We start from the raw sequence: 71520 nt of genomic DNA, 5'->3' as shown, positions 1-71520 counted from the left end.
GTGGGACATCCTGGGCTTACTCACTGCTCCAATCACTCCTACCAGCACTTTTAGCTCTCCTAGCCCCTCACCCACCTCCCTCCCAGGCCTGAACACACCCACCCCAGGCCCTGTGGAGCCCAGCTGGTTTTCAACCAAGTTGGTAGGGCCCCACACCTGCCTCATGTCACACAGAGCCCCAGGCAGGGATTCCAGAGACCCAGGATATTACCTGCATAGTTCTGCTCTGCACTGTGGGGGACAGTAATCACAAGGCAGGGAAGTGAGTGCAGCCCCACACACAGAGCCAGGAAATGCCTGAGGACAGGCTAGAAAGTGAGTTCTAGGGGGAGAGTGAGCATGTCTCTAACCAGCTAAAGACACCGAGGGGGAAGGTATAGCTCAGTGATAGAGGGCGGGCTTAGTATGCGAGAGGTCCTGGGTTCAACCCCTAGTACCTTCACTGAAAAAAAAAAAAAAACCTAATTGAGCTACTGATGCTGCAGGAGAAGGAGGCTGTCCAAGAGACTTCCTTGGAGAGGAAACAGGTTCCTCATTTTCCTTGACTGCTCCCTCAGGTATTAGCTCTGTGGGCTGAGGTGAGCCGCTGACACCCAAGGAGCCTCATTCAGCTTCTCCACCTGCAAAGCTGAGGGGACGCCTACCTGCATGCGTGAACCACACAGGAGCTCCAGCACCAGCAAGAGCTGCGGGATGAACGAATGAGGGAAAACACGCACAAGGCTGTCCCTGCTCGAGTAGCCCGGGCCGCCATCGCTCACAGCTGTCCCAGACCCTGGCCCTCTCTGCGGAGTCCACTGGACAGTCTGGAAGCCAGATTTATGTCTCCACCACCCCCACCCCCCAGCCCCAGAAGATTCTCCTGAATGTGGGAATTTCTGCTCACTTCCGTCAGACATGGCCTTAAATTTATGCCTCCAGACTTCATTAGGGCCCAGGTTTGCCAGAACCATTAAGGATCTGGGGAGAAGGCGAGGGTGCTTTGGAAATGGAGTGTGAAATAAGGTAAAGAAAAGTTTAATGGGGCCAGAATCAAGTCAGCAAAGCACCTGATTAATAGTTCTCTTATTCCTTGTCATACCGCGGACTAAACGCCTCCTGGCTCCGATGTCTCCACGTTGCTGCCTGCAACCCAGCAGCTCCTCTCCCTCAGTGGGGACCCTGTTCGCAGATGGATGCTAGTTCTGGGGTGCTCTCGTGGGTGCTTCTCCTTTGATCTGGCGCCTCACTGGGAAGGTGAGGGCGGTGAGCTCCCACCTTGGTCTTCACCACAATGGGTCCAGGGTCCCACTGACCAGGCAGGACCTTGCCTGGTGGGCTCTGGGGAGAAATGGAAAGAGCACGCCTCATCCCCCACCTGCCAACCTGGCGGGGAGGTTAAGGAAGGATGAGATCAGCTGTCAATCAGAAGGTGTCAGCTGAGGCACCAGGATCCCGACGGAACCTGAGAAATAGGCAGTATGAAGAGATGCCTGGGTTTCCCTCCAGGAGACAGGTATGGGGGCCCAGCACACAATACTTGTCTTGCATCCCAAGGTGATGGGATTGTGGCCAGCTGTACTGCTGGGAGGACCACACCGCTGGCCCACCCCATGCAGCAGATGCTTTTTGAACCCTGATGTTGTGGGCTCGGCTGGATTCAGATCCTCCCCAGCCCGGGGTTATCACAGCCATCCATCCCTACCTCCCAGCCCACCTCCTGCTGACGATGCTGGTGTGAGGGCTCTGTCCCTGAGTGTGAGAGTGGCAACCAGCTGAGGTCTGCAAACTGGGGAGGCTGGTGGGGGTGGGGGCCGTCTCCCTGAGCGTGGCCACCTGCTGTTCTCAGTAAATGGAGGCTCAAACCTGCAGGGTGAGGATCAGACACAGCACCGTTCACGCTGGGTTCTGTCCGCAGAGACAGCCAGCAGGGGTGACAAGTTGTCCTGCTGGCTCTGGGCTGCACAAAACAATAAGACATCACAAGAAGACTGAGTCTCCAAAAAGCAGACGTGGAGATGAGTCCTGGTTTATCACTTATCAGCCTGTGGGTTCAGCCACTTAACTGAAGACTTTCATGACCTTCCAATGCCACACTGTACAGGTAAAGGAAGAGGTGGTGGGCCCTGTCATGGAATGATGGGCTGAGGGTCTCCTTAAAGACCCAGGGCCAGGAATGCTGCTCTTCTAACAACCCTTCGCCATAGCAATAATAATACTGAACAGCTACCTGTTGCTTCCAGTGTCACGTGCGTTTTGAGAACCTTACCCTGTGAAATCGGTTCTGTTGTTGAGCCCACGTTACAGATGTGGAAACTGAGGCACTGCTACGACCTGGGAGAGCTAGGCTTTGAACCCAGGCAGAATGGCCCATCACCCACGCTGGTACTTTAACTGACAACTGGCTGTCCGTAAGCATCGCAAGACCAGCTACTGAGCAGCACTGAGATGGGGCAGGTGTGGTGGGAGTGGGGATACCCAGGACAAATGTCTCTGAGGGTCCTGCCTGCCCAGTGGCTTTGGCCTGGTGCCTTTCAGTTCAAAGACTTTATGCGATACCCCTCTGCTGGAGGCAAGGCGCCTATTGGTACCCAACAGCATCCCTGCCTCCTCAGCCCACAGCCCCGACAGTGACCCCTCACGTGCTAAAGGCTCTCCAGGAAGCACACGTCCGTGTAAATGTAGAAGAGACTAAGTTGCCGCCAGCAGATCCACGTTTTTATCCTGGTAGAACCCCCTTGTTGGCTGGGTCGTCCTGGATGGGACCCCTCCAGGGTGGGTGCCTGGAGGGCTGAATCAGGGCCCTTTTGCACATCCTTCCTCCCTCTCACCTTCACTACAGCCTTGTGACTCAGCCTCACACTCCTGCTCTCAGGTGAGGTCCAGGAAACGTAAGTGACATGCCTGTACTCACCTCCCCAGGGCAGGAGAAGCTAGGTTTGGAATTGGGAACTGGGACTCCGAAGCCTGGGCCCCCTTGGCCCCACAAAACTGCAATGGTATTGTGTTACCGTTACTACCACATTGTGCTCATTAATTTTACCTTCCAGAATACTCTCACATTCACATCCCACTTGGCTCTGCCACTCACGCTGGGTCCCTTGCCCTCTCTGAGCCCCCGTTCTCTCGAGAGTAAGTTAGTGAGGTCCAACCTCAACTTCCCTTCCTCTGTCACTGTAGGGTCAGTCACAGGCCAAGAGGGAGGCAGGCCAGCAATCACGATCTCGGTTCTAGGAAGGAAGAGGACCGAGCGTGCAGAGCTCACTTGACGGATGGAGCAACGTGCTGTGGCGACCTACGAGGAACAGACAATAGCAATGAAAATTAGGCAGCAACAATACGAATAGCAGCTGGAGCCGTAAGCATAGGCCAAGCGCTGCTCCGAGCACCTCACATGTTCTCATTTAATCCTCTCAGCAGCTCTGTTCACATACGGAAACCAAGGTCAGGACTCAAACCAGATCCCTAATCATGATGTGATGGTGTCTAGTTCATCATTGAGTCGTTTACCCCACCCCACCTTTGAGGGCCTCATACTCCAGGCACAGCACCCAGCCCTGTATCTTCCCCAAAGCAGATACAGACCGAGGTCTCGTGCAATAGGCGTGGTCCTTAAAATCCTGGCAACCCCTCCATCCAGGGCTAGCCTAAGAATGGGTGGAGATCCATGTTCTCCACCCCCTAGCTTTTACCAAGTCTCCAGCAGGACGTGTTAGTTAGCAAGGCTCGGTAAAGGACCCGCGTGACCTCATCACAAGATCTTGACTGACTGTGTGATTCTTTTTTTTTAAACTCACAACCAGCCTTATTCTAATCTATACCCAAGAAAGAGGGGAAATGGCACACTCTTAACAAAGAAGATGGGGACGAAGTAGCTTACTAAATTTTCAGGATGGCATTTAAACTTACTCATGTGATTCAAGCTCATTTACTTCTCTCGCAGTTGGGTGACAAGAACATATATTTCCCTGGAAAAGTAGCACACCAAAGCCAGTAAATAAGGGCCGAAAAAATCACTTTTATCTACGTGATGATTTATGAGATTCCCCATTTTCTCCAGCTGACTGAATCCAAGAGTCTGGACAGGGCTAGCCACGTGGACACCGCAGACTCTAACTGTATGATGTGAATTCCAAAATTCGTGCCTCTGAAATCCAGCCCTGTGAATCCATCTGTCCTCTGGGCTTCTTCAAGTGGCTGGGTCCCAGCACCACATTCAACATGATGACATTGTTTCTCTCTGCTTCAGCCTCTTGCTCCAGCTGGATCTGCATTCTTAGACAATGGTCCCCTGAGGGCCCACACAGAGGAGTCACCTGAGACATCCTCTTCTCCTGCACGCTTGTCCTCATCCTGTCAGTCATGGGATCCTTAAATTACACTTGCCCTGACTCCCTCTAATGCATCCTTCTTCCAGCCCAGGACCAGAGTATCTCCAACATCCTCCTCGCTGATCTTGCTTCCAGACTGGCCCCCAGTGATTGTTTCTATTGTGTCCACATTGATTTTTTTTAAATCACAATCTGATTATAAAGGTCAAGTTTCTCTAACCTCTTCTTCAGCCTCAAATGTCCCCATGTTCTCCACTGGCATTTGTCCATGGCCCCCTAAACTCCTCCCTCTTTCTTCTGTGCTGTGCAGGGACTGCTCCTTCTTTGTCAAACAAACTTTCTCCACTTTCTTTGCCTAATGATACCTTGCTATGAACCGTGCGTTTCTGTCCCCTTAAAATTCATATGTTGAAATACTAATCTCCTAGGAGGTGGGGCATCTTGGAAGCAGTTAGGTTTAGATGAGGTTCTGAGGGTGAAGCCCCATGATGGGATTGGTGACCTTATAAGAAGAGAAAGAGACGAGAGCTTGCTGTCTCTGACCTGTAAAGACACAACAAGAAGACTGCAAGCCAGGAAGAGAACCTGACCAGACACAGAATATGCTGGCACCCTGATCTCAGATTTCCAAGCGTTTAGAACTGGGAGAAATAAATTTCTGTTGTTTAAGCCACCCAGCCTATCATATCTTGTTACAGCAGCCCAAATTGACTAAGACATACCCATTTAACCTTCAAGACTTAGTACAGGCATCGCCTCTTGCTGGAAGACTTTCAAGATTCCCACACAGGGTTGGTTAGGCATGTCTGCAATGCCTGTACCATAGCACACATTACATGATAATGTTAATGTCTGTCTGCTTGGTTCTCTGCCACCTGAGCTGTGGATTTCCTTAGGGAAGATGTTACTTTTTTCCCTTTTTTTGAAGCCTTAAATATTCTCACTATGATTGATCAATGGCAGAACTCAATACCTGCTTACCAAATGAATCCACTGATGGATGGATGAGGGAGTGCCCACCCCCACACACTCCTCCTTCTGTTCCAGAGATCAACTCTAGGTGACAATATGAGTAGACTGAAGTCCCCTGTCATCTTGGTTTGCTCCTGATTATCCCATGACATGGAAAGCAGTATAGTTCTACAACATGGTATAGTGGTTTTCAGACTTTTATTAATCAACCTAAGAATTACATTTTAAATCACAGTTCAAAACACACATGCATACATGCATAACAAAGTAAACAACAGGATGTCCAAGAAGCTTAATGAACCCTGAGGATGAAGACAAAAGAATATACCTACCTATATCAGAGGCAAACTGTGAAAACCAGGAATTAGGAGAGAACCTTAAAAAGCTACAAAGGAAAATAAAAGCCACATTACAAACAGGGGAAGAGTGATATGAGTGACAATTGCCTTCTTTCCGGAAACAATGGAAACATAAAAAATGGAATGACATTTGAATAAAGCTGAAAAAACTTTCAGCCAGTGTTTTATGTTCTTTAAAATTATCCTTCAAAATTAAGATTTTTTTCTTAATTTCAGATAAACAAAAGTTGGGAGACTACATTGCTGTCAGAGAAATAATATAATTCTTTAGTATTTAGTTTTTAGAAATACTAATACTCTTCAGGCTGAAGGGAAAACAGAAGGAAACTTGCATCTATAGGAAGGAATAAAGCACCCCAGAATTGATGAGTATGCAGGTGACTCTAAAAGACTTCAGTTTCGTTTTTTCTCTTCTTTCTTTAAAATATTTCTGACTGTTTAAATAAAAACAAATATTTTGTTGTGAAGTTTATAACCTGTAGAAATAAAATACATGACAAAGCTGGCACAAAAGATAGGGTAAGTAGAAATATATCATGGTGAATTTCCCACATTTTGGAAATAATACTGTGGTAAGTTAAGTAGACTGTGATAAATTAAAGATGCATGTTATAATCTTTAGGTTAACCACCAAAAAAAAAAAAAAACAGGGATATAGCAGAAATTCCAAAAGAGGAAATAAAGTGGAATAATAAAATTATCTCCAGTTAATCTTTAAAATGTCAGGGAAAAGGGAATTGGGTGTGAGGAATTAAAAAATGAAAAACAAACAGAAAAACTACAGACTAAAACTCAACCACACCAAAGACTGCATTAATCTTAAATGGCTAAACACTCCAATGAGATGGCAGAGATTGGACTGTATTAATAATATCAATACTCAGCCACATCCTGTCTATAGAAGGTGTAGTTTATCTTAAAGAAACAGGTTAAAGTAAGTGATGGAAAAATAGACTGTAAAAACAGTAAGCATAAAGAAAACTGGTAAAGCTATATTAGAATCATGGAAACTAGACCTCAAGACAAGTATCACTGCAAGATAAATAGTGACTTTTCATAAGGTCATTAAGGAGTTAATTAGGCAGTTCCTAATTAGGGAGACATGAAAATTTTTAATGTTGTAAGTTTCTAATAATAGAGCTTCAAAATACGTAAAGCAAAATCTGACAGAACAAATGGAGAAATAAATAAATCTACAATCATAGTTGTAGGTTGTTATGTTGCTTTTCAGTAATTGGTTTCAAAAAACAGAAAAAAAAAAAACAATAAGGATACAAAAAATATAAACAGCACTGTCTACCAAGTTGACCTAACTGACGTGTAAAGAAGATCCCCCATCGCTACAGGATCCACGTTATTTTTCAGGGCACAAGGAACATTCACCTAGATGGACCACATCTCAGGCGGTAAGATATACCTTAATAAGTTTCAAAATATTCAAACCTTATAGAATGTATCTTCTGTCTACAACATGATTAATTTGGAAATCAACAGCAATGAAATATCTATAAATTCCAAAGATTTGGAAAATAAACAATACACTTCTAAATAGCTCATGTGTAAAAAAATCAAGTGAAATTTAATTAAACAGTAATAACACAACATATCAACATTTGTGGGATACAGTAATGCTTAGAGAGAAATTTATAGTTTTAAATGTTTATATTAGAAAAGAAGAATCATTTCAGTAATCTAAGTTTTCATCTTAAGAAAATCAAAAAAGAGAAGCAAGTTAAAACAGAATGAATAGAAAAAGGATATTATAAAGATAAAAACAGAAATCAATAAAATCAAAAATAGATAAAACAGAAACATGATAATGAAACCAAAAGCTAGTTTTTAAAAAGATTAACAAAATTGATCAAAGTCTATAACACTATTAGAAAAAGAGAAAACATAAGTTTTTAAAAGTCAAAATGAAAGAAGGGCTATCAGGACAGAGTCTGCAAACATTAAAAAGAAAACAACAAAATATTATGAACAAGTTTTGCCAAATTTGACAGCTTTGATGAGATAGGTAAATTTCTTGAAAAACATGAATTATCAACACTGACATAGGAAAAAATGAAAATTCTGACTAGCTCTATTGTATTATTTATCTATTTCTGCATAATAAAAGTTATCCCAAAGGCTTGATCTCCAGAGTATATAAGCAGCCCATATGACTTAATAAGAAAAAAATAAACAACCCAATCCAAAAACGGGCCGAAGACCTAAACAAGCAATTCTCCAGGGAAGACATACAAATGATCAATAGGCACATGAAAAAAATGCTCAATATCACTAATTACCAGAGAAATGCAAATCAAAAACTACAATGAGGTATCACCTCACACCAGTCAGAATGGCCATCATTCAAAAATCCACAAATGATAAAAGCTGGAGAGGCTGTGGAGAAAAGGGAACCCTCCTACACTGCTGGTGGGAATGTAGGTTGGTGCAGCCACTGCGGAAAACAGTATGGAGATTCCTCAAAAGACTAGGAATAGACTTACCATATGACCCAGGAATCCCGCTCCTGGGCATATATCCAGAAGGAACCCTACTTTAGGATGACACCTGCACCCCAATATTCATAGCAGCATTATTTAAAATAGCCAAGATATGAAAACAGCCTAAATGTCCATCAACAGATGAGTGAATAAAGAAGATGTGGTATATTTATACAATGGAATACTACTCAGCCATAAAACCCGACAACATAATGCCATTTGCAGCAACGTGGATGCTCCTGGAGAATGTCCTTCTAAGTGAAGTAAGCCAGAAAGAGAAAGAAAAATACTATATGAGATTGCTCATATGTGGAATCTAAAACAAACAAACAAACAAACAAAGCATAAATACAAAACAGAAATAGACTCATAGACATAGAATACAAACTTGTGGTTGCCAAGGGGGCGGAGGGTGGGAAGGGATAGATGGGATTTCAAAATTGTGGGATAGATAAACAAGATTATACTGTACAGCACAGGGAAATATACACAAGATCTTATGGTAGCTCACAGAGAAAAAAAAGTGACAATGAATATAAGTATGTTCATGTATAACTGAAAAATTGTGCTCTACAATGGAATTTGACACAACATTGTAAAATGATTATAAATCAATAAAAATGTTAAAAAAAAAAAGTTACCCCACAATTTAGGAGATTAGGCTGCAGAATCTGCTTCTCCACTCTCTCTCATAGTCACTGGCAGTCCTGTTTCTCACTGGTGGTTGGCAGGAAGCCTCTATTCCTTGCCACATGGGCCTTACAACATCTGTTTGAGTGTCCTCACACACATTCAGGGCAAATAATAGACAGAAGATACAGTACTTTATAATCTCTTCATAAGTGACATACCATCAAGCCTGCTATATGCTATTGGTCACACAGACCTACTCTAGTAAAATGCTGGAGGGGGCTACACAAATTTTTGAATATCAGGAGGTGAGGGTCATTGACGGCCATCTTGGAAGCTGGTTACCACACCTATATTTACTAAAGAAATTTAATTCATAATTTTAAAACTTTCCAAAAATATCACTGCCAATTCACATAATTTTATGATGATTTCCAAATATTTTTCCAATACTAAGAAAAATATTTCACTTCCACATGCCAAACTAACCCTGACACCATAACCTGACAAAAATATTATAAGAAAAGAAAATGAAAGTGTTATGTCCCTCATGAACATATACACAATATCCTTAACAAAGTATTAGCGATTCCTAAAATTAAATTAACCAAGTGTAGTTTATCCCAGGAATGTCAGGTTAGTTCAGCATTTAAAAATCAATTAACAAAACTCAATACATTGACAGAATAAATGAGAAGCCCTATCTGATTATATCACCATCGTTACAGAAAAAACATTTGAAAAAAATTTAACACATATTCAAGGAAAAAAAAACACTCAGCAAACTAAGTATTGAAGGAAAACTCCTCAACCTTGCAAAGACATTAACTAAATTCCTACAGCTCAAATAGTACTTAATGATAAAATATTGAATGCTTTCTCTACAGGTATATCTGCTGTCATCTTTTCTATTTATCATTGTTTTAGACATCCTAGCCAATACACTAAGATGAGAAAATTAATTAAATCATATAAAAAATTGGAAGGAAGGAGCAAAACTCTCTATTTTCAGATGACATGGTTGTTAGAAGGAAATCCTCAGCAATCTACAAAACATTAAATAAGTAAATTTATCAATGTTACAGGGTACGTTTTCAGTATCAAAATCAATTGCATTTCTATATATTGGCAGCAGACAATTAAAAAATAAAGTTTGAGAAACGTATCATTTACAAGAAAATCAAAAAATTAAAATACTTAGAAATAAATATAAAATGGACACCCAAGACCTTCAAAATTAAAACTGTCAAACATTGCTGGGAGACACTGAAGACTAAATAAATGGCAAAATATCATGATTATATGATATTAATTCCCCTAAATTGATCAATAGATTCAATGCAATTTAAATAAAAATTTCAATAGGCTTTTTGATAGAAATTGACATCTTTATTCTAAATTTTATTTGGAAATGCAAGGGACCTGGAGTAACTAAATCAGACTTGAAATAAAAGAGCAAAGTTGGATGACTCACACCATCTGATTTCAAGACTTACTATAAAATCTACAGGAGTTAAGATGGTATAATATTTACATAAAGATAGCTCGGTGGAATAGAATGGAGACTATAGATATATAGTTACATGTATATAGTCAATCAATTTTTGACAAAGATGCCAAGAAAATTTAATGGAAAATTATTTTCAAAAATTAGTGCTGGAACTGGATAAATGTATGGGAAAAAATTAACCTCAGCCTCTACTTAACACCACACACAAACACACACACACATATTAACTCAAGACAGATCACAGATTTTAAAAAATAGTTTAAATCACAAAATTTTTAGAAAAGATAAGAAAATAGCTCCTTAGCTTTGGGATAGGCAAAAATTTCTTTAAAAAGACACAAAAATTACTAAACAAGAAGGAAGAAAAATGGTAAGTTGGAACTTCATCAAAATTTTAAAATTTTTATTCATCGAGAGACATTATTCAGAAAATGAAAAAGCAAGCCATAGACTGGGGAAAAATATTCACAAGAAAGTTATCTTATAAAGGACTTATATCCAGAATACATTTTTTAAAGCTCTACAAATCAATAATAAAAATGTAACTTAAAAATAGTCAAAGTACTTCAGCAGATAGTTCACAAAAGAAGATATACAAATGGAAATAAACTCATGAAATTGTTCAAGATCATTAGTATTCAAGGAAGTGAAAATTAAAACCATAATGAGATACCACTTTATATTCATTACAGTGATTAAAATTAAAAGACTAACAACATTATAGGTTTGTGGGGATGTGGGCAACTGGAATTTTAACATACTGCAAGTGGACTATACAGTGGTATAACCACTTTGTAAATCACTCTGGAAGTTTCTCCACACCAACATCTACTCTTTGATGCTACAGTTCTCCTTGTAGGTATTTGCCAAAGGGAAAAATACATATGCCTACAAAAAGGTCTGTAGAAGATTGTTTACTGATTTAATCAAAATATACAAAACTTGAAATAAACTCATAGGTTTGCCAGCTAAAGGGAGATTTTTTTTTAAGTGTGGTATAGTCATATATGCAACAATATGGACGAATCTCAAAAACATTTCATTTAATGAAAGAAGCTAGGCACAAAAAAAAATGCATACTGTAAGCCTCCATTTACATGAAGTTCAAGAACAAGCAAAACTAGTCTATGGTGGTAGAGGCCGGAAGAGTGATTGTCTGTGGTAGGTGAAGATTCCTGAGAAAGCTGTAGAAGGGCAATTTCTGGGATAACAGAATTTTTTATCTCTTGAAGCATTTGTCGCAACTAAGTGAATTACACAATTATGATCTATGTGGTTCATGAGATAAAAATTTTATCTCAATTTAAAAAGTACAATGAGACTGTATTGTATTTATGCTCAACAAGAAGTCATTTTATCTTGAGCATAATATTTAAGAGGGCAAAACAACAGCTCCTGGATCCAACCATGCCTAAAACTAATGCCACCTCTAGACATCAACCAATAAATTGCCTTCTTTACTTAAGCTACTTTGTGTTGAAGTTCCATCACCTACAATCAAAAGGATTCTAACACAGAAACTGGTTCCTGAAAGTGAGGTGCTACAAGAGAAGAATTCTAAAAATGTGGGATTGTGCAAGTCTAAACAAGGTGAGGAACAGCAGGAATTCTTCCTTGACCACATAGGAAGTTGGCAATTTTTCTTATGTGGTCACAAAGCAGCTGATTAAACTGTTACTGAATGTGTCTTAGGACTTAAATCACTTGTCTACCCTTGGGTGGAACTTTAGGGGACCTAGTTTAAAAATATCAGAATGTTGGAGTCTATGGACCACTACTTACTGCCTTCAGTGCTGTCTCCCCCGTCCTCCTCCCGCACATACACAAATGAAGACAAGCTAAACTTTGGTCCAGCTGGCTCATCTGAAGGCAGAAAGGAAATGTCAGACAGCTTACTGAGAAGCCCTTTACACTCACAGCCAATGATCCCAGATGGCTGAGAATCAGGTAATCATGTTCCTGGCAGGTTTGCAAAAGCCAAATCCTCCACCCCTAAGTATGTTAGAAGCACTAAAGGCAGGAGATAGAAAAGATCTGGGGATGAGGCTGGCTGACACCCAAGGAGAAGCCAGAAAACTGGAATAAGGCTGACTTCCATGTCCTCTACACCTGCTTGGGCCCCCTCCCACCTCCCATCTCACCGTCCCCATTTCCAGTGACACCATTGCAGACAGCCAGCCAGAGGAGCAAGCCTAGGATCCAGGAGCAGGTCCATCCAGCATGGCATATTGGAGGAAGATGGCAAGGTAGAGCAGTGATTTGGGGATGGAGGGACTGGGCATAGTACCACTGTGTTCCCCTAAGAGACAAAACCACTAAGGCTGAACCCAGGTTCAGGGACCATGGCGACAAGTGTCTCTGTGTTGATTACCAGGCCACTGAGTTTGCAGAATTGTAACAGGCTGGCAGCCAATGAATGTCATACAAGGGAATCATATTGCCAAGGAAACTCCAGCTCCCACAAAGTAGGAGCCTGTGATTGCTCAAGCCTTAGAGCAAACCAGAGGTTGCAGGAGACAGGCTGGTGAGAATCGGGGGCCTAAGGCAGTGTAGCACTCAACAGGGAAGTCATCCCCAAGTCCCCCGCCAATGGGCTGAATGGTGGTCGCCCAAAAGATATGCCCGTGTTCTAATTCCCAGAAGAGGTGAGTGTTACCTTATTTGGAGAAAAGATCTCGGCAGATGTAGTTGAGTTACATATCTTGAGGTAAGGAAAACATCCTGAATTATTTGTGTGGGCCCCAAATTCAGTGTCCTGTCACCAAATGGACAAGGAAGATTCTCCTACAGAGCAAGGTGAAGAAGCTGATGGGTCAGTCAAGGCCCTCAGTCCGAGACCAAGGGCAGGAGGTCGTGCTGGGGCTGTCCTGCTGTGCTCACAGTGTTTCCCTGCTGGGCTTAGGATGCCCAGGAATGCCACCCCAGCTCAGCCTCTCCTCTCCCTCCAAGGGACCAGCACCCTTCAGCAAGTCCAGCACTAGCCCTCACCATCACCTCACTGAGCTTGCACAGAGCTTTTAGATCAAAGCCAGGCACACTGAGGCCTGTGATTAAGCACAGATTCTTGAGTTAATCATTTATGAACATAATTTTTTAAAGTGCAGAGAATATTCCAGAAATATGTGTGTTACCGCATTCAAACTCATCTTGCTCACCACATGACAGGCCAATAAATTGGGAGATGAGGTGTTGAGGCGAGGAATAACGACTTTATTTGGAAAGCCAGCAGACCAAGAAGATGGCAAACTCACGTCTTGGAGAACCATCTTCCCTAACTCAGAATTCAGGCTCCTTTTATACTAAAAAGGGGAGGGGGTGTGGTTGGTTGTCGCAGACTTTTTAGTGTCAGAATCCTTTGTTCTTGCAGCTGTCCACATAGGTCAGGTCACGATGTTTCTGTAAACCTTCAACAAAACAAATGTTCATCTCTGTTCTGCAGTTTTTATCTCTATATGAATGGGAAAGTGTTATACCCTTAAAGATTAGAACATTGAGAATAGGTTCTCCTGCCTATTTCAGGCTCTAGGCAACGTTCTTTCACAAAAGGTTCAGAACCAGCATGACTCAGCACAGGAGACAGAACACAGGTTACAGCCAAAGGAACAGATCTCATACAGAGTCATATTTGTTCTTTCCTGTTACATATGCACCTGATCTTTGCAGACCCTGCCTTGATTTTGTTGTGAGTACACTTACTATGGCATCTGAGTTAAGTTCTTCAGCCATAGAAAAAGCCCTGGAAAGAACGCCAGGAGACCTGGGGCCCAGTGCCTCTCTGCTAGGTCTCACCGTGCAGCTGCTGGCCATGCCCTTGCCCTCTCTGTGCCTCAGTCTCACCAAGTACAAAAAGTGCTGGTTCAGCTGCATCCTGCAGAGGTGTGTCTGGACGATCTCATGTCTATAAGCTCCATCTCTGCGTCTTCAGAAAGGTGGGAATGAAAACACAAGCTCCCAAGGAATGGGGGAAGAACCTAGTGAAAAATACAAATAAAAGAGCTTGGGCAACCAGGGGGAGCTCTGATCATAAGCCACTATTGCTTCTACGGAAAGGAGAAAGGAGGAAACAGTTTGAGGCTCCTGCTCCCCTCTCAAGTTGAAGCGGAGGGAGGGAGAGGACAGGTAAGAAACCACCTTTGCTTTTGCTAGTTCATGTGCAAGCACTGGGGACTGCAGCTGGCCTGTGGGCCGGTTACACTTAATGAGGAAGCTGTGTGGTGGGGTAACAGCTTGGAGCGTGCATCAGAGTCACTTGAAAGGCTTTCAAAAACACTTATTGCTGGGTCCCACCCCTAGAGTTTCTGATCCAGTAAGTCTGGGTGTAATAGGGAAGAACCAATCTGACTCCGTGTTGGATCTGCTCCTTTGGCTCTGACCCTGTGCTCTGTCTCCTGTGCTCTGTGTTGCTGGTTCTGCACCTTTTGTAAAAGAAGGTTGTTTATAGCCTGAAATATACAGGATAGTCCGCTCTCAAGGCTCTGACCTTTAAGGGTATAACATTTTCCAATTTGTATTGAGATAAAAAGTTGCAGAACAGAGAATAACATGTGTCTCACTGGAGGTTTACAGGAATACCATGACCTGAGCCACATGACAGCTGCAAGAACGAAGGATTCCAACACCAAGAAGTACAACCAGCTATAGGCCACTCACTTTCAGCATAAAAGGAGCCTGAATTCTAACTCAGGGAAGATGATTCTTTGGGACACTAGTCCCCCATCTTCTCGGTCTGCGAGCTTTCTAATAAAGTCGTTATTCCTTGACCCAACAACTCATCTCTTAATTTATTGGCCTGTCATGCATCGAGCACTATGAACTTGGACTCGGTAACAACGCAAGTCACCCTGTTATTCTTACTGCCCCTCCACCAGCTCCCATGTCAGACATTTCTCTCCCCAACTCTGCTACAACTTCCACATCTCCTCCCCCTACTTGCAGCATGGTTTTCACATAAACTAAGCCTACCGTTGTCTGTGAGTCCATAGTTCAGTCATCTTCTCCCTGCTCTCATGACTCTGCATCACCAGAGCCAGAGTATCTAACTGGGGAGGGAAACTCCTCCCCACAGCACAGGGAAGGGAGCGCCTGGTAGCTGAGGGCTGAAGACCAGATTCTAAATTGTCCCGACAGGTAGGAAAGAGCAGTGAGGCTGGAAATACATGAAGATAATCAATTTTGTCCCCAGCACAGATGGAGCTGTGGCCATGCAGCCTGATTTCAAGGGCTCCAGACCTGAGACGATGAGGAAGCAGACCTGGAAAGGCCTTGAAAGCCGAGAAGGATTGAGTTGCAGACAGAGGGAGAAGTGAAGGTAAACGCAGAACACAACCATACCCAGGACTGATGGAGCAGGATGGCCTATTATCCACCAGTGACAGGCAGCCTCCAGGGAAGAGCTATGCTTTTTCTAGTGATGGGTGCTTTGCTGAGGCAGCAGAAATTATAGCTGGCTTCCTAGGCAGCTGCTGCTGGGGTCTCCCTGAGTGCAGAGCTGGCAGTCCTGCTAGGAGGGGCACAGGCAGCCCCAGTTCCTTCTGGGAGAATCAGCAGAGGGCACAGGGCCATCCTGAGGCCTCATGTGCTGGATCTGCTCACTGGACCGAAGTGAGTGCAGTTATTCAGGGAGACCGCTGGGCTTGGACATCTGGATCCTTCAGAGTCCCTCCTGCATGTGAGCCACTGAGGAAGAGCATCCCCAGGCAGACTCTCCAGCATTTGTCCTGGACACTGATGAGGACATCACCTCCTCCCCAAGACAGTGCTCCACACAACAGGCTCCAAGCTGAAACCTCAGCCCTCTGCTCGGGGACAAACACTGTTGTTCCCATTTACAGGTCATCGATGTTTCTGCTAAACAAGTACCATGACTCATTTCGAAGTATGTTACAGCATCTCTTTCTAAATACTTCCTTGAAGCTTGCGAATCACAAGCCCATAATTTGTACATGTTCAGAATGGGGCCAGTGGTGGTCCCTGGGGCTAGGTGGTAGGCATCCTCTCCTCTCTCCTGCAATGCAGTTCTCATAATAGCATCAGTCTTGATTTTATATTGGGGTCTTTTTCTACATAATTCCCCCACCTGGCTCTCAGACCCCTTCTGGTCACCATGTCCATCATGAATCTGAACGTAGCTGGAACTATAGGTCTAGAGCTCAAGGGAGAGGCGGGGGCTCAGGACTGAAGAGACGAATCTGAGGACCATCAGCACAGAGATGACATTTAGAGCTCTGAGACCAGGCTTCACCTTGGGGGAGGCTGTAAATTGAGAAATGACCAAGGATGAGCCTTGGGATGTGCCAACATTTTAGAGGTCATGCAGAACAAGTAGAGATTTTTACCCCAACTTTACAGGAATGGATGCAGAGACTCATGGAGGGACGGTGGTTTTCAGAAGTCAGCAGCAGCCTCCTGTTCTGAGCCCTCCCCCTGGATTATGAGATGGTGAGGGGCTGGCATGGGATACAGGCTACGGCACTGAGATTCAGCAGAGTCAACCGTTTCCTCTGGGCTGAACCTGCTATGTCTGAGCCTAACTGCTCCACATTCTAGATTCTGAAATGACCCAGCTCGTGCACAGCCCTGGGAATGGTGGCCCCACTGCCCAGGCACTGCTCAGTCCCCTCCTTATGGACATCATGCTCACACAGAGTTGTAATTGGCTCTTGGTGGTTTGTTACTCCTACCAGGGAGTACATGTATCTTTTTTTTGATTGAAGTTGATTTACAATGTTGTGTTTCTGGTGTACATCACAGCGATTCAGTTATACGTATATATATTCTTTTTTGTATTCTTTTCCATTGTAGGTTATTGCAAGATATTGAATATAGTTCCCTGTGCTGTATCGTAGGACCTTGTTTTCAATCTATTTTATATACAGTAGGCCATTGTGTCTTAATCACAGTTGCATTTCTTCATGCCAGGCACATAGCAGAAGCTCAGTGAGTATGTGTTGAAGTGTCCTGAATTCAACAGGTATTTTATAATAACTCCAAATGGAGTATAATCTATAAAAATATTGAATCCCTCTGTTGCATAAATACATGATAAACAAATGTAGGGATTCCCGGGACCATATCAGAGCGGTCTGCAGCACAGGCAGGAACAGGCGCTGGTGATGCTGATCCCACAGACTCTTTCCTCCCCGGGTGACATACAAGTGAGCCAAAGATGCTTCTGTATCTGGGCCCCTTACTTCTTCACAGCACAATGAGACTCTAACATTAACTCAAAAGCCCACCGGAGCCAAACTCAAATTTTTATACAGCCAACTGTTTTAAACACAGTCCAAGCAGATTTTGAGCCATTTCAAGGCTGCCTGCTTTGCACAGTCTGCGAAGCTGCACTCACCCTCGGCTAGCCATGAGTAAGATAAACCCCAAAGCTGTAATGACCCCAAGACCTGCTGCCCTTTGCAGCTCTCTGATCTGCCAGACCATGGAGCAACACCACCTAGACACATAAACCCCCTCCCGCCTCCCTCCCAGGAATTCCCTTGCCCTCTTCCTCTTCCAGGTGGTGACCGTGCACCACAGCCTCTGGGTTGACAGGGAAGGTCTCATGCTGAAAGGGACGTCCTCAGATGCAAAGGTCTTTCAAGCCTAGCTTGCATCTGCTACTGCTACTGCCACCTTGCGGCCATAGCTTTTCCCTGCTCAGCCCTGAAGTCCCTCGATGCCCTACACCAAGTCTGCCGATTGCCCCGCCTCCCTCCCCTTACTGAGGCTGTCCACCAGGAGCTCTGCTGGGACCAGAGGCCAATCCTGAAGCAGGGAGAGAGACGCTCCCATTTGCAGGAAGGTCTCTGTTCTCCAGGCACTTCCCATGACTCTCCAGCACCCTAGGGATTTTCTTACTCGCACTACAGAGGAAAATTGTATGATCTGTGCAATGAACACGTTTTGAGAACCTGCTATGTGCCCGGCTCTGACTTAAGGCCTTGAGGAGCCCCAGCCCAGCAGGGAAACAGACATTTAAACAAATTCTTTCAGTATGTGATGCTTGGATCCCAATGGGTGAAATAGGGAATAGGGTGTCTGGATGGAGTTTGGGAGTAGAAATAAGAATGTGACAAGCAGTCGTGAGAAGGAAGGACATCCCAGCGTGTGCCCGGGTAGAGCCTGGCAGTCTGGGAAGCGCTGAATGGTTTGGATTGGCAGGAGTCAGACACCGCATGGGAGCACTCATGTCATGGAGAGCATCACTGGCCAGGCCAGGGGCTCGAGCTTCTGAAGGTTTCCAGCCAGAGGAATGATGGTCAGACGTGCTGAAGTCTGGGGGATAGTGTGGTGGCCACATCCTCAGGAGGCTCACTGTGGGACCCCATTCATGTGGTGATGTCATGTCTGCTGTCTCTCCAAGGCCTGGCCCTCGGTGGTCTGCCCAGGCCTGGGGAGAGGACCAGGCCAGATTCTGCGGCTCTAGGATGCTCTGCAGTGCCTTCCCCCTAATTTCTGCTCAGCACACAACCAGCTGATCAGGTGGCTAAAAATAGCCCAGCCTTGGACACTCACTGCTGCTAGAGGGAGCTGAGGGGCAGGACAGAGTAGATGAGCTTGGGGACCCCCAGGTCCCTGCTGTGCCAGCATGACCCAATTTTCAAGGCAGGTAATTTCCTCGGAAGGTGGCTTCCTGGCCACCAGGGACCAACGCTTGACCTACTTCTCCCCCAACCCCTCCCACGAAACGGGGATGTTTCAGTAGGGAGAGCTCCTCTCCTCCCATGATTTTATTCAAACAATTAGTTGCACATTTGCCACTGATCTGTCTTCTCAGGTCCCTGGCCTTTGGGCCAATCTTGTGCCCTTTCCTGGCTGAATACCGAGGCCAGGTCACCCAACCAGTCATGGGTCACTTTTGTGAGCTGGCCCTTCTGCAGCTAACAGCCACATGCCCCCAACTCTGTGTAAGGAGGTAACTGGAAAAAAGGGAGGAAGAAAGTAGGGTACCAGTGTAGTAATCAAGGTAAACAGGGGTCATGGAGAAACACTGTGCCCACAGCCACTGACCACCCGCCCCCAGCAAAGCTGAGGAGTAGGGGGGTCCCAAGAGAACCCCTCACAGATCAGACCCCCCACCTAGAGAGAGCCCAGGACCCTGCCGCCTGGCTGGGGGCAGGGTGAGACAGAAGCTTCAGGGCCCCTCAAGAGCAACAGGGTCCTAGCAAACAGTCCTGGGGGCTTGATGAAAACCCCAGAGTTTCAGACTGAATGTGGACATGGAAACCAGTGCGGACTTCTCACTTGAAGATTTCTGATGGGAAAATACTCACTGAAGCTTATAACGATTTTGAGACCAAAGGGATCTGAAAAAGACACGTTGAGAGTTCACATCCCACCCCCACCCCAGGTCTCTGTGCTCCTTGGGCGGCAGAAAAGAGGACCCCAGCAGCTCCCAGAACACATGTGGGGGGATCTCAGGGGCAAGAGGAGGCTGTGGGAAATCCCAGGTGGCTCCTGGCCCAGGCAGGCGGGACCCCACCCAGGAAGGCTTGGGGTGTGGAGCTGTGGGACTGAAGGGAGGCATGGCTGTCCTCTCCCAGGAAGTCCCTGGGGTGGAGAGGGCCAGGGCCTAGCAGACTACCTCCTTAGGAAACCCCATTCACTGCAGGCAGAAAGCCCCCCGCAGCTGTGGCATCCACAGGCTGAAGGTGAAACCAGATCCAGCCAGGGCCAGGCAGCCCGTGCTGGGATTGCGGGAGACCCCCGGCTGGTCCCTGTTTCAGCCTGTCTAGAAAGCGAGGTGCTACCCGGCTCTTTGTTCTAGGCTATCTTCAAGAATGCTTAGTCTTGAACAGCCTCAAAAGATGAACATAGCAGTCCTCCAAAGCAAAGGCAGGCATTCGTACCGTCCAGTAAGAGAGAGAACGTCTCACTCTGGAGCAGATGGCAGGCATGCGTACTGCCCATGACAAGAGCTTCGGGCGCCCTAAGATCAGGGTCCCTCTCCTGTGATGTACCCCACTGTATCCACAGGTGTGAGCTGGTGCTCTTCATATTGTCCTGTGAGAACCGGGACTAAGGGAACAGGCACCAGAGTGCTGATACTCTCACTACTGCCATTGCTGTGAGTAACAACCTGTCCCTTATCTCTGACCCAGGAGTCTCATGTCTCTTACAGGTATCCATCCTTCTCAAAGGGAGAGTGGGAAGATTCAGGTGAGTAGCTGCACTGAGTTTTTTGGCAAGCTGGTTATGCTCTCCCTGTGAGAGTATCCTACCCCTTAATAAATCCTCACTTTGCTTTCTTGACCACCAAGTCTCATCTTCAAATTCTTTCTGCCATGGTACGTAATATCCGGTAACAGTGTCTGCATCCCTTTGCCTGCGGACTTTCTCTGACTGCCAGAGCCTGGGGTGCTGGTGAATTAATACCCCCTGGAGGGCAGCTTTCCACCAACCAACAGCAGGAGTTGGTGTCTATATACCCCAGCTCCCTTGCCCCTGGGGTGGGGTGATTCTAAGGAGTTCATTCTGCACCAGCTCCCAAAGTTCTCCAGTGGAAACAAATCCAACCACCCACAGCACTAACTTGCTTGGATAACCGAGGCTCCCTCCCCTTCCTGGTCTCAATTCCCTACTTCTTACCTGTGATGCTTGGGCTTACCTCCTGAAGAACCAAAGCTTTATCTTAGGGTCTGTGTTTGTGGAACCCCAGCAAAGGCAATCTGCCCCTCCTTCTCAAGCCCAAACAGATCAGAGATCTTGTTTACCCTCGAGATCCCTCTACTTCCTTCTTCCTCCAGCTCTATGGAGAGGTCCCACTAGCAGCCCACACTCACTTTCTCTCTTGTCCCACAGGCTCTACTGGAGGGACGAGAGAACTAAGACATAGAAAGATTTAATAACCACTGTCAACAACAACAAAATGCACAACCTAAAAGCTAAGAATTATGTTTTATTCACCGGACTTTCTGAGGATTTCAAGCCCAGGAGACAGCCTCTCAGATCTCTCTAAGAGACTGCTCCAAAGAGGTAATGGAGGAGCTGGGATATATAGGAGTCTTTGCAACAAAGACAAGCAGTCAGAACATCAAAAGATTATTGTTATTAAAGAAAACCAGGCATCTCTATGTTTTTCTATGTATGGGAAGATGCAAGAGCCAGGACTTACTGAAATCACTCCTTTGATGTGAACCTCAGCTGTCTAGGGCCAGTGTCCTGTGTTCCCCATCCTGAGTTCTCTCAGGGCTTACCGTCAGGGGGTGGCTGCAGTATGATGGCCTGATGGCCACAACATCCTCTGTTTACTGATATGGTAGGCAATATTTTTCATTCACACCAGGTAAGATCAGAAGCAGGCTCTGTGTGACAACCAGAGCTATCTCTACCGCACCAGGATCTGCCCCTCTTCCCTGACCACATGGGCAGAAATGTTAGTTGGGACTTCTGAAATCTGAATATGTTTTTCTTTCCTTAGACAATCACCTGTCCACCAGCATCTTTTAGCTCTTGACTATGTTGACTGCAAAAAAAATGCATGACCTAAAAGTTGAGAATTATGTTTTATTTAGTGGACAAAACTGAGGATGTAAGCCCAGAGGGGCAGCCTCTCAGATAGTTCTGAAGGACTGCGCTGAAGAGGTAAGGGAGAAACCAAGGAATATAGGAGTTTTTGCAACAAAGACCAGGTAGTTTGAACATCAAAAGATTAAAGAAATTAATTAAAGAAAACCAGGTATCTCAAGTTAAAGAATTTAGTGCTTTTCCATGTATGGGAAGATGTAAGAGTCTGGGCTCACTGAAAACATTCCTTTGATCTGCACCCTAACTACCTAGGGCTGGTATCCCCTCTTTCTTTATCCTGAATCCCCTCAGGGTGCACAGTTTGGGGCAGCTGCAATGGTTGCTGGCTTGATTCTGCAACACCCTTCGTTTACTGATAAGACAGGTGACATTTTTTCATCCACAGGTATCATATGAAATCTTTCTCCTTCTGCTGACCCTGTGTGTTTCATCCCCCCACGCCCAAGAGGGTATATGGAGAACCTCCAGGGACCCATCCCTGAAAAAGCTCCTTGCCATGGAACATGCCCAGGACTACCATGACACCTGTCCATCCTGGCTGGCATTTGTGAGCATAAATCAAGGCTTGGGTAAGACTCCCACCCTCTTCTATTACCCCTGGCACCTTGTAAATCTCTCTTCTAATTTGTTTTTAGGCTTGAGTTTCACTTTATTGTTTTCAGCCCATTTTCATAACCTCTGAGACTCCACCGAACTCTTTCCTTTATTCTCTCTGGTGTTTATGCTCCTTCCCAACTTAATATTCTCTCTGAATTTTATTAGCATGCTGTTGATTCAAATCATTAGAAGGGCTGACAGCAAGAGCTCACAGTGAAGGCCGAGTGCTCCTGCCTCTCCCCACTCCCTGCCACCCACACACAAACACCAGATACAGATGCATTAAGTGCATTGCATGCATCTCACTGCAGATTGCTCTGGGCAGCGTGGGCCCACAGGACAGCTACAGCCCAGGTCAGCAGCCTCTGCATCGTGTTCCTGCTCCACCTCTGCACACATGGTTTAACCTTCTCAACCTCAGGCTTTTCAATGGTAACCACTTCTCAGCTCTGCATGTGTGTGTGTGTGTGGAGGAAGCGGCAGGGATGGGATGAGAGAGCAAGTAGCCTGGAGCCTGGTACAGAGCAGTAACTCAACAGAAGTCCCCTCTTCCACTTCACTCCCCTCAAGCAAGAACAGGTGTGCGCTGTGGGCTTGGGCAGGTGTTTCCACTTCTGCTATGGCAGAGGCGGTGGTGAAGGAGATTACTGGGACGACATGATTTTGTAGGTTTTTGTGCTGGGGAAGTGGGTGCGGAGGCGGTGGGGCAGTACCACCTCCCTCAACCTCCTTGTGGGGGTGGCAGAGCATAAGGCTTCAGTGGTGGTAAGAGGCATTTGCTGACTGCACGCTCTGGGCTCAGTCCTGTGCTAGGGGCTAAGGGTACAGGGGATACGGAAAAAGTCACCTTGTCCTCAAGGAGTGGTCGTTCTAATGGAGAAGCAGATGATGCATCTACAGTGATAGTTCACTGCATTGAGTCTCACAACAGTTGTAAGAGCACAGGAGGGGAAAGCCCAGGGAATAGTACTTACCTCATCAGGTATGGGGAGAGGAGGAGAACACCAGGAGGGCTTCCTGGAGGAAGTGGCACTGGAACAGAAGCCAAGTACAAGGGTTATCCAGGCAGGGAGTGGAGTGAGGGAGAAGAATTAAGGCCAATTCAGGGAGAGGGACCAGCAGGAATAAGGGCACGGAGGTAGCATGGGGCAGGTTGTGCAGGGAAGCATTTCCAGAGCATCCAGCATCTGACATGAGCATCCAGAGATGAGGCTGGAGAGGCTTTCAGGAGCTGGGCCACCACAGGGGGACTTCACTCTGTGATCAAGCCAAGAGTTTGAGGTCAACAGTGGCCAGATCAGGACTGCCATTTGGAAAGGAGGTGAGATGGTGAGACCTGGCCAGGAGGCCAGTGCTGCAGGGAAATTGAGAGACATGAGCCCCTCAGCTGGACAAGTGGGCACTGAGAAGACACAGGGACGGGCCAGAGTGTGGTTCAGAGGAAACCCAAGTCCAGTGGGCTGTGGGAAGAAGCACAGGAGTGAGATGCAAAGTCATATCTCCACCTAGGGATCCGCGATTCTGAGCCAACTAGTAAATAACAGGTAAGTGCTCTGGTGTGGAAGAAGCTGGTTCTCTACCTGCTCCACCATGCATACCTCTTCCCAGGACAGGTGGATTGGCCTGAGCTTACAGGCCGGAGCCTCAGCACCAGCTGCCCCACTATAGCAAAAAGCAGAGCAAAGTGGGGCAGGGCCAAGCCTCCCATAGCAGGCTTGTCTGCACTGTCATTGATGTATTTCACTGGCATTTTCATTTGCTCTACATAGCAAGACACCTCCAGCTTCTTCAACTGGTCAGGAGTGGCTTGATCATATTAAACACATAGGTTTGTGTCAGCAAGACTCTGGAGCCCACCCAAGGCAGGAACCCCCCACAAGGGAGCTACAAAGCCCTGGCTCCACTGTGATTTTTCCACTGGGGCCACCATGTGGAGAGGGGGCCCTTCATCCCCCTTGCCCTGTCCTGGAGATAGGTGGCATGCCTGGCAGTCCTTTCCCCCAGAATTTGATGCCAAAAGAAGGTGATTCCTCTGCTAAGGGCATCCAGACTGGACCAGAGCTGTGAAAGTGCAGAAATAGGACCCTCTGGCCCATGGATGGTGCTCTATCTACTCTGCGGAAGAGTGAGACCAGTATTTCAGACTCTACTGCCCTGGAAGAGAAGGGAGCCATCCATGATTCTGTTAGAGCAGGCAGAGAGCTGGATGTGAGCACAGAAGAAGGCCATGGGCTGTGTGGCAGGAAACTATACATCTTGTGAACAAAAGGGGTCCTTGGGGCAAAACAAAGAAAAGCAGGAACATCCAGGCTGACAGGAAACTATACATCTTGTGGCAACAGGGATCTTACAGACAGACAAAGAAAAGTGGGAAAAGGCAGGAGTCTCCGGTGCCCAAATGTAACCTTTTGCTCATTATGCCCTCATTACAATAAAATTAGCCTTGCAGATTAGAAGTACCCATCATGCACTGATGCCATGACATTTCCAGTCCAGACCAAATAAGGACAAAAATCTCTTCTCCCCTTGGGAAGGTAGAGCTGGAATGGAGATCAGGGACTATGACCCAAAACCCCTCCCTCCTTAATGAATATTCTGCCCAATCATTTCACACTCCATGTAACCAGCTTGGCAAAGGAATTCAGGGCAGCTGCTCACCTGAGTCAGCCCACTCTCCGTCCTGAGAGTTTACTGTTGCTTAATAAATCCTCACTTTGCTTCCTTGGCCTCTGTGTCTCATCTTCAAATTTTTTCTGGGACTAGACAAGAACCTACTCTCTGATAACCATTCCAGAGATTGTAGCTCTGCTTTCTGGTACAGCCTGCAGATCCTGGGCTACAGACCCCCTGGTGACACAGAGGTCAGGGATGCAGAGCCAGGCACACTCCAGTGGTCACTTTGGTCTCCAGCCAACAAAACAGCCTAAGAGCTCCAGGTTCAGAGAGCATGAGCCTCATGGTTGCCATGAGATGGCAGTGGGCTGTCCAGGTTGGGCACCATCCTTTGACAGGTGTCTTGAGGCAGCTGTGCCCAGACCACCCCAACCACGCACCTCCCTGGCTTCATCTTTCCTGCCTTCCACAGGGCTCTGCACACGTGGGTTTTGATTCTATGAAGACTGGAGGTGAGTGGGCCTGGGGGGTGAAGAAGAAGATATGGGTGAAGACAGAGATGTGGATGGGGTGGAGCTGGGAGGAACATGAAGGTGGGAAGGGGTGGAAGCTGTGAAATAAAATTCACATTTTCTGGCAAGACAAGAAACATTTAAACATAAAAAAATCCTTCTCTGCCCTTTGGCCTCCTCTCTCCCTGCTCTGTGAACTGTGTACCTGCGTCATGAGTCGACCAACCACCACCCACATCAGCAGAAACACCTCCCCAGCCACAAAGAACAACATTCTAGTATCAACATGACAGCTCCTTCAAGATAACTTTCCCCCTTGACCTTGTAAGGGGTCATATGACCCACCAGGATGCTATTTAGATCTGGATTGTGTAAACTGTCAACAGTACATCATTAAACTTAATGTACAGCCCTCCGTCTCAAAAAACATATAAAACTATGCCTTGATTTCTAACAGGAAGAACAGTTCTTGGAGGTTTCTGAGATGCTTTTTCCAGATTATAATCCTCAAAGTCAGCTCAAGTAAATTTTCTATTTCTTTCTTAGATCGACTGATTAATTTTTCGTTGACAGAGCGAGACGGTGAAGGAAGATCTGCCAGAATCATTTGCCAGATGTAGAGCCAGGACCGGGGGAAGGCTTTGGGAGCAAAATCTAGGGCTGCCAAAAAAAACTCAACAGTCAAGATAAATAATATTTTAATACAATATTTTTAATCTAAATTAATGCAAAAACCCCAGGATGAACAAAATATCAGAATTTCAAACAAAGACAGGATCCATGTTCCCAATTTTTCCTTTTGCCTCAGACTCCAGTGTGACCACTCCAACACGGCAGGGCAGAGTGGCCCAGACCCAAAGGGAAACACGGAGGCAAGTGGGGGCATCCAGGGTGCCATCCGTTGTCCACTGAGACAGTCGAAAAGAAACAAAGGAGGTGGACGTGGCAACATTCGAGTGAGGAACGCAGGTAGCCCCAGGAGGGATGAGGCCAGAATGTCCCCAGTTCTGCTCCTAAGAGGGAGACTGCTTTGATTCCCCAGGCAATGCAGTAGGACCTCTCTGCACAGATCAGTGTGTTTAAGTCTCATAACAACCCCAGGCGTTTGGTAATTTCAATGTGTCCGTTTTACAGGTAAGAAAACTAAGGCCATGAGCGTTAAGTAAAATTCCCAGAGCCACACGGCCAGCACGGGACGGCTGAGGATGGAAGCCTGCCTCCTGCTCTCGGCCTCCACACCACACTGCCCTCCTGCCCTCCACGGGGCTCCTCTGGGGTCAGCCTTCACAGTAGTGCACTGCCTGACACCACCTGTGTCTGGACCACTGGCTGATGGGTTCCTCACCTCCCAGATCCGGGCCTGATGGAGGATCACCTTTGATTAGGATAGGGTGCAGCCATTGAAGGGGTCTGAAAAGCCAGTGCCTTCCCCTTGGACTGAGGAGCTGATGTTGGGGTGAGATCTACTGTGTCTGAGTAGGTACAGGGACACTGAGGATGAGGGGTCCCCAGACACTTGAGCTGGGTGCAGCTGTCTTCTGAGCTGGAAAGCTCCTGGCCATCACTGGCACTCAGCAAATGCTCGTGGCCCTTCAGTGAGTTAGCGCAGGGGTTCCCGATGGTGGCACTGTTGACAGTCTGGGCCAGATGCTTCACTGTTGCAGAGACTGTCCCGTGCATCGTAAGATGTTTAGCCACGTCCCTGGCCTTTTCCCATTAGATGCTATAGCACCTTCCAGTTTTGACAGTCAAAACTGTCTCCAGACATCACCAAATGTTCCGTAGAGGGCAAAATCGCCCAGTGGGGAACCACTGTGCTAGTGAATCAGAGAATGAGAGGATGACTGAACAGCTCTTGGCTGTCTTAAAAGAGAAATGGGCCCAGGGTGATGCTGAGCAGGCCCAGATGAGTCACCTAGCAGCCAGGCGGCCCTGGGAACATCTTTGTTAGGGAGCCAAGATGGAGGCATCGTGACTGCTTTTCCCCACTCTTCCAATGGCTTCTCCGTGGCATATTTGCAAAGTGTGACAATTTCAGCAGCAATGAATGATCAATCAGGGATCCCGCCCGGGGCTGCGTGTCCTGTCACTGTTCCAAGTGGCTGCCTGACTTACATCCAGGCCACAAACAATTCACTACTTCTCCTTAAAAGAGCAATTTCCCTCCAGTGTGATGGATGGCCTGCCACTCACCAGCCACAAACCAACCCCCCTCACCCGTCATGCAGCTGCACCACTCCAGGGCTTTACAGTAAATTAAACAACAGTCAGAGCAGATTGTGAAGGATGTGGGGTGAGGAGAACAAATATCCAGATTCGAAGAGACAAGGCCAATCAGATTATGGCCCCAGACTCTGCCTCCACTCCCGTGACCCAGTGCTACCTACTATCTGTTTAAGAAATTTAAGGACAGAGAGGTATGGCCAAGACCCTGAGCTCACCTCCTCCCATGGGCTCATCAAAATTACAACTATTTACAGAGCAACCATCTGTAAGACCAGAAGACTAGAAAAATTTTCCACAACTAATGATATAAAGAAGGAGCCACAATGAGATGGGTAGGCAGGGTGGAGAAGGGGCACAGTCAAGGCCCATTCCTCCAGGATGGTAATTACATCTGCAGGGGTTCTCCCCAAGGAGCGAGGGGTCTGAGCCCGACATTGGGTTCCCCAGCTCAGGGTCCTGCACTGGGAAGGCAAGTTTGCAGAAGTCTACTTTGAAGGTCAGTGGGGCTTGCATATGGGAGTAAGAAACAGAGACTCCACTCTTGAATGGCATGTGCAAAATCTCACTCACTCTGCAGAGGCAATTGTTTGAAAGGAGCCTGGGTCAAATCCACTTGCTGATTTTGGAGAGTCTCCCAAGAGGCAGGAGGCCACGGGGCTGCCCCTGGGGCCTGGATGCTGGTGGCAGCCATCCTGGGGGCTCTCACGAGGACACTGGTGCCAGCAGGTACCATTTTCTAGCCCTCCCCTCTAAACTATCCATGCTGTGGGCCCACCAGCCCCAGGACACCCAGGAGGTGCAGCCAACCATACAGGGACTTGGCCCTTCCCACCACTGAGCCAGCAGCAGACTTGGGCCCTCATGGCTGCCAAGGCCAGCTGCCCCAAGACCAGCCCTGCCCAACAACAGGCCAGCGGCCACTGCATGAGGCAGGGCATGGCAGCAAACCAGACCAGGACTAGCCCTGCCTACCAGCACACCCACAGTAGTCAGCTCCACCATGACAGAAGGACCCACACAGCCCATACAGGGGCAGCCCTAGAGCGGAGGGGAGTGCACTGCTGGGCCCCACAGGACATCTCCTACATAAGGCCACTTCTCCAAGATGGGCAAACATAACCAACCTACCAAATACATATAAATAAACACAGAGAATTAGGCAAAATGAGGAGACAGAGGAATATATTCCAAGCAAAGGATTAAGCCATAACCTCAAAGGAGGGTGGGTGTAGCTCTAGTGGTAGAGCGCATGCCTAGCATGCACAGGGTCCTGGGTTCAATCTGCAGCACCTCTTTTAAAAATAAATAAATAAGTAAACCTAATTAACTCCCCCCACAAAAAAACATTTTTTTAACTTAGAAAAAATTTTAATTAATTTGTTAAAATGACATAACCTTAAAAAAAAAAAAGGAACTCAACAAAGTGGAGATAAGCAATCTACCCAATAAAGGCTTCAAAGAAATGATCAGAAAGCTGCTTAATGAACTCAAGAGAAGAATGGATGAACACAGTGAGAATTTTAACAGAGTCAAAAATATAAAGAAGAACCAAACAGAGATGAAGAACACAATAACTGAAATAAGAAATACACTAGACCGAATCAACAGTAGATTGAATGACACAGAGGACTGGATGGGTGATATAGTGGAATATCAAATGGTCCAACACGGGGGTCCCAGGAAGAAAGAAGAAAGAGAGATGGGGCAGAAGGAATACTGAGAAAATGGCCAGTTTTTTCTAAAAATAGATGAAAGACCTAAACCAGAGAGCCAAGAAGGCCAAACAGTAGAAATACAAAGATGGCCTCTCCTGGACACACCATAGGCGCCGTGCCAAAGATAAAGACTAAAGAGAAAATCTTAAAGGATCCCCAGAGACAAAGGAGACTTCACATTCAAGGGAACAACCACATTTCAAGGAGAAAAAAAAAATGGAAATGAGAAAACAAGGGTATAAGCTCTAAAGTACCAAAAGGAATAAAAAAAGTAAACCTAAAATTTTGTATCAGTGAGAAACACTTTAAAAACTCAAATTAGCTTCTGTTTTTATTTTTTACCAAAAACACATTTTTCAGACAGAAAAATAAAACGAGAAAATTCTTCACTAGCAGACTTAAACCACAAAAAATGCTAATGGAAGTCCACCAGGAAAAAAGATGCCAGGTGAAAACCCAGATCAGCAGAAATAAAAAGCACCAGAAATGGTAAATGTAAGTGTAAATATAAAATAATTTTGTCCTTAGTTAATTTTTTAAATTACTGTCTGTAATTTTAGTAGTTTATAGTAAAAATATTAGAAATGCATAATAAATATGTGGGATTCATAATACATGTAGAAGTAAAATACAGGGCAGTAATAGCCAAAAAGGCTGGAGGAAAGGAAAATTAATCTATACAGTGAGTAGTATAATAATAAATTATGGTAGATCACGATAGATCCAAAATTAATAATAATACAAATAAGTATAGCTAAATAACCAAAAGGAAATACAATGGAAAAAATTTTATGTGCTTGATTATTTCAAAAGAAAGGAGAAAAATGAAAACAAAAGAACAAAGGGAAATGGAACAAATATAAAATCAATAACAAGACAATAGACTCGAATCTAACAATTTCAATAATTTCATTAAATATAAACTGACTAAGCACCTAACTTAAAGCAGGAAGGTAGAGCTCAGCTGTAGAGCACATGCTTAGCATGCATGAGGTCCTGGGTTCAATCCCCAGTACCTCCTCCAAATATAAATAAGTGAATAAACCTAGTTACCTCCCCCTCATAAAACAAGGGGGAAAAAAAAGCACCTAACTTAAAAGGCAGAAATTATCAAACTGGATTAATGAAAAACAATTCACCATTTATAAAGGACAAAGTTTAAGTCTAATCGTCACTACAACTTGAAAGCAGGAGGTTAGAGAAATGTATGCTTTTGCAGACACTGATAATAAGAAAGCTGGTGTTCAATGTCTTGTAGGAGCTCACAGTGAAAAAAATATGAAAATGAATAGATGTATATTCATTTATGACTGAAGAATTGTGCTGTACCCCAGAAATTGACACATTGTAGACTTACTATAACTCAATTAAAAAAAAAAGGAAAATAAAAACAAAAGAAGAAAGCTGGTGTTACTACAATGGTAACAGTAGTCTTGAAGATATTGCCAGAGATGCGGAGGAACAATACACAAAAGTAAACAGATTAATTCCCAGGGGTACCTAACAATCCCAGTGTGCATTTATCTAATAACATAGCTTCAAAATACATGAAGCAAAAATTAATAGGTGAAATGGAAGCAGACAAATTCACACCTGGAGTTGGAGATCAAACACTCTTCTCTCAGTGATTTACAGAAAGGTCTGATTTTGAAAATCGGTACAATATAAATGAACAGAACAGCACAATTAACCAACTTTGTGAAACGGGCGTCTATAGAACACTGGACCCAGGAAGTTCAGGCTGCACATTTCTTTTCAGTGCACCCTGCACATTCACCAAAATAGATCGTATGCTGGAACATGAAATACATCCCAAAGGATTGAAATTTTAGAGTATATCTTTTCATATTCTGGAATTAAATTAGAAAGAAATAAATACATAAGCAATAGTTTCAAAAATTAACTAGAATGTCTCCCCAAATCTCTTGAAACTAATAGACTTCTATATAATCCATGGTTCAAAGAAAAATTAAAAAGGGAACTGTAACATATTTGTACCTAAATGACAGTGAAAATACAACATTTCAAAATGTGTGAAAAGCAGCTAACACAAGGCTTAGAGGGAAATTTATCATTTTAGCTCTGTAAATTTTTAAATCAGCCACAATTTCAGAAGTTTGCAAAGAAAAGTTTAAGTGCATAGCAAATAGAAAAATAAAGGAATAATAAAGACAAGAGGGTAAAAAAAAGAACAAGTGGAGTCAGAAACAGACTAGCTATGAAGAAAATCTGCAAAGCAAAAAAATAATAAATTCTTTGAAAATATTAATGAAATAACAAATGTGATTAAGAATACAAAATAATTAAGCACAAATTATTAATATCGGAAGGAAATGAAATTAGATCTGTCCTAAAGATGTTAAAAGAATAAAAATAGAATACTATGAACAGCTTTATGTCAACAAATTCAGTAACTTAGATGGTGGGAAAGTTCCTTGCCAATGTCATAGCACATGATTCAGCGTTCTCTATTTCCTGATGTTCTTCTTACAGAACCTGGTTTCTTCTCAGACTATTTGAAATGTAATGTTAAAGATTTCTGTTTTCTTCTCTGCTTTCATCCAAGAGTTGGGAGGTACCTGGGGAGACTGGAATAAAATGAAGGTATTAAGAAAGAGAGAAAGAAAGGAAGAAGGAAGGAAGGAGGGAAGGAAGGAAGGAAGGAAGGAAAGAAGGAAAGAAGGAAGGAAAGAAGGAAAGAAAGGAATGAAGGAAAGGAAGAAAGAAGGAAAGAAAGAAGGCAAGAAGGAAGGCAAGAAGGAAGGAAGGAAGGAAAGAAGAAGGAAGGAAGGAAGGAAAGAAAGAAGGAAAGAAAGAGGAAGGAAGAAAGAAATGAAGAGAAAGAGAAGAAGGAAGGAAGGAAGCGAAAAACGAAAAGGAAAAAATCTATGAAATCTGCCTCAATTTAAAGATAAATAATAAAAAATATTTTAAAGAGAGAATGACAGAAGAAATACTAGATGCAAGGTATACAGAGACGTCTTCAGAGTTTTGCTACAGGTGAGAGCAGAGAAGTGGGACTAAGACAGTTGAGGTGAGTGCAGGGAAGATAACTTTGTTTGCTTGCTTTTTTTTTTAAGATGAATGCTTTAAGTTGTGATCCAGGGACAGGGCAAGCATCACCAGCGGCTTTCTTTGAGTAGACAGAGGTGAGAGCTCGACAAAGTAGTGGACTGCCTTTATTCATCTTCATTGAAGGATAGTCGATTTACAATGTTGTGTTACTTTCTGGTATACAGCACAGTTATACATTTATTTTCATATTATGTTTTCATTATAGGCTACTACAAGGTATTGAATATAGTTCCCTGTGCTATAGTTCCCAGTAGGTCCTGGTTGTTTACCTATTTTATATATTTTAGTTAGTATCTGCTAATCTCAAACTCCTTAATGCCATTTGCAGCAACATGGATAAACCTCGGGATGATCATATTAAGTGAAGTAAGTCAGACAGAGAAAGACAAATATCAACTGATTTCACTTATATGTGGAATCTTAAAATAATAATAATAATAATAATAATAAACAACTTATTTACAAAATAGAAAGAGACTCACAGACATAGAAAACAAACTTATGGCTACCAAAGGGAACTGACTTTAAATAAGAGCCCAGATAGGCCACATATGGTCGGAGCGAGGAGGCAGAGAATGTGGGGGCAGGTGAGGACAGGTAGGGGTCTGTGGATTTCCTGATGGTTGCTCTTTTCTCAGTGAAGCTGGAAGGAAGGTATTCCCCTGAGAGTGACGATGAAGGAGGCAGTGGTGGAGGTTTGCAGGGAAAGGGTGTGAAAGACAAATGTCACACGGTATACCTTATATGTGGAATCCAACAGTCACACAGGGTAAGGCGGACAGTGGCAATCAGCAAACCCCGCCCACCACCTGTGCTTCTGCGGCCCCGGGACTCAGAATAGTTTTCACATTGTTCCATGGTCGGTGGGGAAAAAATCAAAAGGAAAACAATATTTTGTACTACACGAAAATCATATGAAGTTCACATCTCAGCTTCCACAAACAAAAGTTTTCCTGGAACACAACCACGCTTTTTCATTCAGGCACTGCCTGTGGCAGAGTTAAGTGGTTGCAGCAGAGACAGAACTGCCCACAAAACCTAAACTATTTACTATCTGGCTCCTCACAGCAAAAAAAAATATGATTGCTAGGTAGAATTAAGCCTCCACCTGAGGACCTTGGTCCTAAACATAAAATGAGACGTATCAGTGTAATATGTTTTTCCTTATCGGTCATATGGCAATTATCAGGTCCCTGATTAGGTTACATTTTGGCTGTTGGTTGAATTAAGGGAGATCATATGCACACGTCTAGCACCGAGTGAGTCCTTATTCAACGTGGAAACCCCAGCCACCTCCGACCACCACCTCCTCCTGGGGCCAACGATGCAAAGTGCAGGGATTACAGCGGGATTCCTGCTCCACGTCCCCCCGGAGCAGTCTTCTGTGGTCGTTTTGGGTAACTGATCAGCTTTCGCCTACACCAACCCCAACTCAAATCCGTTCTGACAAGTCGTTCAGGACCCCACCAGGTAGGAGCGTTCTGAAAGCACTCCCTCTACCTCGCTGCTCCCCCAACCCCACGGCAGAATTTCCTTCGCCAACACAGCTTTGTTAAAACAAACGTGAGAAAGAGCTTGGGAGGGTGTTGGGTAACTGTAATTTCCTGTGAATGAGGATTGCCACTGCCTTTTTGGGACATTTTAGAAATTTTAATGCAGTGGCCAAAAAAAATTCATTATTTTCTTAAATCTAATTAATTTACTAAATGCCTTGTGGTTCATTGGGTTCAATCCAGTATCTGTGATCTTTCTGGGTCCATTACACTCACGGGATTCAACTTCATCTCTTCGAACGCATCAAAATCTCATCAAAATGGAAATCAAATTCAATTTTGAACTTTCTAATGAAGGTGCCTGTCTTGGCTCCCCAGCGCTCTAAAATTAACGGCCTCTCTCCCCCACCCTCTTTATTGAAGACTCTTCAGTTCTGTGGGGATGGACGGGAGGGGAGAGGAAGATGTTGGACCTGAAGCATCACCCAGGAGGGACACAGAGACAGAGGGATACTGTCCGCAAGGCCACTGCCAGCTCCACCCGGCTCCCCAGCAAGGCTTTCCTTTTAATGAAAGGAAGGGAAAGCACTGTCCTAGTTAAGGAAGAGTGTGAAACCGATTTTGAGTTGGCTCCTGTGCATCCCCAGGGCTGCCCTGCACCAGTGCCTGCTTGTGTTCCTCCCATACACCATGTGCCTTCCCTGGACCCACCCACACCTACCCACGTGGGCCTCGGAAGTCTATGACAACTCTGGAACGTAGGTATAACGATCTACATTTTTCAAATGAGAAAACTGAGGACTGAAAGAGGCAGGTAGCAACTGTCCACACTCACACAGCTGGTGAAAGACAGGGCAGGGCTGGCTGTAGCTGAACATGTGGGATGAAGAGAAGCTAAGTTTGAAAGAGACTCACAGACACAGAAAACAAACTGTGGTTCCCAGGGGGAAGTGGGGAAGGATAGATTAGGAGATTGGGATTAACAGATACACACTACTATATATAAAATAGATAAACAACAGTACCTACTGTATAGCACAGGGGACTATATTCAACACCTTGTAATGAGCTATAATGGCAAAGAATCTTTTCATAAATGTGTATGTATGTATATGAATAACTGAATCGTCTTGCTCTACACCTGAAACTAACATTGTAAATCAACTACATTTCAATGAAAAATAAGAATTACAAAAATAAAAATTTTTTAAAGAAAAAAGAGATGCTAAGGTCATACCAAACATTCACTCTGGCCTGGCCTGATGCTAGGGGCTGGCCAGACACGAACTCATTCTGTCTTTAAAGCTACTGGGACAGTCATCAGCCCCAGTTTACAGGTGGGCAAATAGCTTGGAAAGATGACGGAGCTTCCCAAGGCCACAGAGCTGAACAGTGGTTAACCCGTTCAGCCCAAGGACTGTGGACTCCCAGCCCACCGTGCCCCACACCTGCCCTGTGAAGACATCCTCAGTACTAAAGTGCAAAATGGGCTCTCTCCTCTTAGAATATGCAAAAAAAGATGGGTATTTTTCAAATAGACACTTTTTTTTCAATCCGAGTGCCTCGTAGCATATCCAAACTTCCAGCCAAGGAAGAAACATTGACACTAAGTTCAAGACTAGTGGAATGTTCAGTCTTTCCAGATGGTGATTCCCAGCCTCATCCTAGGGTTGTGGGTCCTGCCCCAGTTCCCAGACGTTGAGAGAGGAAATCAGGTCCCTCTAACTGGTCCACCTGACTCATGTCCCCAGGGGTGGGCCATCCACCAGGACCCCCACCGTGTTCCCTGGTCACTGCTTCTGAAAAGACTGTGCCGCCCACACCCATCTGAATTAGGTGAGGTTACGGCACTTGTTCTGAACCATCAACAGGGAGATAAAATCACAGGTGTCACCTCTGGGTGAGAGTGTTGAGAAGAAGCACACAACTGATCACATCTCTTTCCATTGGCCTCAGTGACAAAGGAACTCATGCCAAGATGGGGCCTCCATTAGCCCGGGGCCCTGAATGACGATGAAGAGGAGATCCCTGCCCACCTTCACGTGAGGAATATTAAATTCCTGTTGTGGGAGTAAGGCGGTTGTTTACTGGTGCAGCATAACCTAGCCACGTACTACAACACACAGCCCTGCAAACCCCACACACACTCCTGTAACCCACAGACACACACATTCCTACAACCGTTCCACATTTTGTTGCTGAAACATGGCCTCCATACCCCAACTACCAAATTGAGACTCAAGGACAGAGTTTTGGATGAAGTAGAAAAAGAGCTTTATTTCTTTGCCAGGCAAAGGACATTACAGTGGGCAAATGCCTCTAAGACTGTGAGCTTGGGAAGAGAAGGCAGGAGGTTTTATAGTAAAAGTTCAAGAGTTCAAGGGGTGGAGCTAGTTTCCATAGAGATTGTAACAAATTGTTGCAAAGTTGTCCTTTTTTTGCAAATGCAGTGGTCCCCTTCCCTCTGCGGGGTATGAAGCTCACCTCCAGCTTTGGGACTCTCTTAATATTCTTATACCTAGAACAAAGGATGTCTAGGAAGGGGCTCCATGGAAAAGAGCTCTAGAGAAGAACTTGTGCAGCTTAAAGTCAAGTTGATAAATGTTTTTAGTCTTTTAAGAAGGCTGAGGGCTGGGACCTCCTGCTATGGGCTGAGGCCTGCAGCTGGAACAACAGAATACAAGGAAACCACAAAGGGTCAAAAACAACAGCAGACGTGCTCAGTTTGGTGAGTTATCAACAAGATGCACAGAATACCCAACTGCTCTTTCTAATGGGTCGGGGTCAAGAGCAGGGCACCAGAGGCAAAAGAAGGGCACTGAGCATAATCCTCAGATGCAGCACCATGAGGGGGATGGGTGGACCACCAAAGCCTCCCTCCTCTCCAGCCTAACCTTTCTCCGCAAGAGCATGCCCCTCCGACAGACCAGCCAGGGGTGGTCTTTACCTGGCAGACCATGCACAGCTCTTGGATCCCCTGCTTGGCTGGGCCTGGACCTCAGGGTGCAGGAGGCCCCTTCTAGCCCCATCACAGCAGAGACTGGCTCTGCCTGAGCCTCTCCCTTGAGCTGCATCTGGGGACCCTCTCATGAAGAGTAGATGGTGCTGACCCTGGCTGGCTTCCTCTCTCTCACCTCCCCACTGCCCTCCTCACCCTCAAGAACCCCCAGCCCCCTGCTGATCCCTGCAGGCAGCCCCACTTCCTACTCTCTTCACCTCCTCCCTCCCCCCAGCCTCCTTCCCCCACCCCCCCTCACCCTTCCTTGCCTAAATCCTCCATGGCTCAGTGTCCTTGGTCATGGTTGGCAGACACCAAGACTGTATATCTTCCTGACTCACAATATTTGGCTGTTGGCTTCTATTTTGGGCTTCTACTTTAAGTTCTCAGGAGTCTCAAGTTCTGTAGGAGGGGCCCCCTCAGGCTGAACCCCCAGTGGCCAGGCACTGTTCCCCAGACCTGAGCACCCAGGCATGTGTCCCTGTCCCAGGCCACCCTCCAGCCCTTCGCACCAGGGAGGTCCACCTCCCAAGACTCACACCAAAGCACGTTTTTGTCCTGAGTAGCTCACAGTCCCACTGAGTGTTATCTTCAAGGTCCATTTCCCATGCACAAGGAGCAGGGGACCCAGCCATACCCCACGTGGTGACCTTATAATGGAGAGAGCCAGGCCTGTACTAGACGGGGAGGTGTTGTGTGTGCGGTGCATTGTGTGGTGTGTGTGTGTGCGCGCATGTGTGGTGTGTGTGCTATGTGTGTGTGTATGTGTGCATGTGCTCTCTGGGACTATCAGGGTGGTCTGCCTTAGATGAGGAGATAACTTCTTCCTATCACTGCCCCCTGAAAATGACAGAATTGAAAGTGGGGAGGAGGGCTGGAGGGGAGAAAGAAAGGCATCCGCAGACACATCCATGAAAGGCAGGAGGAGCTTTTGTTCTTGGATCCACCATTTCTTAGCTGTGTTGCTTTGGGCAAGTTACCTAGCCTCTCAGAGCCTCTGTTTTCTCATCTGTAACATGTGATAAGCACACAGACCTCGCAGAGCCATGCTAAGGACTAAACAAGATGCTGGGGGAAGCATCAGGGACAGTGCCGGACCCAGGAGGGATCAGGACCCAGGAGGGATCAGTCCCCACGGAGACCAGCCCTGAGCCCCCACCCACCAGGAAGGGGGTAGTTAAATAAACACCCAGCCAGCTTCCCATCCAGGGAGGGAGAACACAAACCGTGGCTTGAGAACAAGGATCCATCCAGAGATGGAAAGAGCCCTGCCCTGCTCTGCTTTGTGCCAGAAATTGTAAATGCAGGGTTATTATGTAAAGCACATAAGTGATTTTCAGTATAATTAAGATGGATGGCTCTAATAATCCTGCAGGGCCCAATTCTGAGCCGCATTTCCAGGCGTTTACAGGGAGTTTTTGTGCACTTGACTTCAGTGAGCCCCGGGGCCCATCAAAGGAGTGCGTGGAGCACGGGTTCCCAGGTCCACAGCCTTCGGAAGCCAGCGGCTGGGTAGGGGCGGGGGGCCGCGCAAAGCCCCAGCGGAAGGCGGTCCTGGAAGTCGGTCCCTGGTAGTCAGTGCAAGAAGTCTCCCCAGATGTTGGTCCAGTAAGTCGGTACAGGAAGTCGGTCCCTGAAAATCTCCCCAAAAGTGGGTCCTGGAAATTGGTGAAGGAAGTCAGTCCCCGGAGTCAATCCCGGAAGTCGGTCCAGGAAGTCATCCCCGGAAGTTGTCCCTGAAAGTCTCCCTGGAAGTTGGTCCGGAAGTAAGTCTGGGAAGTCACCCCTGGAAGTCATCCTGACCCCTCGTCTTTGCAGAAGCCGTGTTTCATTCCCCCTCTCAGACTTGCTGCTCTGTCACTGACGTGACCTCTTGTTGGACTGAACTATCATCCTATCCCCCTGGGAAAAGTGGAGCGCTTACAAAAGAAGAAACCAAGGTCCCAGGAGGTCGTGTATCCTGTCCAAGGCCACCCAGCTCATCGAAAACAGGATCAGAGTCAGATAAAGGGGCCGGAACGTGATGAGCGTCAATCTTCCTCCACTGCGGATGTCTCCCCTACACCACCAGCCAGGCTCCCAGCCAGTCATGGCTGGGGCTCCCTGCAATAGTATGAATAGTGGCAGAAGCTGGCATTATCGTTGTTGTTGCTGTTCTGTTGCTGTTGTTATATGCAGGGCTCACTATGTGCCAAGCACTGTGCTTGCCTCTTGATTAGCCGTTTTAAATAATTCCCACGACAACGCTGTGAGACAGGGGTGACTGCTATCCCTAGAGGGTGAGTGACTGGCCAAGGCCACGAGACTGGTTAGGGGCTGCGCTGAGGTCCTGCCTGACGCCCTCTGACCCTGGAGCACACCCGGAGCAGGAGACTCCGGGGCTCAGAAAGTTGTTCCTCGAAGAGCTATGAGTGATGTGAAATCAACCTATCAGAGAACCAGGTTTTCTCAAGGCCAAGGCTCCCCGCTCCTCCCCAACAGCAGTTCTCCCCACTCTGTCCCCTTTGGGGATCCTCTGTCCCCAATGCAAGGGCAAACCCTACTTCCCCCAAAAGGCAGGCTCACAGGTCTTGAAAAGTCCCAGGTTCCTCCTTGGGCCTGTCTGTCCTCATGGCTGCCCAGCAAGAGGGCCACCCAGGATATGGGCAGGATATTGTCTGCACTCCATGCAGCCCCCTTATCTGCAGGCCTCTGGCTTCTCTTAGCAGTAGGGGTGCAGGCAGCAATGACCTTGAGGTCCGAGACCTCATCAATGCCTTGCCCTGCCCATTATTAACAGGCAACTTTGGACAAGCCACTCTAACCTCTCAAAGCCTCCGTTTCTTCATCTTTAAAATGGACACAGAAGTGCCTACCAGGAAGACCAAGGGCCATGCTGGCTAAATCTTGATCACCACCCATTGCCACTCACCCTGCTGGGGTGTACGAGGCGCTGAGGCAGGGGAGTGCATGGGGAAGGGGTCTTGCTCCAAGGAGTTTGACTCTTTGACCCTACAAAGCTCTCCTGGGGCTAGAAACTTAGAGGAAAGGCCAGGAGGGGGAGAAAACAGGAAGGATGGAAAATTTAAGCTGCCGAGGTTTCATCCCTTGGAGACTGACTGGACTGATTGGATCTGCTGGGTAAAGTCAGATGTCCCCAGCAGAGAGGATACACGCCCATGCATACTGAGATACACATGAGGGGGACCAACATTTCCCAAAAAGCCTCTGTGGCTGGGAGGGCGGTGAGAACACACAGGCACAGGTGTGCAGCCAGGGTAGGATGGAAAGAGGCAGACGGCACTTGCATCATCCCTGTGCTCACCATGGGACCCCCAGAGCACGGTGGCCCCGTTCACCACTTTGCAGAAGTTCGCATCAGGAAACAAATCCTATAGCTCTGCAGAATCCCAGGATGCGGCTGCAGAGAGGAAGAATGAGGAGTGGGGAGGGATAGTTGCCCCGGAAGCATGAAGTGAGAACAGGGCCTTGTAGGTGTCTGAACGCATGATCCAGCACCCAGCAAGGGCGGGCCCCTGGTGTGCCCACCTCCTGGCTACCCAGCAAGGATCGGATCCAGACCTCACAAACACACCCTGTCCTGCTCATCCACTGGGGGCCAGATCCTGTGCTCCACATCCCACGTCCACTACTGTTCACTCCTCTCTCCCAGCAATACAAACAGTCCCCAGGATTGATCAGCCCCTCCCAGGCAAAAAGGAAGGCTCTCGATGCTACCATCTCCGTGGAGCGTCTAGCATGACCCTCGGCAACCCGCGCGCGTGCACAATAAATGAGGTTTTGCAGACACGTGGAACGGTGGCATGCTGTGCATGACACAGGAGGAGGCTGGGAAAGTGCACCCAGCAGCCAGGAGCTCCCGTTGTGAGGCCTCTCCTCGGTCACTAGCGACGTCTGCACCAGCGCCCCGCCCACAGGAGCCCCGCCCACAACAACCCGGCCACTCACAGCCTCCAGTGCTGAACCGGTGGCCATTTGCTCTGACCCCGGAGGAGCTGGTTTCCGGCGTTCTGCGGGCATCAGTACTTGAATGATTGGTTCTCAGATGCAAATACCAACAGCAATCAGCTATTGAGCTGTGCTGTCTAGCCCTTAGGTAAGAAGTGCTCCTACACCCAGCATGTGCACACATACAGATGGACGTGTATGTGTTTGTGCCACGTGGCTATGCAGCTCCCAACCGAAGGAAATCCCAAAGCACTGCTGTCTGGTACTTCGTATTCTCTGATGCTGTAAAGAGGCTCCTTTCAGAAGCCATCCCACGGTACCCTGGCACACGAGTCTTGAGCAGGAAGATTCTAATTAATCACGTGTATCCAAGGGATCTATGTTCTGAGCACCCTGCATGGTACAGTACACACTTCACAATACTTGGCTGTCTTTATTTGGAAACTGGGTCCCGCTGCATCCGGGCCCTTTCGAGGACAAGGAAAAGAACTTAAGAGAAATCCAGGAACTTTATGTTCAGCACTTGACACACCTATTCACAAAACCCCCAGGAGGCGGCCCTCTAATTATCCTCATTTTAAAGATGAGGAAACAGAGGCCCAGAGACAAGAGGAAACTGGTCCAAGATCATACAATAAGGAAATGTCAGAGCAAGATTTCAAACCCAGACCTGGCTCAGCAGAGATGGCTTGCACACTTCTTTCTCCTCACCTCCACATTCCCACAAGGAGGGTGGGTCGCAGTGAATCCAGTTGGCCTTTCCTCCCCATCTCCTCTGCTTCTTGGATGTCAGTGGTCAATGGCAGTGACTGCAGCGTCATTCACCTGGGGACCTATGCCTGTGACACTCTGTGTGGCTGACAGGGCTTGTGTAATCAGAGTCCACTTGGAGACCCAAAACTTCATGCACAAACTCCCAGGACTGGGACCTCGCAGACAGGAGCAGCCACCACCACTTTAGTTTCCTGCCCTGACGGAGGCCTCTAATCCCGCTTTGTGCATCATTGGTCTGTGGGGCTGAGCCCTTCTCCTGCAGGTAAACAAGTCTGTGTATTGTGCTGTTTGCACAGAGCCTGTGTTCACAAAAACAGGCACAGGCCCAGAGGTGGCTCCCCTCTGCTCCAGGAGCCTTAACTGGGAAGACTTGAGTGGCTAGGGTCCAGAGTTATCCAGGGACTTCTTCACTCGCATGTTGGTATCTGGGCTGGGACGACTCAAAAAGTGGACTCAGCTGGGACTTCCCACCAGAGTGCCCACAAGTGGCTTCTTCATAGTGCATGGGTTTCTCCCAGGGTGGTGTCTGGGTTCCAAGAAGGACCATCCCAAGAGCGAGCGTGAGCTTTCCAGCAAACAGCACCACCAGAAGCTGCACAGCCATATGTGAGACTGCCCCAGGGAGTCCCAGGGTCACCACTACTGTGATCCACTCATGACAAGCAGGTCACTCAGTCCAGTCCAGATCAAAGGGAGAAGTAGCCAGTGGCCTTGGTGGGGGAATGGCCAGTTCCCAGTGCCCAGGAGTCTGTGGGTAGGAGATAAAGCCCCACCTTCTTTGGAAGAATACCCTGGAAAAGAAGAAGCGTGATTAGTAAGATTCAGGGACTGAACACATTCTGGCAGAGAAGGGTATCAGCCAGTCTGGACAGGGAGCCCCCTTAGTGCTTCCAAGATGTCTAGTGCTCTCAGCAGTGACACGTGCTCCTGACTTCAGGTGTCCACCGTGACAGCCCCAAAAGCCAGCTCATTAGAGAAAAGATGCTCTAGTCCCCTGCCTAGCCAAGGACCCTAGTCTGTCCCGAGCAAACGCCAAAACCTGAGGGCCATCCCAAGTGAAGGTGGAGACATCTCATGCATGAGGTCCTTGAGCTCTTCTCCCACTTCTCCAGGGAAAATAAATATCCCATCTAGGAACTGGAGCTTTGTTTCATCAAGACTACCTTTGACCAGCAAATGCAACCATTGTCCATCTGTTCCTTCTACCCCAGAGTTCAGGCCTGTCTTCAAGGCTTCTGGGAGGGCCCCATCCATTTTGCCAAGAGCATCACGAGAAGGGATTTACTGTAAGGAGCCAAGAGGCGAGAGGAAGAAGCTTGCTTCCAGGGTGACTGCACATCTCCATCAGAAGGAAGCCAGTGGTATCAGACTCACCCCAGAGCCTTAGAACACAAACATTCTGCTTTAGACTTCTGGCTGAAGGAGAGGAGCCTTTCTCTCTTCTTCTGCAGGGCCATGGATGGGGGCCAAGCTCTCCTAAAGGCAATTAGGAGAGTCCTGAGCTCTCAACAGGGAGCCAGGTCCCCCTACATCCAAGGCAGAGAAGAAGAAGCTGAGAACGTGGTGTATGGGGAGTGGCAGTGGTGGGGGGGCTCACCTCCACAGAGAGGAGCAGGCATCCCCCGTCAGCTGCAGGAGCTGTGCTCATAGCCGCATGGGGGACGTGCTCCACGGCCTCTGGCTCTGACCGCAGGACAGCCGGAGAGCCGAGACCTTGCCAAAGGAGATGACCTGAAGCAATATTACTATGATCTTGACCCTGCATTTCAAAGCAAGCTATTAAGGTCCAGGAGAAACACAGGTTACCCTGGATGTTAATGATATTTAAAGTCAACAACAGAAAATACGTCACAATTTGGCACGCAGCTAGTTAACTAATGGAGTACAAATGTGGCCGTCATAGGGACTGGAGGATGTGGGAATCACTGCGGGATGGAGAAGCCTGGTTATGGCTTCATGGATGCAGGAGCTGAGCTCAGTGACCATCAGATGAAAAACCCAAGAGACTGGGATGTGAGGTGTGGGGTCATGGGCTCTGGTTTGGAAGGCACAGGTCTGAACTTGAACCTTCATCACGTCCCACTCTAGGTCTCAGCTCACTCCTCCTGGGAAGAGCAAAGAATTCACACTGAGTCCTGTTCAAGGCCATGTCCACATCTAGCCCTGGGTGGTCCCCCAGGGATGTCAAGGAGATGACCAGGTACTCTTTGTCTTGCAGACCTTCTGACCACGGCCCCTGACCATGGAGAGAATGTCTCTGTCCCGCATGGATGGAGACGTGTCCTAGAGATTGCTGACCTCACCTCCTTGAATACCAAAGGAGCATGGCTTCAGCCTTTCCCTGAAGAAGCATTTCACTTTAAATTCCTCCCAATTCCAGTCAAACTCCTTTTGATGATCATTAAAATTACATGAGGGGCTTCATGCAATTTTAATGTTCTCTACCAACAAATTCTGCAAGAGAAATCCCCCCAGGCATCGCCACTGATCATTCTAAGTAGATACAACAAAGCATTTCAAGACATGAGTTTTAACCAGAAAGAAAATGAAATGAATATTTCATTTATGATAGGTCATCTGGTGAGGAACTTTTTCTAATTTTTTTCATTAAGAAAATCAAACAACTAAATCTAACCTCTTGTAAAGGCATTGACCAAGCTGATACCAACCTCTTGGATTTATCACAGATTCTTTCAGTTGAGGTTCCCTGTAACAACTGGACAGGATTTACTGGTCAATAACCTCTGAGACAGTTTTGCCAACCAAGTGAGTTAATTTGGTCGTGTACTTGGCGAAGATAGATGCCCTCGTAATGTTCTACTTGTCCCTAGAGCTTTCACTGCTGCTGTCTTAATATCCCCACAACTCAGCACCTCAGAATCAAAAGCTTGTGTCTGGCATTTGAGAAATTCTCAGAAGATTCCAGGAAACCCCAGAAGCGTAACACAAAGCCCAGACCCTGGTATATTCCAGCCAAAATGTTAATACGCAATAAAGACTTTATGTGTTATCATTGGACAGTAAAGAATCTGGCTGGCCTTTGTCCCTGGTTCCTGGGAGGTAACCTCTAAATCCTTGGGATTTCTGAGTGATAGGAGTGTCTGTGCTCCTTAGGGTGGACTTCCTGCTGGCTTTATGCTGAAGAGAAGACTCAGGATGGGGGCTGGCCAACCAGAAAGAGCAGCCATGTGATTAGAGGATTAAGACTTTGAGCCAAGAGATATCAGCCCAACCTCCAGGGAGGGGAGGGGGATGGAAATTGAGTTCAGTCCCGTGGCCGACAACTCAGTCACGCCCACGTGATGAAATCCCAGTAAAAATCCTAGACACTGAAGCTCGGGTGATACCAGGGGGGTGACTCATCCTGAGAACATGAAAGCTTTGAGTTGGGGACCCTCCCAGATGTTTCTCAATGTGTCTCTCCATTTGGTTGCTCCTGATTTGTATCCTTTATGGTAAAACTGCAATCTTGAGTGTAGTATTCCAGTGAGTTATCAAAGCTGAGGAGATAGTGGAAACCTCCATATTTGTGGCTGGTTGATCAGAAGTGAAGCTGGCGTGACAGTTGCCCCCATCCGAAAGGAGGTTAGCCCTTGAAGGATGGCCTCCTAACCTATGGAGTGTGCACTGACTCTGGGTAGTTAGAATCAGGACTGCATTGCATCTGTGCCTCCAACTAACTTATACTAAGGGGGTCTGGGGAGGCACAGTTTCCTACCCCAAACTGGTGACTAATTGTGTGGAGAGATCAGGAGTGGTGACACCATTTCAGATCCAAAGGGTAGATAATTGGGGCTTAGAGGTGTGGCCAGAAGAATTCTGAGATGATTTCCAAGATTCCTGTCTCCTGGTCCACACCAGACACAATCCTCTCCCCTTGAGCAGAATTCAATCTCCACCCCCTTTCCTCCCTGGAGGTTGGGCTGATATCTCTTGACTCAAAGTCCCAGCACTGTGAAAACAAAGGAGTTCACTCCTGTGATTGGGTTATGATACATAACATCATGACGTTAGCCTTGTGAGACCCTGAGTAGTGAACCCAGCTCAGCCAAGCCCAAACTTCCACCACAAGATGACAGATGAGTGCTGATCTAGGCCACTCAGTTTAGGGTCCTTTGTTATGCGGCAATACAAAACGAACACTTGGGGGAAGTCTGCACCAGTGGGGGAAGTCTGCATCATTAGGGGAAGCAGGAAGACACAAACACAAACCCTGCCAAGGTCAAGGGCAATCCAGTTGCTCATTCTTTCCTGCCAAGGGCAGTCAGGAATGGTTCAAAAGAAGAGCAATCAGAATGGTGGGAGACATGAAAGTAGATACTAAGATGGGCTAAGGGAGCTCTTGGACTGGAGAGATGGTGTTTGACCCCAAAAGAAGATGCTTGATTTCCATCTTCAAACACTGGGTGAGCTGTCCCATGTCAGAGATGCTGGACACGCCCGAACGACCGGAAGCACAGCAAGATGGATGTGATCTCAACATAAGATGCCCTCAAGATGCCCAGGAATGGAAGGTTTATTATTCAGACTCCTAATTCATTCCAAGTACCCAACACACAACTGCATTAAATGAGAAACTAGAAGAGAAATCAAGGCAAGCAAGCAGAGACTAAAACTATAGTCATGCGTTGGATTGAAAGCTCCCCCAGCCCACAGACTCCATGATTCTATGTTTAAATGCCCCTTCAAAGGATTAGAAGGTGGGAAAGAATCGAGACAGTATTGGGCCAGGGACAAAGTGACACCTGAATCCTGCCCACCTCAAAAGTTTCCCAAAGGAAGAACATAAACCAAGGAAAAGGAAGCCCGTAGCACATGGTAAGGTGTTAGCCCAAACCTCTGTTGAGAAGAGATGCGTGCATGCGGACAAGCAGACAAACTCCTGCTTCATATAAATTATACCCAGAAGCAATGCCTGAGTGCGGAAAAAGCAGGCATAATTCCCTAACGCCAAAATGTCCAAAGCCAGTGAAAAAGCCACAACTTTGCAGGCCTCGGAATCACCCTCCTCTCAGAGCCTGTCTGACCCACGCAGCCTGAATTTACCAACTGGCTGCTGCTGTTTCTTACAAACCTTGATTCCTGTCCTCCATACGCCTCTCCCTATTAAGATAGTGGTCCTCTCTGTATGTACATCTCATCCAGCTTCTACTACAAACAACATAATGTTCTCCCCTCCAATTCCTCTGTCCTTTCTTTCTGAAACTGATATTAGCTAGATGTTGGACCTGGATTTCGTGGGTTGTCTAATTTTATCTTTTCTTTTCCACTTCTTATCTCTATTTTTTTTTTTGTACTTCCGTCTGGGAAGCCTCTGAAAGTTTCTCTCCCAACATATACATGTAATTTTTAAATACCTGCTATCGTATTTTTTAATCTCTGATAACTGTTATTCTCAGATGTTTTACATAGCAGCAGCTTCTGCAATATTTTGTCTGCTTAATTAGAGCAGGGTTCCGAGTTTTCTTCTGCTCCCCACCATGTCTTTGTACCCTTCCTTTTTCCTGTGGTTTTGTTTGCTTTTGTTTTGAATTCTCGACATGATTTTGCCTCTCGTTCACATTAGAAGCGTTCCTCGAATGCCCAGTGGCTTTCAGCTGCCCATAATTCAGTCTGAGGAACTCAGGGAAGGGCAAAGCTTACCAGCTGTGGGGTGACAAGCATCCGACTGGCTTTTTCTTCATTGAGCAGTAAGGATTTTTCTTTTTTTCAGCACACATTGATGGCTTCTCTCTGGACTTCCACGCACCAGCCAGAACCCTGTCTACACTGTTTGCCTACACGGTGGTGGGAGCAGCTACAAAGCCTCTTTGGACTGACCAAGTACAAGACAGCTGCCGGTTTATATGCACCACGAAAAAGACCTATGTTCCACCCGCTTCCCAGGGCTGACGCCTCCGTGCAGAAAGGTGACTCAGGAGCTTTACATGGCTCGCCCTCTCTCTGTGGTGCTCTCTCCTGGCCTTGCAAACTTCAGCTTATTGAGCTATTCCACACTCAGTAAATGCTCTCAGGAGAGCCGGCATCAGCCACAAGGCAGCACGGCCACCTCTTAGATTCTCATGAGACCCGTCCCCAGTGAGCACCAGGGAGCCCATCTGTGGAGGAGGATGTCCAGTTCCCCATTCGAAGTCTTGCGCCACGGCTGGCCCTCACCCCACCCAGCGGAATTTACTTTTGTTCCGCAAAGAGAATGTGGTTACCAGGGAGACCGGGCACCAGCGTTTGGTGTGGACCTGCCAGGCAGGGTGGTGAGGCCTGGAGGGAGGACCCCAGAAGATGCTGCTTCTCCTGCTCGGCTGCATCCTGCCCGCCACCAGCGGAGAGAGCTGCCTCCACTGCTGGCCAGAGCTGCCTGCGCTGATCGACTACGACCTGCAGGTTCTCTGGGGCAGCCTGGGGCCACCCACAGAGCTCTCCCAAAGCCTCCACTCCCTGTTTCTGGACACCCGTGCCTTCGCTGAAGCCTCCTATCTCGGTGAGGCATGGGCAGGAGACCAGGGATCAGGGCTGACCCCTCACCCAGCCTGGGGCCGTAGTCCCCTGACTTCCCTTTGTCCTGCATCCCATGCTCAGGTCAGGACCACTTGGAGGAAGAAACGGGCAAATTGTTTACTCACATAGATCAAGCCATTAAGAAGTATCGAGATGGTGAGGAAGCTTAGAGTCTTAGGGCCCCAGGGCTTGAGTGGACAGAGCCTGGCCCTCCAAGGCATTCCCAGAGGACCACCGGCCTGGGCTGGGAGGTGAAGGGTGAGATCAGACCCGGCTCCATCCATGTGCTCTGTGGAGTTCCTCTTTGAAAAAACTGGTTTGAATTCCCCACCTTGAAAGAATTACATTATTGATTCTTAAATCTACCCAGATAAACCGTCACTCCTGGAAGAGGTTCGGGTCCAGAAGCAGCTGTTTTCTGAGCGGCTGAAGGAGAGAGGCATGGAGCTGAAGGAGAAGGGTGAGAGGTGGGGCTGGCTCCTGCCCATCCTCCAGCCCTTCCCTCGCAGAGATCCCAGGAGACAGAGTCCAATCTGCAACCCCCAGGTCCCTGCCCGGAAGCCCCCATCCCCGCCTTCTCGCGGGGCCCTCAACTATACCTCCTGGCTTCACGTCCTGCTCACACCCCGACCCCTCCCGGCTCTGTCTGCCTCCCCAGCACCTCAGTCTCTCTGCCATGTCACCCCCTGGGCAGCCTGCAACAAGTCCTGTGGTGAGTGTCTCTGGGGATGAGGCCTGGGTGGGGGGCAGGGGAGGGGGCCCCCAGCCCTCGTTAAGACTCCCGCCATCCTCGCTCCCAGACATCCGCTCCACGCTGGAGATCATCACCTGTGACAACTGCAGGACGCACTTCCTCACTTGCCAGGACCCCATCCTCTGCCCAGGTCAGTGACCAACGATCGTCTGGCTCCAGCCTCCCCCACCCCATTACCCACCTCGAGGCCCACTATTGTCTCTGTCTGGACTGTCCTCCTACTCTGTCCCGCCCCGAGCCCTTCTACCCTCCATCCTATCGGGTTTCTGCATTCCACACATCCAGCTTCAGGGCCGTGGAGCCAGCTGCCTCTAAGACATCTCCCCTAGAGGTCCGTCAGGTCCTCAAGGCCGGCTTGCCTGGGGCAGTATCCACACCCATCCCCACCCCACAAATCTGCTCTTCCCTCAGGGCCCCTCTCAGCAAATGCCCAACCCAGGCCCTTGACCTCCTGAACCAGGGGTCCCCCTCTCCCATCAGTACAGGTAATCACCTGGTCTTGCTAAAGAACTCTTCAGTGTGTTGCCATATGTTCATTCTGACGTCCACACTCCTCGGGTAGCCTCATCGCTCGCCTGGATTGCAGCAACATCTCCTACCTGGCCTCCCTGGCCCTCCCGGCCACCTCTTACTCAGCAATCAAAGAACTGCTTCTCAAGTAGCCTATCTACCTACGACCTGTCCTGTTGTAACTTTCAGTGGCTCCCAGTTGCCCTCGGATAAAGTCCTCCCACCTCGAGAGGCCCTGCTCACCACTCCCAACCCTGGCCTCCCAAGCCACACTGAGCGGCTGACACACTGACATTCGGCTCCGTCCTTCTGTCCTTGACCATCCTGTGTCTTCTGCCTGTAACAGTCTGGCCCCCTGACCATCTGAACTGAACTCCTACTTGTCTTTCCAAGTCCAGCTCAGAAGTCCCGTCTCCCAGGCTTTCTCTGACCAGCTCCCACGCCCCTTCACTCTTCCTCCATCTGGCACTGCCCTGCTTCCCTGGGGCATCACAGCGTAACCATTTGCTTGTGTCCCTCCTAGAGGGCAGGGACCCTGTCTCCTGCATCTCTGGATGTGTGCAGGCACACAGTAGGTGCCCATGCGAATGCGTGACTGAGCTGGGGGGAAAAAGGAAAGAAAGATCGTGGGCTCCTCTTGGAACCGAGATGGCCCTGCCTGCCCCAAGCACTGACCCCCCTTCCTACCCCCAGCAGGGACCCGGAGGACCTTCGCGTGGGCCCTAGGCCTCGGCATCGCTCTGCCCCTGGCCCTCTTGGCTGGAGGTGGGTGAGTGACTTCTCCAAGCCCCCGCGTCTCCCAGGAAGACATGCCTGCTCCTTGACTGACTCATCTCCACCCTGTTTCCTGGCCCAGATGTTACCTTTTCTGGCTCAAGAAGAAGAAGGAGCAACAGCAGCAGAAGGCAGAAAAGGTCCTGGGGCATCCAGGACCCCCAAGGAGGGAAAGCAGGGTCTGCCCAGGGGTAGAGAGGCTGGAGTCCCCAAGTCCGGCTCCTGGGGTCCTGCTTTCAGGACCCATTTGGATCGAGGGCCTCCGGAGGGCTGCTGACAGCCCCCAGTGTGAGCAGACACACCCGGGGCCAGACGCCCAGGACATGGTGGCCGCTAAGCCCCCGGTCCCCACCTGACCCGCCAAGTGCCCTCCACCCACAGCTGTCGTTGTCCCTCTGCAGAGCCCCCCTCCCCACTGCCACCCTGCTCCCTGACTGCAGCAACCACCACAAGCCTCCTTGCCCTCTGCCCCTGGTCGGGTCCGGCCAGCAGCAGTTCAGAGGCAGAAGCAGGCCTGCTTCTCCTCTCTCGGCAGGGACCCAGCAAGCCGCAGGTCACCTTCAACTGAACAAAGGTCCCAGTTGCCGTCAGGAAGCTCTCTTACCTCTGGGTTCTGGTAACTTTCCCTCCCCTGACCCCTCCAACCCGGGGTGGTAACAGGTCTGAAGTTCTGAGACCTAGGAGACTGCACTCTGCCTTGGGGTTTCCCTACGCCCATGCCTTGTAAATATCCTTCATTAAAACCCTGTCTTAGTGTTCTGATGGTCCGAGCCATCCGCTTCCTACGGGGCCCTGGACACTGCAGCAGCTCTGCAGTCCTCCCCGCCGTGGGCTGGTGGGGACTGTCCCATCGCTCCACCTGCCTCCTGACAGAGCTATCCTCCTCCTGGTCCCCCCTGAGGCTCACACCAGCCTCACAGTGCCTGCTGGGGCCCATCGCTCAGCTCCCAGAACAGGCTTCCAGTCTCCTCTGGCCCCGCTGGTCCTCCTCCTCCGAGCTGGCGGCCCGGCTGCAAGCTGGCTGACTTCAGCAGTGCCATCTGGCAGTAAGGGCGGGAGTGGGGGGACTGCAAGAGATCAAGGCGAGACAGAAACAGGACATAAACGGCAGCCAGGATGGGGAGCACCACGGCCAAGGGCAGCTGTGGGTACCCAGCTGCAAGCATCTCCAGCTTACCTAGCCAGGAAGCCAGGAAGGCCTCCCTGAGGTGGCATCTTCAACAGTGAGGGGATGGGGAAGGCAGAAGGGAGTGAGGAGTGTTTTCACTGAGGGTTCAGCACAGCAGAGGAGGGAGGTATGAGAGACCTCGATGGGAAACTCCAAGAAAGTGATATGGCTGGAAGGAGGGGCCCAGATGAGAGAAGGGTAAGAGGGAGGCGCATGGAGGCTCCCAAGTGTGTGTGGGTCCAAAGCAAACCTGAGAAAAGAACCCAACGAGAGACCCCAGGACAGCAGGTGGGCAGAGCAGGACAGCAGGTGGGCAGAGCGGGCCAGCAGAGACGCAGGGGAGGGTTTTGCCAGAGGCAGTCCCAAGCCGCAGGACAATGCCAGAGACCTGGATGGAGCCGGGGAGGGTGGTTGTGCCTGGACAGACAGTGCCCCTTCCACCCTCTCCACAAATCTTCCCTGCTTACAGAGCGGGGAGGGGTCCAGAGATGTAAGGAGTTTGGGAAGAGGGGATGCTGGAGACAGACTCATAACCATTCCGAATGGCCGGCCAGAGCCCCTGCACAGCGCTCAGGAACCTCCGGGAGACCATGGTTCTCTGCACGTCTGTGAAATCCGGTTGCCATCCAGGACGTGGGAAAAGCCAAGTTCCCTGGCGGTGATAAGGTTTTCCCATTTGTATTTAAATTGAGACTTAGACCACTACCTCGGAAGTATCCAGAGCAACTGTTTCTTGATGCTTGCAGTGAAAATCGGAAACCCTGGGTGTAATTTATATGAAGCAGGAGTTTGTCTGTTTGTCTGTTTGTCTAGATAACCAACAAGGCCCTATTGCACAGCACAGGGAACTATATGCAATACCTTGTAATAGCCTATAATGGAAAAGAATATGAAAAAGAACATAAATGTATCTCTTATCAACAGACTTTTTATTATTATTATTCATGGCCATATTGGCATGAAAACTAAATCCTGACTTCTGCTAGAGTAGAAAGAGTAAGGATTTTTGAGTCAGGCAAACTTTGATCACGATATAGGCTCTGAAGGGCCCCTGTTTCCAGATATGACAGAATGGCTTGGAGCAGGCCAACACTCCTACCAAGGGCAACTAAAAATAAAATACACCAAAAAGAGCAGAACAAAACAGAAAGTCTGCAAATGAAGTAAGTCAGAAAGAGAAAAACAAATATCATACGATATCACTTTTTTGTGGAATCTAAAAAACAAATGAGGGAGAAGGTATAGCCCAGTGGTAGAGTGCATGCTGAGCATGCTGAGCATGCACAAGGTCCTGGGTTCAATCCCTAGGACCTCCATCAAATAAGGAAATAAACCTAATTACCCCCAAAAAAAGCCAAACCAATTTTTTTAAATGATACAAATGAACTTATTTACAAAATAGAAACAGACTCACAGACATAGAAAACAAACTTATGATTATCGGGAGGGAAAGGGGTGGGGAGAATAAATTCGGAGTTCAGAATTGGCAGATACACACTACTGTATATAAAATAGATAACCAACAAGGCCCTATTGCACAGCACAGGGAACTATATGCAATACCTTGTAATAGCCTATAATGGAAAAGAATATGAAAAAGAACATAAATATATATTTGTGCAACCGATTCAGTTTGCTGTACACCAGAAACTAACACAACATTGTAACCACTGTAAGATCTCATGCGACCAAAAATACATTGTCCACTGACTTATCACAGCTACCCCTTTTGCCTGAAATTCATCTTATTAGTGACAGACCTCTGGTTCGGGCCTCACAGGCAAGTGGCACTGTCCCTGGCATGCCTGGTTACCATGCAGCAGAGGGGCAGCAACGGCAGTGGGGGGCAGAGGGGTGGGGAGCCCCTTCATCGCACACCGGGCAGCCAGTGCTGTCTACTTCTTGGGCAGGTAGTGGCCTCATCTGGGGACCAGCAAGACTCTCACACCAGGCCCGCCTCCCCTGAAATCAACAAGGTGCTCCTGTGCACATGGCAACCGCCCTGCACCTTCTGCAAAGCTGCAACTTCATGCCTTATTAGACCCTGCCCCAGGGAGTGGAGGGGGAAACCAAGGACCCCTTTGGCCTCCCTATTTGTAATAATGAATGTAAATGTTTAGGATAAAGTTAAGCAAGAAACACTCTCTGGTCAGGAACTTTGTAGCTGAAACTCTAAAACGGTAGGTAAGCCCCTCCCAGCAAGGGCCCAGCTGTTGAGAAACATCTGTCTGAACAGTCCCATGCGATCGCCAGACAGAATCCCAGCAGCCCTTTCGCCTGCACCCAGTCACCTCCTGCTGTTGGCAGATGCTGCGGGAGACTGCTCACAGCTTCCCTGCTCTAACGCAGTAGGGACCCAGGACCCTGCAGACACAGAGAGCGCAGCGCAGCCTGGGGTTACCAGGGCTGAGGGCCCACACACACACACCCAGGGCACTGGAGCTTGACCAACTAAAACATCTCTTCCCTCCTCGAAGGCCGCCCCCACCCCGGACCTCTGCCACACTCACCTCCTGTGGTCTGAAGGGTGTTCTGCCCTGACAACATGCTTGGGCTGGTTCCCCAGCTGTCCCTGTGCACGGTCTCCTGGACAATTGCATGCGAGGGGGAGAGGGCTGACCCCGGAGGCAGTGTGCTGCCCAGTGCAGATGCGCAGGAGGGCACAACCACCAGCATGACAGTGAAGCTGGTAAGGACAACACTTCCCCTGAGCACGCCCTTTGCCTGCACCGTCTCAGCCCACCCCCGCCATGCTGGGAGGCTGAAGTCGCTGTTCCCTTTCAGTAGATGAGGAAGCTGAGACCCAGAGAGATCTGGGACCTTGCCTAAGGTCGCACAACTAGTCAGGACAGGAGCCAGGGCCGTGTGACTCTGGAACCCACACTCTCAGCCCCCACCGTGCTCCTAAGATGTGCTCTGTCCCTGGCTTGGGGAGGGGGGAAGAACTCGTGCTGAGCCGATGTCCTACTCTACCTGGGTCCTGGCGGATGGGCAGTGGACTGCAGGCTGAGGCTGTCTGGCCGCACCGCGAGTGACTGTAGAAGTCAAAGGAAAGAAACACGTTCGGAATCCTCTAGCCTTGAGAATGAGCTGAGGAGGACGAACCTTGCACTGAGCTTCCAGAGCTGGGACTGTGGCCATCCACGCCGGAGACTGCGGGCACCTGGGCGCATTCTTCCCCCAGGCCGCCCGTTTCCTGCTCCTGGGGACACAGTGGCCCTGGATGTCTTACTAACTAAAGACCAGACATCACGGAGAGGTGATGGACAGTGGGGCGGCTTTGGCCTTTCTCCAATCCCAAGGTGAGCGCGGAGCAGAAGACGGCCCTCTATGGGCTGAGCCCCACCCAGAGCTGGGCGCCCCACCCAGCAGAGGGATGGGGGCCATTCTCCCCACCTCATCTCCCGTACTCACAGAGACCTTTCTGTTCCTTTAAGGATCACCTCCCTTGTGGGAGCTGATTGGTGGGGGGAGCAGTTCTCACCAACAACTGTCCCTCATAGTCTAAGGGAACCGGTCCCCAAAGGGTAAGCCCTTCCCTGGGGTCTCCACCTGGGGACAGTCCCCAGCTTCTTTTTACAATGCAAATCATCCATCGTCTACCTACGATTAAGGACCTGCTACCCCATCCACAGAGCCCCACTACCCCCGCCAGCAGTCTGCTGCCCCAATCCAAGATGCACACTGGGGACTCTGGTAGGAGAGGCCAGGGTGGACCTCAAGCCCTGTCCACTGAAGCTTGTGACATACCCTCTCCTCCGCTGTATTCTTCTGGGTGTGAGCAAGTTATCTCCCTCCCTCTCTCTCTTTCACACACACACACACACACACACACACACACACACACACACCCCTCCCAACCACAAGGATGAACCCTCAGAGGTGGTGCGGTCTATGCAGGAAACGCCGACAGACCTGACGTCCAGTCCACCTGCAGACAGGTTTTGTGCACCACAGACCGTTTTTTTTTTTTTAAATTGATTGTCACCTTTTAAAATTCAGGAGATTTTTCACACTAAAATCTGATTTTTCCTTTTATTTTTTTCCCAAAACAGAATACAAGACCTTTCCAAGCCCACATTCTGCAGGCGCCCCGGCAGGAGCCCCGACCCACCCCCTCACCGGAGCCCTGGCAGCCCTCCCCGGGCTGACCCACCCCCTCGTGCACACCTCCTGCCCAGCCCCTGGTGGCCCCTGAGTTTCTGCTCCTAACCAAAAGCAACAGGAAGTCAAAAACCATTTCCTGAATTCCCCCAAACGTGCAAGGCTGCTCCACCCAATGAGGAGTCAGTGAGCTGAATTAGGACGCAAGACGTCTCTTCCCTTTTCTACATTCCCCATGTCGCCCGCTTTCACTGTGTCCCTCCAGGCCTCCAGAACCAGCCACCGCGAACTGCAGGGGCTCTTTGTGTTCCCTCGGGGCTTTGCGATCCCGGGCTTTGAGAGCCTGACCAGAACGGCCGGCTCAACCCTGAGGCTCGGGACCTTCTTCCTCCCCAGTTGGCGTCAGGGAAGGGGGATGGCGATGTGTCAATCATAGCCAGCTTCTGGAGGAGGCGGCTGGGTCTCCCCAAGAAGTCGGCAGTGGTACCCTGCCCGGCGGAGTTAGGCTCGTTCAAGGTTTGCGGACTGCTTGCTTGCCCCACCCCACCCAGCCCCATCCCGCCCCATCCCGCTCCATCCCGCTCTCGGCTTACGCTCAAGGATGCGCCTGAGATGAGGTTGCGGTGGGTGGCCCAGGTGGCTTCCAGTGCCCCGTTGTCCCTTACAGGCCTGGAAGTTAACAGAGGACATTCCCCTCGCCGGTGGGCTTAGCACCTTGCGGTGCACCCAGCCTCATGCGCATGCAATCCTCACCTGCAGTCCACACCCCAGGCCCTGCGGCTCTTGCCCCGCCAGCGCTTGGGCCTCCCTTTTTCTGGGCTCCCCCAGAGTTAGGCATGCTCTGTGCACCCTACTCAGGGCCGCCCCAGCTTCCAGGAACTTACCAGTTACAGGCCGCTGAGCTGGAGGGCGAACAGCGGGCTTATCCAACCCCAAGGCGCATGCTCACCCAGCTTCCCCAGGCAACTAATAGAGGACGCAGGAATATGATCCTCCCCCAGCCTGGTGGGGGCGCTGAGTAGTAACCTCAGAAGGGAAAACGATCCAGGTTCATAAACTGGGGCCCTGCTTGCATTTCCACGGCCAGGGCTTACCACCAGCCTGTCTTACACCACAGTGCGATCAACATAAAAAGTCCCACTTCTAAAACTAAGTTTATCTGAGCAAACTCATTCCTCTAAGGACCTGGTCAAGAAACCACAGGCAAAGAGGAACAGACAGAACCGGGGGGGAGTGGGGGGTGAATAATTTGTATTTTTCTTTTTTCTTTGTTTGTTTGTTTGAGGGAAGAGTAATTAAGTCTATTTATTTATTTATTAGTACTTGGGGTTGAAACCAGGACCTCCTGCGTGCTAACTACACACTCTACACTGAACTACACCCTTCTCCCCCCAAGAATTTGTATTTTTCAAGGCAATTGGTAACTCCATTTTAAAGTTCAGCTTTCATTGGATTAATTATCTAGGGAAAGAGAAGCCAGTAAGCCCACTTAACTTGAATTTTGTTGAAATGCATGATCTGGAATAAGATTTAATGAGGCCACTTTCTGAAGAGTATTTAAGACTATAATTTTTGTTCGAAGAACATTTGTTGAGGTCCAATAAATCTGTTGCATGTGTATGCAGTTTTTAAAAAAGTAAATCTAATCTCCCCTCAGTTGCTCAAAGCTAACACTGGCAATAACTGTCTGATTGCAGCTTTTATGGTACTGTAATGGGGACAGTACCCAGAATTCATGTTAGGCATTTCATCGTTAACAACACTGCCTGTAGTTAGGAAAACTGATCAAGAGAAGAGAATGTTTATTATTTCTGTAATTGAAAAGAATAAGTCCCATTCCATCTTCATTTAAGGAAAATGATCCTGTTAGGATATTTATGTGAACCCACAACCCCATTATCATTCTCCTTTTTTACTGGCTCTATCTTCTAAATGTGTTGGTGAGGTGTTCTGGCTGGGACAGTCCTGTTCTGGAAGGCCTGGCCACTCACCCTGAGAGTCCAGATGTCCCCCTACCATTGGCCCGAAGGATAGACAGGGTCCTGGCCTCATTGATCCAGAAGGAAAGCAGATTTTTGGAGCTCGGAATACTCATGGAGACCCCTCACATCTGACATGGCAGCAGCTGTCCCACCCCACCTCCACACATCCCATCTCCTTTCCTTCATCCGTCTCCCTGGGGCGCAGCTCACAGTGGGTGCCACTACCACCCATTACAGTGAGGAGTCCTCTAACAAGAAGAACAGACTTCGTTTTTAGCTTCAGTGTGAGGGAGAAAGAAAATCATTCATGTCCAAAGTTTTAATGAAGCAGAGCATACATTTTACATCCAGTCCCAGCCACCCTCAGTAATACACTGATGAATATTTATGCAAATCAATATTCTTCTTCCTGCATCATCTTGAATACAGGACTGATAGGCCTACATTTGGAGGCATCAGGACACGGACCTGAGTAGGCAAGGATTTATGGGTTCCCAGCTGTGTGCTTCCAGCCTTCGTCCACGACCTCACTGAATCCCCACAACAGTCCTGCAGAGATTATTCACCTTCTTAGATGAGTTACCAAGCTCACAGAGGCCTAGAGGTTTACCCAATGTGTTGCCAGTGGGATTCCAACACACATCTGTCTGGTCTTCACATCCCTGCTTTTACACCATATGTCCCTGCTGTAGAGAAACACATACCCCTGCTTTGTTCTGATGGCCAATTTAATGCGAACTACTCAGGTTTGCCCAGAACTGGGAGGGTTCCCAAGACAGAGAACTTTCATTGCTAAAACCAGGAAGGTACCAGGCAGATTGTGAGAGGTCAGTACCCCCCCCCAGCATCTGTTCCCCCTTCACCCTTCCCAGTGGTATCCAGAGTTCTCTGTGATTTTTTGGAATAGTTTGAGATGCTGGTGTTAACCTTTCTCTAGATGTTTGATAGAATTCGCCTGTGAAGGCATCTGGTCCTGGACTTTTGTTTGTTGGGACTTCTTAAATTCCTAATTCAGTTTCATTACTGCTGATTGATTTGTTCATACTTTCTAATTCTTTCTGACTCAGTCTTAAGACATTGTACCTTCCTAAGAATTTGTCCATTTCTTCTAGGTTGTCCATTTTATTGGTGTACAATTGGGCACAGTAATCTGTAATGATCCTTTCTATTTCTATGGTGTCAGTTGTAACGTCTCCTTTGTCATTTCTGATTTCATTGACTTGGGTCCACTCCCTTTTCTCTGGATGAGTCTGGCTAAAGGTTTATCAGTTTTGCTTCTCTTTACAAAGAACCAGCTTTTAGTGTCATTGATCTTTTTTGAGTCTCTGTTTCATTTTTTTCTGCTCTGATCTTTATGACTTCTTTCGTTACTCTAATTTTAGGTGTTGTTCTTTCTCTAGTTCCTTTAGATATAAGATTAGGTTGTTTATTTGGGATTTTTCTTGTTTCCTGAGGTAGCTTGTATTGCTGTAAACTTCTCTCTTGGAACTACTTTTGCTGCATCCCATAGGTTTTCGATAATTGTGTTTTCATTTTCACTTTTCTCTAGGTATTTTTCGACTTCCTCTTTGGTTTCTTCAGTGATCCATCGGTTGTTTAGTAGCACACTGTTTAGCTTCCACGTGTTCATGTTTTTTGCAGTTTTTCTCTTGTGTTGGTTTCTAGTCTCACAGTGCTGTGGTTGGAAAAGGTGCTTGATATGGTTTCATTTTTTTAATATAACAAGGCTTGCCTTGTAGTCTAGCATGTGATCTATCCTGGAGAATGTTCCTGCACTAGAAAAGAATGTGTCTTCTCTGCTTTAGGATGGAGTGTTCTGTATTACCAATTAAGTCCATCTGATCTAATGTGATATTTAAAGTGAATGTTTCCTTATGGACGCCTATCTGGGTGGTCAGTGCACTGATGTAAGTAGGGTGTTAAAGTCTGCTACTGTTATTGTGCTACTGCCAATTTCTCCCTTTATGTCCATTAATATTTGCCTTATGTATTGAGGTGCTCCTGTGTTGGATGCTGTATATTTTAAATTGTTATATCATCTTCCTGAATTGATCCCATAATCCTTATGCAGTGTCCTTCTTTGTCTCTTATAACAGTCTACTTTAAAGTCTGTTTTGTCTGATGTAAGTATTATAGGCTATTCCAGATTTCTTTTGAATTCCTTTTGCATGGCATACCTTTTTCCATCCCTCACTTTCAGACTGTGTGTGTTTTAAGCTCTTAAGTGAGTCTTCTATAGGCAGCATATATACAGGTCTTGTTTTTGTATCCACACAACCCATCTGTGCCTTTATGTTGGAGCATTTAGTCAGTTTACATTTAAGGTAATTATTGATATGTGTGTCCTTATTGCCATTTTGTTGAATTGTTTTGGGGTTGTTTTTGTAGGTCTCTTTTTTCCCTTTCTTCTTTTGTTCTCTTCTCTTGTGATTTGATGACTAGTTTAGTGTTATATTTGGATTTCTTTTTCTTTTATGTGTGTATATCTATTATAAGTTTTATGCTTGTGGTTACCGTGAAGTATTTATATAACACTCTTTAAATATACATAATTGTTTTAAGATGGTGCTCTCTTAATTTCAAATGCATTTTTAAAACCCTGCCTTTTTACTCTGCTCCCCTCCTGATTACTGGTTTTAGTATCATATTTGACATCTAATTGTTTTGTGTACCCCTTGTCTGCTTATTGTGGAGACAGATGATTTTACTATTTTTGCCCCTGAACCTTCCTACTAGCTTTTGCATGGATCATTTCCTACCTCTACTGTATGTTTGCCTTTACCACTGAGTTTTTTTCATTTTGTAATGTTCTTGTTTCTGATTGGGGCCTTTCCTTTTTAGCCTAAAGAAGTTTCTTTAACATTTGTTGTAAAACTTGCTTGGTGGTGCTGAATTCTTTTAGCTTTTGCTTGTCTGTAAAATTTGTAACCTCTCCGTCAAACCTGAAAGAGAGCCTTGCTGGGTAGAGTATTCTCAACTGCAGATTTTTCCCTTTCATCACTTTAAATATATCATGCCACTCCCTTCGGGCCTGCAGAGTTTCTGCTAAAAAATCAGCTGATAGCCTTATGGGAGTTCCCTTGTGTGTTACTTGTTGCTTTTCCCTCTCTGCTTTTAATATTCCTAAAACATACCTAAACCAGTAATACAACTATAAAAAAAAAAAGTTAGGATGTAAAGCGCTTACATATTGCTTCCTCATCACTGACCGGTCGACATGATTACTAATGAATAATCGCCTTTTGTCAGGAATAAAACCTCTCAACATTAGCAAAACCAAAGACACACATTTGGCTATTTGACAGTTGGAGATCTTCAAACATCTACAAGACATGCCAGTAATGAATTAATAGTTTTGGAATGTAATTCAAGACTTCTTTTCCACATGGTTTTGTTTTAATCAGTGTATAATTTACATATAAGGGAGAGTATAAACATTAAGATTTTTGCATAGTATATACCCATGAAAGCATCATTACAGCAAGATATAGAGCATTCCAACACCCCAGGAAGCTCCGTGTGCCCTTCCCAGTCAATTCCCCTACCCCCAGAAGGAACCTGCTACAGACCGAATTATGTCCCCTTAAAATTGACATGTTGAAGCCCTAATCCCCCAGGAGAGTGTATTTAGAGAGAGGACCTTTACCAAAGTAGTTTAGGGTTAGATGAGTTCGAGAGAGTGGGAACTTATGAGGGTTTAGTGCCCTTATAAGTGACACCAGTGCTCACTCTCTCCCTCTCTCTCTTTGTCATGTAAGGACAGAGTAAGAAGGCCACCATCTACAACGCAGAAAAAAAAGCCTTCATCAGAACCTGACCCTGCTGGTACCCTAGTCTCAGAGTGCCAGACTTGAGAACTGTGAGAAGTAAATTCTGTTGTTTAAACCATGTAATGATGGCTGCCCAAACTAAGACAGAACCTCTCTCCTGACATCAATTACCATAGGTGGGTCAAGACCTTCCCCAACCATGTGGAATTTGGCCTTAGCCAGTGAGGTGGAGGAGCCAGCAGAGATGGGGTATCTCATCAAACTGTCTCTTCCCTGTTGGCTGGGACCTGTGACCCTTGAAGACAGAAGGCTGGAGCCCAGTGGAGAAACCAGATGGCCTTGGAAAGGACAGTTTGGGGATCTCTGTTCCCTCCTGCCTCCTTCAGAGTCTCCTCCTCTGCCATCCATCTGTTCCCACTCAAGTCCAACCAGAAGCCAACAACTTTCTTGCAGACAGGCTGGGAGATTTGCTTTATTTTTAGACAGTTTGTCACTTTCTTTCTCCCATGGCCGGTCCTGTTGATATGAGAGAGGTGTGCGGAAGCAAGGCAGCTATCATACATCCTTAATTAGCTGTGAAATCAGTCCCAGAAATATGACAAGATGTATTTGGCCAGGAAATGGGATTCTAGGTCTCCACACTAGAGGTTTTTTTATTTTTAATAATTCAGAGAGGAAACTGTTTCAAGGTAAGGACCCCAGTAAATTCAAATTCACTTTCTTCCTCAATTTCACAGCAGTAGAATCTTGCCAAATTCAGGGAAAGCCACTTGAAAGGGAAAAAAATAGACCATAAAAGTCTGATAAAGGACTTTTCCTGGGTATTTCAACTTCCTTGTAGGCCAGAAGTCAACAGCATAGCCCATTCTGCAGTGCACAGAGCCCTGAGCTTGGGCTCAGGAGGGAAGGTCCAGCCCAGGCTTTCCACCAGCTAGCTGCATGGGCTTTGTCTCCTCCCCAACAGCATGAGGAGATAGGGGTCATTTGCTTCACTCACTTAACGTCCCTTGAGACCCAGCTGGTGTCCAGCACAGCATTGGCGTCCGGGGTCCTAAAGACTCCAAGATGACCTGATCATGCATCCTGCCCTCCAGGGGTTCCCAGGAGGTGGGAGGCTGACAATGACCCACACAGTGTGCAGTGCTGTGCAGAGGGGAGCCAGCGGGGGCACATGGAAGGGGTACCAACCTCAGATTGGAGATCGCAAAGAACCCCTAGGAGTGTGGCCCCTGAGCTGAGTGTTTAAAGGCAAGCAGGTTGGGAGTGGATGGGAACTCAAGCAGAGAGAGTGCAACAGCAGGGAGAGGGTGGGCGTTGAAGGTGGGATGAGAGAGACAGGTGAGGGCCAGATCATGGGGACTCTCACAAAATGCTAAGGTGCTTGGAATTTGTCCTACAGGCAATACAGTTCTAGAATAGCTCAAGGCAGAGGTGTCTGGAAAAGTGCAGGAGAGATGACGGAGGAGGAGTAACCAGTAACAACACCTTGGTTCTGGCTTAGAAGAGAAAGAAGAGAGAAGTGAGCAGAGGAGACGGAGAGGGCTGCAGTGGAGGAGATGAGTTTAGTTCAGGGCACGGTGACCTCGTGGCTTCTGTGGGACATCCGCACAAAGGTGTCCTAGACAGAATTGAATATATAATATAAAGCTCAGAAGAGAGAGCACTGGTTACAAATACAGCTCTGGCAACAATCAGCATGAAGTGTGAAAGTGTTTTTCCAAACCACTAACAGCCAGATCAGCACCATGTCCAGTTTTGTACCCTTGGGCCACCTTCTCCCCACTTCCTCAATCATCCAAGAACTCCAAAGGCTCATTCAGACCAAAACGGAGATAGTCTGATACAGCAGGAGCCCTGGGGGCTGGTCTGCTGCAGAGAGGACTGCTCTCCCTGCGGTGTGCCTGCCAGATTCAGTTCTGGACTGTTGAGCTAGAACAGCAGCCCCATGACAACAAAGCTGGGTGTCCAGGTCTGCACAATCCTCTGAGGATGAAAGTGCCCCTGGCCATCCCTTGCTTCCATGCCAAGCTCAGTCCCCACAGACCCTGACCTAGACCCCTCACCTGCTCTCCCAGCCATTCTTCTCCAAATCTGCACTATGTCCAAGCTCACCCAGGCATCCGCCACCCATGCAATGTATGCCAGAATCCCTCCCAGCAGCCCCACGCAACTAAAAGCACTCATTTCCTGCAATTCTCAAAAAGGTGCAACTGCCTCCATGGTTTATTATGGATGGGTTAGATTTATTTCTTGAACAAGCTAAGAAGCCACATAGTACAAAGTCCACATAATTCAAATTCTGCCAGTACAAAGGGGAAGCTATGAAAAAGTCTTCCTTCCCACCACTGTCCTCCAGTTTTCCTAGCTCCCCGCCCCACAGGCAGCCAGTTCTCAGTTTCTTGTTCACAGCTTCAGGTGCATTTTCTGGCTCCACAAGCATGTAGTTAAACGTATTCTCACACAAATGGCAGTGGACTGCACACTCCGGTCTGCACCTTGATTTTTTTTTAATTTAACAATATGTATTGGAGATCATTTCAAATCAGAGCATTCTTATTTCTTTCAGAATTGTGTTATAAACATAAATTGATATAGTTTATGTAGACATATCTCTTTTGTTGCCCATTCAGCCTGTATCCCTTGCTTTGCTATTGCCAGCAACACTGCAGTAGTAACCATGTTCAAATGTCACCCCACACTTGTGTGAAAAAATCAGTAAAATAACACCCTAGAAGTGAAAAGGCTGGCTTTGTGTTACCGCCTCTCACAAACCACTCAAGAGACTTGCTGGCACTTTATCCTAAAAGCAGAAAAATAAATAAAATATATGGTCAGCATCATCAGAGAAGGGAAAGGAAATAACAGAAAGGCAAGATTGTATTTGTGTTCAGATTCCCTAGAATAAGCAGAACTGAGATAAGTGAGTTGGGGAGGTCCAAGGAATGAGTGGACATGGCAGGTTGGGTTCCCCAGGATGGTCACATGGGATTTCCTTTGGAATCCACACCTGTGGGAGGGAGAGGATGAAAGCAGGGGTGGATGGGGGAGATGTCAGGTGATCATGCAGGCTTACACTTTCGGGCACTCACAGGTGCTCTGCACAGGGCTGAAGTAGCTGAACCTTAACACTCCTGCTTTGATCAGTCATTACTTGTAAGCTACCCCAGGCAAGGTCACCCTGTAGCTTAGGGACTCCCTGAAGACAGCTGAAAGCTTTATGCCAGGAGCACTCAGAATCTTGGGTAACAAATCCTTCCCTGAAGGCAGATCTGGGCAGTGCTTCTTCATGTCCATCTCAGCAGAGGACAGGACCTCAGGAAAGAGCAACCATTAATAGAAAACTAGAATAGAAAGAGACTAAGAAACTTCCTTTTGTAGGTAGAAATGCAGGACATTAAGGGAGCTTGTCGCTCAGTGAAAGTGGAGGTGAGGTCCTCTGCTGAGACAGACAGAAGAGGTGATTAACCATTTCAAAAAATTAAATTAAAAAAAAATTTTCAGCCAACTGAATAGTGCAGAGGGCATGGCTGAGTGATCAAGTGTGTGAACGCCAGGATCTGAACTGCCAGATTCTAATCCTGACCAAACCAGGTATGGTGTTCTACATGGATCTGTCCTGCCCACCGCCTCTGGGCAACTGCTCTCACCCTATCTCATGGCTGAAAGCTGCTGTCCATGGTGCTGCTTGAAAGTCCTCATCTTCCCTCAGGACCTAGAGTCCTGCAGGTGAGTGTGAGAGGCCGGAGGGGAAGTGCACAAGGCGGAGGTGGACTACAGGTTAACCCAGGGTTTAATCTCTCTGAGCTTCAGTTTCCCCATCCATAAAGTCCAGGCAATAAAACCTACCTTGCTGGGTTGTATGAGACTGAAGAAGAAAAGATACAAAGTCCCCGGCACATAACAAGAAAGAGTAGCCACCCTTGTGTTGATATCATTGTGGTCATGGAGAGAGGTGACGCTAGAATTTGAAAATTCAAACTTTGAGCTAAAATGGCTACAGTCAGTCATGACCTCAACTTTCTCCTTTCCTTTCATCTCTCTCTGCCTTTCTCCTATTCCTTTCTCCCTCCTCATGCACCCCTTCTCCTTGGTTTCCACTTCTCACTGAATCCATGTCTTCCTTTTCCCCTTTTCTCCCTATACCTCCCCCTACCCTTCTTCCCCACCCCATTCATCGCTCCACAGGACCTGAATCTCAGGAACTTCCAGCAAGTCAGCTAGAGCAGTCCTTAATACCATCATTCTTCCCCCTTAACAACTTTCTCCCCAGGCTGTCACTATTTCCCCAATACCTGGCCACATCAGAGGGTCTGCTACCTATTGGCTTTCAGCCAAACCAATGGCAGGTCAGTTATATTTCTGTAGGGACTCTAAATTGAAAATACTGGGAGACTCAAAGCAATGGAGCCCCACTGAGGAGCTACAGGCCCAGAAAAATCTTCTGTTTGGGCCACTTTGCCCAGTGACCACACCTGAGTAGTCAAGTGTGCATGTGTGCAAATAACTGGACTTAATATTGCATCTCTGTGAGACTGAGAGCAGTTTGCAGAGACTTCAGGTTCTCAGCAAAGGTAATCTGCTTCCCAGTGATTCTCAAAATGTGTCCCCAGACCTACAACATCAACATTATCTGGGAACTTGATATAAATATAAGTTCTTGGCCCCTGCCCCAGATCTTCTGAATCAGAAACTCTGGGATAGGACCCATAAATCTGAGTTTAACAGCCCTTCAGCTGATTTAAGCGCACACTCAAGTATGAAGACCACTAACCTACACTGAGTCTTTGTGGGGGTGGGGGTATGTGGTGGGCTGCAGAGATAAATCTGGTCCTATGGGGCCTGGCACTTAACTTCTTGGCCTCATTCCACCTACTGAGTCAACTAGTGTAACTTCTCATTGTCTCGCTGGACCACTGTCACACTCTCATTAGTCTTGCTCAAATCCAGGGTACTCAGCTGCTACATTATGCTTCTTAGGGCACAGCTGTAATCATTCATTCTACTGCTCAGACACCTTCAGTGGCTCCCCCTGTCCACAGAGCCAAGTCCAAATTCTTTAACAAGGCCATCAGATGGTCTCTTTGACCAAGAGGTATCTCCTGTTACTCTCAACTCAGACCCCATTGCTGGACACACTGTGCCCACTCATCAGAGCCCCTCTGACTGGAATGACCCATCAGAATGGTATTTTAAATGTGACTTCCTCCATGGAAGTGCATTCTCTCTTCTTCTGTGTCCACATCTCAGACCCTGCTTCTCACGTTCATCATACAGTCTTCCTGGGAAGGTTGATTGTGCTTCACTCCTTTTTTCCCAAGACCCCCAAACTCATATCCCTTTTTCCTGGCTGGACAACACCAAGTCAACATCGAGAGAGAGAAATAATCTGCTAGCTAGAGGGACCGGTAAGTAAGACGTCCCACACTGAGAATGAAAGCCTGGTGAGAATAAGTGTTTTAGAAGAAGAAATGGCTTCCCTCACAAGCCATAGGGGATTTTGTAGAAAAAACTTCAACACTTAGTAAGCTACCCTTTTGTTGGCAAATTTTATTAAATTTATTGGCTTCAAATAGTGGCATTATTAAGCATGTCAACGGATCTCTACTTTTGCCTTTGCAAATTTGCTTAGTACCATTTAAAAAGCCAGAATCTCTTTCTGAGTGACTAAGAATAACATGACTGATTCTGAATCTCCCAAATGTTTAAGGGAGCACCTCCTTTCCACTGAGAAAATATCAATTATTACTAAAAACTCCAGAATTCGGTTAAGGAGGGACAGAGAGAACAGACAGAACCAGCAGCGATTGGAAGTATCTCACTAAAGACCACTAGGGGAAACCCATCAGCTAGTCATTATAATAGCTACCATGTATAAGTTACTATATGCCATGTACTCACCCAGCCCTCTACACTCATTAACCCACACTTCCACTCTGATTTAAATAAACCAGCATTGACTTTAATGGCTCCAATGAACCCAGCTTTAATTTTCTGGGGTGTTTTAATGACTAGATTATTGTTACTGAAGGATTGAGCCATCATTCAGGAACAGATTCTTTAATTCATATATTGAGTCTGAAAATGCATATTAAAGTGCCTGCTATAGGTGCAACACAGTGTCTAACTGAGCATAAAAAATTTAAAAATACACAATATATGTACTTCCAAAATCCTTTTATTTTCCTCCTAGGAACACAGTTTAATTACATTTCTGAACCCCCTGGGAGTTAGTCTGGAGCCATGGGACTGAACTAAGCTGAAAGAAGTGATGGCAGAAGTGGGGTGCACCACCTCTAGCCTGGCTCATATAAATCTCCACCCTACTCTCTTTCCTTCTGGGGTAACATTGCTGGCCAGATTTTGGAGATGATAGCAGTGAGAGAAGAAAAGCAGCCCTTGAAAGACTGTTTGGAGCATATTATTCACCAACCACCCAATAACCACATGAGAGTTGAGCAATTAATACTGTTTTATGTCTTAAGCTGTTGAGATTTAGGGGATTTTTGTTACAACAGCTACCATTTCTTCACTAATAAATATGCAAGGTCTCTGAGACTTGAGGCAATGAATGTTCAGTTTATGTCAACATCCTTGCTATACTCCTTAAATGCTCTGTGCCTTTGAAGCAAATTATTTAATCTATGTCAACTGTGAGTCACACATTGCAAATTGGATCTGTTGACCTAAAACAAAGACTGTCAGATAATTTCTCCAGGAAAGATGGACTTATTCAGAATCAGCAGAAAATTGCAGTTTGGGGTCTGCAACCAGGGTGAGCCACGTGCGAGTCCCCACCTGGCATGGAAAGGAGAATGCTTTTATAGAGTGGAAAAGGAAGTTGGGAGGGCTAGGGCAAACAAAGAGTCCATGGTTTTCATTGGCTGAGTCCTTGCCAGGAAAGAAGAGGAGTCTCCCTTCTTCCTGTTGGGCTCTGCTATCATCACAGGGTGTGAAAGCTTCTACTTCTGGTCTCCCAACTCTATTCAGGAGAATTTTCTATGTGTTAATTGCTTACATTCCCCCACTTTGATCAAGATCTTTCTCTGAAAGTGTTGCTGATTAAGAGTAGGATTTTCCAGTTTCAGGAACTTTTTGTCCCTCAATGGGACCAAAAAAAAAGGAAAGACCTTTACTGGGTGCAGTGTCTCAAAGCACACAGATTGAAAACCTATTGATGTCATATTCAAGTAACAAGGAGAGATAGGAGGGAGAAGTCTCAGGTACTTTTTATCTAAAGTCCATATATTATCAAGATTATAGACATTGGTCATCATCAGAAGCATTCTGTCATTATCAAAGTTTTGTTGGCAAACTTGTAACAGACCTGGTCTAGATATCTTGGGAAAACTGTCTCACCAGCTGCCATCTGCTTCAATCCTGAGAAATCTTTACTTTCAGGTCACAGGTGATGTGTAGGTCCAGTTGGGGTTTGGTGCTTTCTTTAGGTATGTCAAGTGACTCCAACAGCCTGTGCCTTCGAGTTTGGTGACACAAAGGTTGGTTAGCAGTATCTGATAGGAGCCTTTCCAATGAGGTTGAAGACAGTTTTTCTAGAGGTGTCTTTTTCCGACAGACAAAATGTCCTAGTTGCAAGGTGTGTGCTTAAGTAGTTAGGCCTTTGCAATACTGAATTCTCTCTTTTTATCAGTTGTGGGGCAAAGAAGTCGGAGCTAAATAAATTGGACCTTCTGTGACTATCTCAAAGGCAGAGAGCTTATGAGTTCCAAGAGGTGGATCTGGGATTTAAAAGGACCAATGGCAATGCTTTTGGTCAAGGTATTTGAAGGAACACTACAAATTTTACCAACTGAGTCTTAATAATGCCATTAGTGCATTCAACTGAACCGGAGGATTGAGGTGGTAAGCACAATGAAAGTGCTGTAAAACCAGCCAAATAGTACAGAATTGTCAAAGCACTTAGTCGGTATATGGGTTCCTTGATCACTATGAAGTTTGAAAGAAGGATAATCTTTCCCAAAGGAACTTTAGCCACAGAAGAGGCAGTAGCCTGTCTGCAAGGGAAGGTTTCAGTCCAATGTGGAAACATACAGACTATGATTAAAACATATTTATATCCACTAGACAGAATGGATGAAGCTGTATGTAAAGCATGAAACTGTATAAAATCCACTGCCGGATCTCAAAGGGCCCACTAGGCAGTTCAAAATGTCCAGAAGCAGGATGAGCAGGCTTCCCTGGGCTGTACTTCAGACAAGAGGGACAAGTGATGCAGGCACTTTTCGCAGATTCGTTACCGTTTCCCCACCAATACTGATTCATGAAGGACATCATTTTGTCAGTAGACCAACAGTTTAATGCATGCACAGTAGTGAAATCGTAGCAAAAGTGGAAATTTTAGAGCCTCTGGTGGGGCTGGGTAGCTATTTGGTCCAAATCAGAACTTTCTCTTTTTATCAAACCCACAACTGTTGGATTTCCAATCTTGTTTTCCTTCCCTGAGGGCCTATTGCTGGGTTTCTGTAGCCTGTTTTTTCTAAGTTATCATTTAGGGAAATATTCCATTGGACCATGACAAGGTTTTGGCTACTGTCGGTCCCTTTGAGAATAGCATTCCCTGAAAAAACACTAGCATGGTGACTTCCCTCAGCTTCCAGAATGTCAAGTTTAGAATGCCCCAAGAATCTTAATAATAGCTAAAGCAGCAGGTAAAAGCATTGCACCCAGTAATTCCTGAGCATTCCTGAACATTCCTGAACATAGGAACCATTTTTTGTTATTTCTGCCAGAAGTGAGGAAGCCATGTTGCTTCCACAATATTCCAAAATCATGAGCCACTCAGAAAGCGTGTCTACCATCGGTATAAATACCAGCAGTTTTCTCCTTGGTTAAAATACAAATCCATGTAAAAGCATATAAATCAGCCTATTGGGCCAAATTAGCCATGGTGAGATACTGCCTGAACAAACTCAAAAGGAGTTGCAAAAGCATGCCCAGCAGAAAATTCGCCATTGACACCTTGTAAGTAAGAACCATCAGTGAACCCTGAGAAGATTGTGGTACCCAGAGGAGCTTCCTGTAGATCATCCCAGGAAGACAGGAAGTGATCCACCAGCATTAAGCAGTCGTGAGGGACTTTATCAGTGACAGAAGGAAGGTGAACAGCAGGGTAAACATTATCACAGTGTAAAAGAGCTTTGGGGGGCAGTTCACAAAATGACTTTATAGGAGGTGAGGTGGCTGATTGAGAAATGTTGAGTGTGATGAGAATTCAGGACAGTTTCCACTGCATGAGGTACAAAGTAGCTAAAGGAATCCCACAGTTTTCTCAGTGGCCTTAACCAAAAAGGTAGTGGCTAAAATGGCTCTAAGCCAGGGATGTGGGATATCTTCATGGCACGGAGTCCAGCTCTTAGCTATAATACTCTGTGGGTCAATAAGGCCCCCCTCCTTGTTTTGGGGTGAGCTTCCTTCCCTTTCATATACAATAAGGGAAAAAGGAATCTGCTAATTGGGATGCCCAAGAGCAGCTGCATTCATCAAATTCTCCTTTAAGGCCTTGAAGGCTATGTCATCCAGTTGTTCCCACAAATTGGATTGGGGTTATTACTGTTGAGTGAAACATATAGAAGTTTGGCCAAAAAAGATAAATTTAGAATCTGATCACAGCAATAATCAACTAGTTTAAGAAAAATCTCACAGCTGGCACTCGGTTTTGGTTTTGAGGAAGCCTGAGACACCATGAAGTCCATCTGGATCCAGGTGTAGCCCTGTCCTGACATCAGATGCCCCAAATATCAAACCTGGGTTTGGGCAAACTGCACTTTTTATTTAGTGACCTTATCTCCGTTTAAGGCTAAAAGCTTTAGCAAGTGGAAGCTGTCTTCCTGTGCAGAGGCTTGAGAAGGAGAGCGAAGAAGCAAGTCACCCACATACTGCAACAAAATAGAACCTCCAGGGAACTTTACTTCATCCAGATCAGCCTTCAGGATTGTGAGAAATAAGAAGGACCCTCAGTAAAACCTGGAGGCCCTGTCCAGGTAAATTGTTTTTCTTCCCAAGTGACGGCAAAAATGATATAGGCATGTTTAACCAACTGCAGTATTAAAAACCTCACTGCATGAATCAATTACAGCAGAGAATTTACTTCCACTGGGGCTGGATGTTGGTAACGTGTGAGGGTTAGGAACAGGATGTCAAGGGATGACAGTGTTGTTTCTCATACAGGGGCCCTGGACAAGCCCCCACCCTGTGCCCTCGG

The 71520-nt window shown here is 47.1% G+C and overlaps 1 protein-coding gene and 1 long non-coding RNA gene across 7 annotated transcripts; one reads left to right on the top strand and one right to left on the bottom strand.

The window, feature by feature from the left end:
• Nucleotides 1–41383: 41383 nt before the first annotated feature.
• On the bottom strand, nucleotides 41384–47870 carry LOC140696553 (uncharacterized). Its single transcript, XR_012073017.1, has 2 exons — nucleotides 47388–47870; nucleotides 41384–42535 (listed from the first exon to the last, which is right to left on the bottom strand). It is a non-coding gene; the product is annotated as an uncharacterized lncRNA (long non-coding RNA).
• Nucleotides 45987–51036, top strand: TEX51 (testis expressed 51). Of its 6 annotated transcripts, none has more exons than XM_072962078.1 (9): nucleotides 45987–46562; nucleotides 47458–48222; nucleotides 48321–48395; nucleotides 48610–48699; nucleotides 48934–48951; nucleotides 49040–49123; nucleotides 50200–50268; nucleotides 50360–50417; nucleotides 50813–51036. In XM_072962078.1, the coding sequence occupies exons 2-9, from the start codon at nucleotides 48024–48026 to the stop codon at nucleotides 50895–50897; spliced, it is 678 nt and encodes a 225-aa protein (XP_072818179.1). In that variant the 5' UTR covers nucleotides 45987–46562; nucleotides 47458–48023; the 3' UTR covers nucleotides 50898–51036. The 6 variants fall into 6 exon arrangements, with proteins under 6 accessions (XP_072818179.1, XP_072818178.1, XP_072818177.1 ...); XM_072962077.1 differs by having other exon boundaries at nucleotides 45988–46562; nucleotides 50197–50268; XM_072962076.1 differs by having other exon boundaries at nucleotides 45990–46562; nucleotides 48898–48951.
• The last annotated feature ends 20484 nt before the right edge of the window (nucleotides 51037–71520 follow it).

Source organism: Vicugna pacos, chromosome 5, assembly GCF_048564905.1.
Source record: "Vicugna pacos chromosome 5, VicPac4, whole genome shotgun sequence".
Lineage (NCBI taxonomy): Eukaryota > Metazoa > Chordata > Mammalia > Artiodactyla > Camelidae > Vicugna > Vicugna pacos.
Note: the sequence above shows the minus strand (reverse complement) of the source record. Positions and strands in the feature narration are given on the sequence as shown.

Coding starts and splice junctions, on each gene's coding strand:
- TEX51 (XM_072962075.1), top strand. CDS start 48,024: ATGCTGCTTCTCCTGCTCGGCTGCATCCTGCCCGCCACCAGCGGAGAG. Junction 48,396..48,609: donor CATTAAGAAGTATCGAGATG/GTGAGGAAGCTT, acceptor AAATCTACCCAG/ATAAACCGTCACTCCTGGAA. Junction 48,700..48,897: donor CATGGAGCTGAAGGAGAAGG/GTGAGAGGTGGG, acceptor CTGCCTCCCCAG/CACCTCAGTCTCTCTGCCAT.